The sequence below is a fragment of the Arachis ipaensis genome, chromosome B3 (assembly GCF_059453495.1).
Source record: "Arachis ipaensis isolate K30076 ecotype BB chromosome B3, ASM5945349v1, whole genome shotgun sequence".
NCBI lineage: Eukaryota > Viridiplantae > Streptophyta > Magnoliopsida > Fabales > Fabaceae > Arachis > Arachis ipaensis.
The window spans coordinates 25,428,562-25,500,650 of NC_142438.1; the positions used below are offsets into that span (position 1 = coordinate 25,428,562).

General features: G+C 36.3%; 4 protein-coding genes and 2 pseudogenes across 10 annotated transcripts; 1 reads left to right on the forward strand and 5 right to left on the reverse strand.

Moving 5' to 3' along the window:
• Window positions 1-11,609: 11,609 nt before the first annotated feature.
• Window positions 11,610-13,182, reverse strand: LOC148570097 (uncharacterized). Its single transcript, XM_088506839.1, has 5 exons — window positions 13,050-13,182; window positions 12,826-12,963; window positions 12,498-12,697; window positions 12,144-12,404; window positions 11,610-12,008 (listed from the first exon to the last, which is right to left on the reverse strand). The coding sequence occupies exons 1-5, from the start codon at window positions 13,180-13,182 to the stop codon at window positions 11,610-11,612; spliced, it is 1,131 nt and encodes a 376-aa protein (XP_088362965.1).
• A 1,491-nt stretch (window positions 13,183-14,673) lies between these two features.
• LOC107630026 (uncharacterized) lies at window positions 14,674-18,790 on the reverse strand. Of its 7 annotated transcripts, none has more exons than XM_016333025.3 (5): window positions 18,554-18,691; window positions 18,349-18,416; window positions 16,401-17,431; window positions 15,210-16,310; window positions 14,674-15,110 (listed from the first exon to the last, which is right to left on the reverse strand). In XM_016333025.3, the coding sequence occupies exons 3-5, from the start codon at window positions 17,418-17,420 to the stop codon at window positions 15,081-15,083; spliced, it is 2,151 nt and encodes a 716-aa protein (XP_016188511.1). In that variant the 5' UTR covers window positions 17,421-17,431; window positions 18,349-18,416; window positions 18,554-18,691; the 3' UTR covers window positions 14,674-15,080. The 7 variants fall into 7 exon arrangements, with proteins under 7 accessions (XP_016188511.1, XP_016188510.1, XP_088365889.1 ...); XM_016333024.3 differs by having other exon boundaries at window positions 16,401-17,444; XM_088509763.1 differs by having other exon boundaries at window positions 18,349-18,421; window positions 18,554-18,644.
• A 619-nt stretch (window positions 18,791-19,409) lies between these two features.
• On the reverse strand, window positions 19,410-31,682 carry LOC148570098 (uncharacterized; annotated as a pseudogene).
• A 13,232-nt stretch (window positions 31,683-44,914) lies between these two features.
• Window positions 44,915-46,735, forward strand: LOC148570099 (uncharacterized; annotated as a pseudogene).
• Window positions 46,736-50,782: 4,047 nt separating this feature from the next.
• LOC148570100 (uncharacterized) lies at window positions 50,783-52,514 on the reverse strand. Its single transcript, XM_088508355.1, has 4 exons — window positions 52,469-52,514; window positions 51,925-52,247; window positions 51,708-51,806; window positions 50,783-51,616 (listed from the first exon to the last, which is right to left on the reverse strand). The coding sequence occupies exons 1-4, from the start codon at window positions 52,512-52,514 to the stop codon at window positions 50,783-50,785; spliced, it is 1,302 nt and encodes a 433-aa protein (XP_088364481.1).
• A 598-nt stretch (window positions 52,515-53,112) lies between these two features.
• LOC148570101 (uncharacterized) lies at window positions 53,113-54,070 on the reverse strand. The gene is made up of 2 exons (XM_088506841.1): window positions 53,905-54,070; window positions 53,113-53,798 (listed from the first exon to the last, which is right to left on the reverse strand). The coding sequence occupies exons 1-2, from the start codon at window positions 54,068-54,070 to the stop codon at window positions 53,113-53,115; spliced, it is 852 nt and encodes a 283-aa protein (XP_088362967.1).
• Window positions 54,071-72,089: the final 18,019 nt, after the last annotated feature.

The window sequence follows — 72,089 nt, forward strand, 5'->3', positions numbered from 1 at the left end:
TAAGAACCAACAACATTCTATGCTAAATGCGTACAGTATGGAACAAGTTGTGATTGGCTTATCAGAGTTAGTCTTATGAAAAGACAGTATTGTTGGGTGATAAGGAGGTACAATGGTAGTCACACGTGCACCAGAAGTACCATATCTCAGGATCATGCTAAACTGGACTCTAAAACAATTGTAGAAGCAATAAAGCCATTAGTTGAAGCTGATCCGTCCATAAATGTGAAATCTGTCATTACTGAAGTACAATCGAAATTCAACTACACGATAAGTTATCGCAAAGCATGGTTGGCCAAGCAAAAGGCAGTGGAGAAAATATTTGGTGGGTGGGAATCTTCATATGAAGCTTTGCCCACATGGTTTGAAGCAATGGTTGCAAAAGAACCATCAGCAGCTGTTGAGTATGAAACTGCATATGGCTATTGAGGGGATGAGTTAGTTGAAGATCTCCGGATTCTGACACGAGTCTTCTGGGCTTTTTACCCATGCATTAAAGCATTCAGAAGTTGCAAGCCAGTGGTTCAGATTGACGGCACACATTTGTATGGAAAGTATGAAGGAGCTCTTTTAGTTGCAGTATCATAAGATGGCAATGGAAATATCGTGCCTCTTGCATTTGTCATAGTCGAAGGTGAGACTGCCAATGCCTGGCACTTTTTTCTTAGCCATTTGCGAGCACATGTAGTTAATCGGGATGGTGTTGCCCTTATCTCTGATCGACACGAGTCAATCATCTCAGCTGTGGGTCGTAGTAATGGAGCATGGGAATATCCGAGAGCTATTCACATGTTTTGCATCCGACATAGCATCCAACTTTTTGAGAAACATAATAGAACCCGCTCGCCTTCAGTTGTTCTTCCAACCAGTGCGTCTACAGTCGGCCTATGAGATACGATCCTCCCAATTTGAGAAACATAATAGAACCAGCTCGCCTTCAGTTGTTCTTCCACTCTATTATCATATGAATCTATTTGGTGTAAGTGTCTCATGTGCAAATTTCTTGAACCCTGAAAACAAAATTTAATCATTAACAGTAAATTACTATAACCAGTTCATGACTACTATTATATTCAACACTTACTAAATCACTACATATTCTAATAATTGATTATTACTAAATAAACTACTAATTATTAACTACTACAGTAAACATAAAAATTACTTACATATACAAGATGTCGAAGATATTTTACAATATGATCTTCAGCACGTATGATGTCACGTTTTCCCATCTTCCTCTTTTTTAAACTCTAGATTAGAAATGACATATTTAAATAATTAAAATATTTTTAAAAAAAAATTGAAATAAATGAAAATTTATTATTAATATATCTTATAATTCTATTTTTTTATTAAAAACACATTCCAAAATTAAACCAAAATTAAATATCCTAAAATTAATAGTAATAAAAATAACGTAACTATATAATTAATTCTATTTTCTAATAATAGTTCAAATTTAACTAAAAGATATTTCAACCAAAACTAAACTAACATCACTAAAAGCATGCGTTAATAATAATAGAAACTGATGTTTTATTTAAATTAAAAAAATTAAAATAATTTTTAAATAATTCTACTTTAAATAATTTTTATAATAATTCAGATTTAATTAAATATTTTAAGCAAAACTAAAATATAAATTAATAATTACTGAAACTAATATTTTACATAAGTTAAAAAAATTTCTGAAAATTATTAACTAATTCTTTTTTAATTCTGTTTTTAAAATTAATAAAGTTATAAATCAATTATAAAATAAATAAATTTCTTATAAAAAAAGACCAAACATATATCAATAATAATCAATTATTAATACATCTGTTTTTCAAAACAGCTATTTCAAATTTTAAATAACATTAACCTAACCTAGTGCTAACAGTAATTAAGTCACTAACAATAATTAATTTACTAAAACTAATCCTAACACTAACTAACACTTATAGTCCTATACTAACGCCGATAATACTACTATTAAGTACTAACAATTAATTAACTTACTATTAATTAATAGTAAAATAACTTAAAAAAATTACAAAATCTTAGTCTATTTTTTAAAAAATTTGTTCATACTTTCAGTTCAAAAAAAAAAAAAAAAAAGAAAAGCAATCACTAAATCATTTACCTGAATGGTTTTGGTTTAGTTGTGGTCCTCAGTATGCAAGCTGCCGTTTTGTTTTGTAGATTTCTTTAGTTTTAGTGGGGTAAGATTGATAAAGATGGAAGGAGCTGTTTTGTGGTGGAGCTGAGAAGACGAAAAAATAGAAAAGAGAAAGGTTTACTAACGTTAAAAATCTTCACGCTGGTGAAAGGGAGAACTTTTCATTCATGTGTGAACCATGTACATGTACACACAAAACGTCACTGACGTTTTGTAGAAAATGTCGCCAACATTTTATTGAAGATAAAAGTGACGTTGCTGTGAAAACGACAATGACATTTTTCTGTATCTCCACAACGACGTTAAATATATATTTTTGAGCATTTCAGTGGATTACACAAAGTTAGGCCCAATATTAAAAATAAAAAACTCTATATGTTGTCTAAAATAAGATTGTTAAATGTTAATGTAAGAATCAGTGTACTTACTCCTTGATATGATGAGTTGTCATTGTAATTAATATTCTTTTTTTGTTAAAAGTATGTTAATGTGGTTGCACTTTCTCGTACTTAAATTTATTTCGTGTTATAATTGCAAACTCCCGGCCTGTATTGTCGTAGACGAGGAATCTGTCAGAATGGAATTTAATTCTAGAAAAATTGTAATTACAATAATTAAATATTATATTATTTATAGAGGTATAAATTATTAGATGTCTGAGTTTGAACTCACGATATTTTATATTAAATGTATGTGTATAATATAGAATAAAATTATAATTAACTTATCAAGACTAGTATAATTTAAAATAAATATTATTAAAAGATAAGGAGATACAATAATAACTACATCTGATCTAGAGTTATTATTTTTTTAATATTATTTTAAACTGAATTTAAATATGATTGTAGAAGTAATAAAATCATTTAAAAACGGATTCATTTCTAAACATGCAATTTTTGCAAATGTTCAGTCAAAATTTAATTACACAATAAATTATTCTAAAGTATGGTTGGTTAAACAAAAGTTAGTTGAGAGCATTTTTGGTAGTTGAAAAGTTTATTGTGAAACTTTGTCCATATAATTTTAAACAATGTGTCAAAAAAATCATCAGTTGCTATGAAAAAAAAAACGTATTTGTCTACCATGGAAAGAAATTACTATAATTAACGAAATTATGTAAAAAATTTACTATAAAAAATTACTCTAAAAAATTATTAATTTTCTTAATATCTTACTATAATTAAAAAAATACACTAAAAAAAGTAGTTTCATGCATATTACTATAATTTAAAAAATTAGTCTAAAATATTACTCATTTTCCTTAACATCTTAGAATAATTAATCATATTAACCTAAAAAATTACTAATTTCTCATATTATATTATTATAATTAATAAAATTACTCTAAAAAAGTTACTAATCTCCCATAACATACACGTTAATATAATTAAAAAATTATTCTAACAATTACTAATTTTCCATAAAATCATACTATAATTAATAAAATGTATCTAAAAATTACTAATTTCTTATATAATATTACTATAACTAATAAAATTACCCTAAAAAATTAATCATTTCCTATACAGGTTAATATAATTAAAAAAGTTACTTTAAAAAATTATTAATTTCTCTTATAAGATTAATAAAATTAATACAGGTTAAAAAATTAATCATTTCCTATACAGGTTAATTTCCTATGATTAATAAAATTAACCTGAACAAATTACTAATTTGCTATATCATATTACCATAATTAGTAAACTGACTCTAAAAAAATTAAATTAACATGCGTAGGAAACTATTAAATATAATATTACTATAAGGTTTTTAAAAAAAGTTCTGCCCTACTATTATCTAATAACAACAGCAAAAAATTTAACTACGTAACAATACTAAAAATTTTATTTATACCAAGTATTGTACACAACACTTATCAAAATAAATTTTTTAATCAACATCATAGAAATTAATACAAAAAAAAATACATATAAAAAAAATTTACACGTGTAGGATATCCAAGATATTCAAGAATATAATGTTTAGTGCGTGTGATATTATTACAAACCATCTTTTTTTTTTCTCTCTGTCTGAGCTTCATTGATTTTTCTTGATGCTCTCTATAATGTTTGAAATGAAATGGGAAGAATGATGTAGCCTTCTATATCGAATGAAGGTCATGGGTGGTCTTCTCCCTCTCTTATTTTTTATTTTTTTTTGTTTCTTACGGTATCCCCCAACCCGACATGTCAAGGACTAATCTATCACAAATCTGAGCTCTATTTAAGAGTCTGTCACTAACCAATAAATTATTACATGCATAAGGCGAAATTTCTCCCTCTTTTATGAACGCCGCACATCAACACCACAAGAAATAGCCCCTGACGAAATTTTTTTTTTGTTAGGTGGCCAAAAATTGTCCCCACCGATTTCATTGCTTGTCAGTGGTTAAAAATCAGCCCAATTGATTTGGTTATTGTTCACCACATACAAGTAAAACACCATAAAGCATTATTTTGTAGAGATTAATTAATATGTATCTTTTACCTAAAGACACACATTAAGGTTATTAATTGAATTTTTTTTTAACAGAAAACATAGAAGGTTTAAGTATCCAATGCATTTGTTATGCATTGTTAAAATAAAAAATTTAATAACTTTTACTAATAATTCAACCTTACGAGGTTTTAAGAGCAAGTCTATATTTCAATGTTAACTTTCATTTAATTTCATTTTGGAATTTATAAAATGTTATATCAATATTTATAGAATCAGATATATATAATAATTTGAGACTAAATATAAGATTTATTATTATAATATTTAGTCTTAACTCAATTTAAATTTTATATTATTTTTAATTATTTTATTAAAAAAATTATATAAATAATAAAAATTTACTAATTTTTCATTAAGGTAATACGGTCTTTCTAAAATAAAAATAATTTCATTTTATCTATCAACATGTTTTAGTTACAAATCTTTTTATTACTTCTTATAAATATCAAAAGTGATACTTCAAAAACATCTATTAGAATTGTTTGAACATACTTCATATATCTTTAAAAACGTTTTCTGATGTATCTTAAATTTAACTTGATATGAGAGAACCTAACTTGCAAATGCTATATAAAGTATAAACAATAAACTTAAAATGAAGTGACATGACCGTTTAGAAGTACATAAATAATATATATTAATTTAGTCTAAAATATCCATGTTTAATCCTCAAATAAACATGAGAGTTTTATTATTAAAATAAATGTATATATAGTTTTTTTTTTCTCAAGTCTTTTTAGATTAAGTCTTGATTTACATTTGATTGTAACATAATAATCTAAGAAATTGAGATATTATTTTTTTAAATTTATAAAATAACCTAAATTAAATATACTACCACCTTAAGAATATTAAATATTCTTTCTTCAAGTCTTTTTATGCTAAAACAATTGATAAGTAGAATTGAAATCTTAGCATTTGAGGATAAAACCATCGATTGATTAAGTGTCTAATCAATTGGAAAAATGATTTCTTAATTATGTAATGGAGAAGTATAAATAGACAATAATATTATTAAACAATATAAATAATAGAATTAAAAAAATAAATTAATTCTAAATTTAATTAGTGACATGAGTAATTAATATTTAATAATAACTAAATTTAGAGTTCGTTGTTCATGTTGTTAAAGAAAATAATTGATTACCTAACATAACTTAAAATGAAATTGATTGGTTTCTCAAACAGAGTGAAATTTTTATTCTGTAATTCAACCAATTCATTGGCAGATCTTGGAAATTGATTTGATGGCCTAAACGATCAATTGGGAAATGAAAACAATCGATTGTCTGAGAAGCAAAATTAATTTTTGACTCTGTAATCCAGTACAATTGATTTTGATTCTGTAATCTAATACAATTGATTGAACCAATTGATTGGGGTGGATAAAAAACAATAGATTAGTAGTAACCCAAGGAAATGGATAGAAGAGCCAAAATTTTAATATTTTATACAATTGCTAAACAATCAATTAGTTCATGTCAGAAAGCCTGCAACCACTAATTTTGATAAATTGGTCAATTTTCACCTACTTTATAATTTCTCTAGACTCTAAGATTTGAAATGCCTATGAAGAGTCATTTAAGTCATATTTTTAGTAACCAAGCCTCATTCTAAGCTTTCGTGAGATTCTTTATTTTTCTATACAATTACAGTGTTTTTACACAAAATATACAAGTTTTTGTTCATAGTGTTTTGATTTGCATTCATACACACTTTCAACAAAATAATCGAATTTCAAATTCTCTAATCTTATAAGAATGTTGTAAGTTGTAACTTTCATTATTTCGAAAACTAGACAAAACTGACCGGTCAAATCAGAAATCGTTGCCCAATGCGATTTGATTTATAAGATCCTAAAAGACGTCATTTTAAGGTTCAATTTGAAAAAAAAAAAAAAAACCAAAACGATAAAATAGAAGACAATAGGAGAGATTAACGATCACATATTCACAATGAAAAAGAGAAGAGAAACACTAATTATAATAATAATACAATACTAATCTTATAAGATTCACAATGAATCGCAGAATCCGAACCAACTTGATTATTCGATTAGTTTAATATTAATTAAAAAATAAATAAAATCTAATAATATATATGTAAATTTATCTCTTAATCCTAAAGTCTTTTAAATTATGATAGTTATTTAAGTTTGAATCAAAGATAAATTATTTAAATAAACTAAATGAGTGTGAAAACTACCAGATTGTCCTAAATGAAAAAAGATAATATTTTTTTATATAAATCGCGGATATGCTATAAGTTTTCAAAAAATTATATAAAATCCATATGAGTACCACAATTCATGCACTAACAGTGTACAGTGGCCAAATTCTCCTTTTGAGCATAAATCATGGCATTAACCTGGGTTTTACGCTAAAAAAGAGTAAAACATGAGAGATTCCCATGATTTATGTGTACGAGACCAAAACCAAAAGAAAAACCCATTATGAAGGATTGCAATGTTTGATGCATTCACATCTTTAGTTGTTTATCTTGTATTTAATTCTTGTTTTCGTAGGATTAATTACAGTTTTATCCCCCAATCTCATTACTTTTTAGTATCTCTTGTTACTAAGGTATATGCTCAGTGTTTTCAAAGAAATATAGTTAAAAATAAATCAAATCAAGAAGCAAAATGAAGGATGATTAAAGGAGCAACACAACAGAACTGTGAGAAGAACAAAAGGTATGCGTATGCACACTAAGGTGCGCACGCACGCATCAAAGAGGGTGTTTCATTGCATGCGTACGCACACGCTTGTGCGTACGCACCAGCCCCAAAAGTTGCCCACTAGCCCCAAAATTTGCCTAGCGTGTGTACGCACAAGTTCAGAATCCTGCACACAACGTGCCACGCTGGTGCAGGGCGTGCCACGCTTAAAGAAAAACAATTCAGGGCGTGTTATAAACCCTAAGGCATGTCACACTCTCCAAGGGAATTTGTCATTGTGTGCATACGCACACGCTTGTGTGTATGCACAAGTCAGTTTCTCAGCCAGGCGTGTCACGTGCATAAAAGGGCGTGCCACGCACCAACTCAAGGCTCAAGAAGGCATGCCACACAATGAAGTTAGCGTGCCACACCCTGATCAAAAGCTATCTCCCAGTGATCAATCCCTAAAGGCCCAGTTTCAGATATTTGAATTCAAATTGAAGATTTGAGAAAATTCTGTAATCAAATCAGCTTTCTGTTTTGAATTTCAGGATTTGAATTAATTAGAGATTATCTTAATTACTATGATTAAGATAAGAGTAGGTTTTAAATTTTAAATTAGAATTAACCTAGGTATGAAAAGTGAATTATATTCACAAGCAATAGCTAGCGACGGCATGACACTCCACTTTTGATTTTACAACAAGCATGAGTCACTAATCCTCTATCAAAGGGTTAGGAGCTCTATTTGTGTTTTAATAGTTTATTAATCTAAGTTTTCTTTTATTTTAAAACTTTGCATTAATCTGTTTATGATTGAGTATTTCGTTCTTCATCAATAAAGGATTAGTATTTAGTAGCATCAACAGGTGCGCTAATCTCGTCTTGGATTTGTTTACTGATTCGACAGAACTGATTTTCAAATCGTGCTTGAAAACTCTTTCACATAGCTTTTTAAATCAACTAGACGTAGGGAATTTTGTAAGCGTGCGGCAATACATAATTTTTTATTACCCTACTTTAGGATACGTGACATATAATCTAGATTAGGACAATTCTTGAAAATTATGTTTTTTCTTTGAGGAATTGAATCGGATTTTTGAACTTAACATTTTTAATTTATTGATCGACCAAGACATTGGCGATTGGTTAATTAAAGAGAAACCGAGTAGCCGAGACATTGGAAATCGATTACTTTAGATTCGTCGTGAATGCAACTTTAGAACTAAGTTAATAAGGTTTAATTCTCCTGAGAACATGAACATCTCCGAAACCCTAGACATTCACCTATATGATTTCCTCAATTCAACACTCACTCCCTCTTCCGAAGCATTCAGCACTCAAGCAACCTCAATTTCAAGCCTTCTACTTTCCAGCAAGTCTCAAGAATTCTCCAATCTAGGTTTTATTGATCTAATTCGTAATTTTATTCGATATTTGCATGCTCAGTCCTTTAATCCTCGAGGAGACGATATCCACTCATCGTTGTATTATTTAAACGATCCGGTGCACTTGCCGGTATCTGATGCGTGAGCATCTTTCCTATCTTTTCCTAGTGAATTTGCATTTTACTTGTTGATTTTAATCAAGAATTAATTATCTTTTAGCCACTATGGATGCTACTTTGAGTCGTGTGCAACTCTATTTGTTTTAGGTAGCATTCGACTGGATTTGATGGAGTTTCTGCAGAAAAAGAGAAGAAGGCGAATGATGCTGTCAACCCTGACCTCTCTGCACTCAAACCTGAAGATCTCGAGCTACGAAGATCCAATGGACGTGATCCTAGTGGCGTTGAAAAGCTAACTTTCAGAGCTTTCCAACGATGTATAATAGTTCATACTTCTTCTCCACCAAGTCAGAAAAGATGGCGCCTAACTTGAGACTTTTCAAGTTAGGCGCCAAGACAAGCCACCCACATCAATCCAATGCAGCCAAGGCTGCGCCTAACTTGAGAATATTCAAGTTAGGCGCAAGGATGAAGCAAAGGGCATCCAAGGAACGCTGTCTAGGCTGCGCCTAACTTGAGGTTCCTCAAGTTAGGCGCAAGACAGCATCAACAACACGCACCAATTAGTTCGACTCCAAGTAAGGCGCACCAAAGCTTGAGTTAGGCGCAAGACAGCATTAACAACACGCACCAATTAGTTCGACTCCAAGTAAGGCACACCAAAGCTTGAGTTAGGCGCAAGCTCATTCACTCAAACTCCAATCCATGCGGCCATGACCAAGTAAGGCGCATGATCTTCCAATTCAAGTGGTCCCAGCGTCCAAATTAAGGCTATTCGAAGATTTTAATTAATTCTGATTTAAACTTTATTTTATTTTAAAATAGGAAAAGATATTATTTTAGTTTTAGAAAATAGATTTTAAATTAATTAGGATTAGATATAAAAGAGAAAAGAAACTTCTCTTCTGGGGATTATTCCACCTCATTCCAAATTTACAATTTAAGAGAATCATAGTTTCCACTCTGAACCATGAGCAACTAAACCTCCATTGTTAAGGTTAGGAGCTCTGTCTATTGTATGGATTGATTCTATTGTTTTTCTATTTTAATTCATGTATTGATTCATATAATTCAAGAATTTTTTTCGTTCTTTATTTTATGAATTTGGGTGGAACGGAAGTATGACCCTCTTTCTAATCGAGTTCTTGTATAACTTGGAAAAGCTCTTTACTTGAACAATAGCTTGAAAACATATTCTCCTAAATTTCTAATTATCTGAACTTAACGGGATACGTGACATATAATCCTCTTATATTTGGGTAATTAGGATTTCTGTGGCATATAACTAGAATTAAACTTCACCCTCTAAGTGGAATTAATTGACCAAGGAATTGGCGATTGATGAGAGTTAGAGGAGACTAAAAAGGTCTAAGGAATTAAGGTTTAGTCACATATAGTTTGCCATGAATTAAATCTTGCATGATTAAAATAGTTAGTAAGAAAAGTCAATCAGGAAAATAGATAACTCTGAAGTCTTAACTGTTTCTTCTTATATCATTCACAACTTGTTTACTGCCTGCCTTCTGATATTCTGAATTTACTGTTTAATGCTTTTTGAACTCTCAAACACCACTTTCTGTTTGTCTAACTAAGTAAATCACTTAACGATTATTGCTTAGTCCATCAATTCTCGTGGGATCGACCCTCATTCACTTGAAGTACTACTTGGTACGACCCGGTGCACTTGTCGGTTAGTTTGTGGTTGTAAATTCCGCAACAGTATCCGTGAGCTTCTATTTTCGCTCATTAACATTTCTGGTTGGCCATTTGAAAGAAAAAAAAATCACAAACCATTGCAGCGATTTATATTTTGAGGCACTTAATCAGTTTAGTGAGGTGTCTGGACAACATAATGCTATGATGGATAACTCGAATCAACTATACCGACTAAATGGAATTGCTCATGTGGTAGAAAACATAAATGAAGAGATTAAAAATGTTAAATATTTTTCTATTACTGTCTTGACTATGATAAATGTCATGAGAGTGTGAATTTTTTATGCTAGAAAAGATCTATATAATTATGTTTGATTTTCAAGAGTATTAGAATTATTTTTTAAATTAAAAATTTTCAATAAACATATTTGTATTATTTTAAATAAACGTATTCGTATATTTTGAAATTAAAAATTTTAAATAAACATACTGTTGCTGATTTCTTACATATATAATTAGTAAATGTTAGATAAACGTATTGTTGCTAATTTCATACTTATATAGTTAGTGAATTTTGGATATTAATTTTATAGATGAGTTGATGTGTTGTTACTGTGAGGAGGTAGTAGAAAATGTCATTACACGATCACATCATCCCTTATCTTTAGGTTGCTGGGTTGTATCATGTTGCTAGTCTTCACGATTACTGGTTTAAGCTTGATGAGGCTCTTATTAGCGCATTTATAGAGCATTGGCATCCAGAGACTCATACCTTCCATATGCCTTTCGGAGAGTGCATAATTACATTACAGAATGTTGCCTACCAGTTTGGACTTCCTGTAGATGGTGAGTGGTTGTCTGTTAGAGTTTGAGTTGTACATGTCCGAAGGAAGACCAGCATGGATATGATTTTATGAGTTATTTGGTGAGCTTCCTCCTAATTAATATATTCACAAGCACACTATCTATCAAATTTGGTTCCAGCAATGATTTATGGTTCTCCTGTCGGATGTCAATGAAGATACTGTTAGGATTTATTCTTGAGCGTACATTATGGTGCTTTTGTCTACTTAGTTATTTGGAGATAAGTCTGGTGCTCGGGTACACATTCGCTGGTTGCCCTATGTTGCAAAGATGGATGAGTTGGGAAAATATAGTTGGGGCCCCGCCACGTTAACGTTGGCCATAAGCAATGTTCCACCGTACTTACCATACAAATGAGTTCCGTCAACGCTGACTAGAAGCTTACAATGTTTAAACGCCTCAACACACAGTGGAAAAGTCCAGAAAAGCCGATAAAAATAGACAGTATTATCGTCGACTCCATTCCTTTGCCTTACCGGCAAAGTCTTCAACACAGCTACAGTGCCTAGCAAGGACACCTGTACACTTTCAACCCATCTAGGAAGGTCGTTATATGACTCTTCCCAGTGACCGTATATTTGTGCAATTTCCTTCTGCTTGGCCATCCAAACCTTCCTATAACTCGGCATAAAATCGTAATTTGCCTCTGTCGCATTCTGCAACACAAAAACAAAAGCATCGGCTCTAATCATCGGAAAGATTGAAGCACAAATGACATGATAATCTAGCAGTCGGTGGTCACTCGATATCTCGGTCGCTAAACATGTATGAAGATCGTTGTATCATCTTACCTCCCAGTATCCCTTCTTTTGTCGGAAGGTCACCCAACTCAACCAGTTGCACCCATTGCCAAACTCCTTGCACTTGCCATGATACTTCATGTAATCTGACTCTAACACTTTATACTCAACCCCGTGACGGATACTATAGTTCTTCACACAAAGAACCACCTCTTCCTTGTTTTGAAATTGTTGGCCAACTTCAAACTCATTCGGTATAGGAGCCCGAGATGATTGAAGTTGCCTAGTCCTATAGCCCAAATCTGCAAATCCCTGTTAAGCCATAACATCAAGATTGAAGGTTGACAAGTTAGGAGAAAATCGTTGTGTGGCTGAACCCTCAAACGGAAGGCTGGTGAGTTGAACTGGAATAGCCCCCATGTCTTCGTCACTATCAACACCAATCGTAAGTGGCTCGGCATCATCATTGTCCTCGCCAAGAGCTTCTTCTCTTGGATCTGCCTCGCCAGCATCGATGGGTCCCCGAGCAACCCCAATAGGTGATGATATTGCAAGAGCAAGCTCACCAAACGTGTGATTATCTCCGATGTCGCACCCATGTTCCACTTGCGATTCAAATTTACAGCGAAAGTAGGAGAGGTCACAAAAATTGTAATGGCTAAACTGACGAGAGTAGAGCTAGACGCTCCGATTGTGCCCACAGAAAGAGGATTCAGAGCCAATCCTCTAAAACTTCTAACCACATCTTCAAGCTTTGCATACAACTCTGCCATACGGACCTCCGGAAAGTTTCGACGACAATGAAATATTACTTGCAAGTCATTATCGTTCTGTAATTCGAACGAATCGAACTTTACAAATCCTTGACCAACTGCAATTGGATTCCTATATAACAAATGACACACTCTTTTTTCCAACTGACCCAGTTTTTTGTAGAATATTATTCTGTAACTCTACTAATGTTGTGGATGGCCTTATAAATTATAACATATGGCTTCTTCTTATCGGTAAAGGTAACACCCTCCATAGTCTCTTCAATCTCCGTGTTACAATGTATGAGTGCTAGAAAACTATCATCACTATCACCCATCTTTTAACTCTACAACACTTGTATCTTGTCTCGGGCTATTTATGCAGCTGGGTTGTTCTCTATTACCCATAAATCGTTGACTTTCTTACTGTTTTAACCATATATAGCATAAATCGTTGGTTTGCAATATGTTCTGTGGTAGATGTACGTAAATCATGAACTTTCCTTTTGTTTTTGGTCTCGTACATATAAATCATGGGAATCTCTCATGTTTTACTCTTTCTTGACATAAAAACTAGGTTGATGCCATGATTTAGCTCAAAAGGAGAATTTAGCCACTGCACACTGTCAGTGCATGAATCGTGGTACTCATTTGAGTTTTATATAATTTTTTGAAAACCTATAACAGACCCGCGATTTATATAAAAATCAAAAGGACAAAAATGTTGTCTTTTTTTATTTAGGACAAATTGGTAGTTTTCACACTCAGTTAGTTTATTTAAGTAATTTATCCTTGAATCGATGATGTATTTTTTTAAATATTATTATTACATATTTATAGTATTTAGATGATTTTTTATTTTATTTTTCTTTCAAATTTTTTTGAATTTTATTTGTAGGTACCCAATTATCCAAACTAATCCAAACCAACCCGAATCAATTAAAATTTAATCAGTTCAGTTCTCATTCTCTCACAAATCCGAACCAACCCCATCCGTGAATACCCATAGGATACCCATAGGGGTCTCCTTCTCGGGCAGGTTATGATTGTTCGGGCCTGGTAGCTTTGCTGGCCCAAGGCCTAAACAATTTAATGTTATAAATTCACCTCTATAATTCTTCATAATTTTAAAAAGTATATGGAGCTTGAAGGTCTTATATATTCTTTCTCCACCAAAGAAAGCTCCTACAATCATATCTATCTTAAGTTTTTATTTTTCTTCTCATCTTTCATTCTTTCTTCACTCTACTCATCTGAGAAGAGACTCAAAAACAGTTTGTAATCTAGGCATTTCTAATCTATATCTTAGTCCACATCACATTCTTATAAATCATGGATAGTTCATACACATTACATAACATCTTTCATCAAGATCTTAGAAATTGCAGAGTTTTCTGACTGATTCTTTTCAATCGTCACTATAACTAATTCAGTAGTGATCTCTAATCCTAAGAAAACTTAAAAGAAAAGATATTTAAGTTCTTAGATTGATGTTTAATCCAATCTGAGTCACTCTTAGTCTTGAAAAGACTTGTGAAAGAATATCTAACGGTGTGTTTGCATTGCATTTTATTTTCTGTTTTAATTTTCAATATTTTATATTTTCAGAATGTTATGAAGAAAAAAGAAAAAATAAGAAGTAAAAGTAGAAAACAAAATTTTATTATTTTCCCTTTTTTCTTCACTAAATCCTGAAAATAGAAACATTGAAAATCAAAACGCAAACCAAACACACCATAAAATTCTTAAATTAGTGTTTGATCTAATGTAAGTCACTCTTAGTCTTAGTTTTGGAAAAGCTAATGAAAAGAATATCTAAAGTTCTTATATTGATAGTTGATCTAATTTGATCAATGCTTAGCCTGTCAAGGCTTAAGAAAGAATATTTATTTGTATACTCAAATAGTGAAACTCACGTTTTCTTAAGATTGCAACTCGTTCTAAAGAAAAAGTAAATTTCAGAAGAAAACTTTAGGACTGTTATATTACAAGAACATTACTTGAAGATGATATAATTTATACAGATTTTTTTTCATGAAACTTATGACATTTACAAGGTAAGGAAATTGCGATTTATTTCGCTGACTTGTATACCACCTCATGTATATTGAAGCAAAAGGGAGATCAACTTAGGACGGGAAAATAAAACAAAATAGAACAAATTACGTTACCAAATTATTCCACATCTTGGAAGTAAGACAAATGGTCAATTGCTCTTCTCCAGAGTCCAGACAATTCAAGCTTCAGGAATGGGGGGTAGAGGTTCCTGAAATTAAAAAAAAAAAAAGTTGTAGGATTATAAGCATGACTATACCACATTGATAAGTTAGAAATACAACATGAAGCACAGAATTCACTGAATTACCTCAGCCAGCCGCAACTGTCCGTGATGTACATTAGAAGATTTAACAATGATTTCCCACTTAGGATCAGCTAATGCTGTCTTGGAAGTTTGAGTTCGAGCATGAGTACTGGTGGCAACATTAGACCATGTGGGTAAATTCCTCGAGGAAACTGCAGGTAAAGTGCGTTTTAACCAAGATTCTGAAGGAGCTTTTGGCAAAGGAAGGGCAAGAGGAGTCTTTGCAGAGTTCGCATTTGATGTTTCTCTACATCCTAAACATGTAAGCAATTTTCTTTCTAAGCCCATCTTTCCATCACTTGCCATGTTTAAGCTTGCCAAAGTATTATTGTCATCCTGGCTAGAGCTTTGAGCACATTCTTGATCGACAGATTCGGTAGCCCCGTGGATCTTTAGATCAACTTCTGAATCGCCAGTCAACTTCAAATTCTTCTGTGACATGGGATTCACAGTTTGGTCCTTACAACTTCTCTTACTACCAGGAAATCGAGATTGTGATTCTGTTTGCTTGCTTCCAATGATTTTTTGACTTGAAGTCACAACCAACTCATGATCTAAGTTATTTTCTTTGTAGCCAGTTTTTGTCAACCCTTCCTTTTCCAAGTATGTGGTGTTGGAATTATTTTCAATTTCCACCTTCATATTATTACTAGAATTATCAGAACAAAGAAGGCGAGAGGAATCAAGAGACATTAAACTTTCAGGAGTTAATGTTGTCTTCTCATCTGCAATATCCACTGGTTTGCAATCTTCAAGTGAAGAATTTATAGTAGGATTTTTATCAATCACACTGTCTTTTCTTGAAGTCTTGAAATTATCCCTTCGTTGATTGACTTGATTTATTTGACCCTTAATTTCAGAAGAACATGAAGTTGAAGACTTAACCTTCCGTACAGAATCAACATATAGAGTTTTCTCAACAACAGGGCTTTCACAGATAGATTCGAATCGAGTTCTCTCAGCAGATGAAAATTCGCTGCAACCTCTTCGATGTGGATCAATAACATGATTAGATTTTTCAGGAATACCTGCAGAATCTTTCTCTTTTGTGAAGCCAGACTGAGTACCTGCTAAACTTTTTCCATAATTAGCAGTTCCAGTATGCTGCAGAAAGAAGTAAAAAAAAAAAAGGTGAATATAGATAAAGACGAAGTGAACTACCAAAACATAAAGTAGGTAGTGACCAATTAATACCCGTTTTGCGGTTGTTCTCTGAGATGCACCATGCATTCGATGGACTGGAGAATTCAGAATCCTATCCTCCATTCTTAATCCTGGCATTGGATTCAAAAGGCAGAAACGAGGAAATAGCCCACAAACTTTGGGTGCAAAGTTCTCAGCAATGTCATTATCATCGCTTTCATATTCGCTTTCTTCCCTACCAATATTTTGGGCATAATGTGGCATGACATTTTGCCATTTGGGGTTAAGGGGACGAGGCTTTTCTCCATTTACTACTTTCTTTACCAGTCTTGGCTGTTCTTTCATAACAACAGGTTTCTTAGAGGTGTATTGAACTTGAGATGTTTCAGAAGCCATTGCCTTCGCTGCAGGCAAGAACCTCCCGATCATGAAATCACGAGCCTGTTGATCAGCTGAGAAACTCGTGGACGGTTGGACCTCTTGCTCGTCCCATGCACTCAAACCACTGATACTACAAGTCATGAAGAATGATTCTGTTCTAGAAAGTGTATCAATAGCATCTTGATATATCTCGTCCCCATCATCCGAACCAGAACTTGTCTTTTCCTGAATTATCTCTTTTATGCTTTCATGTTTTGTCGTCACCTTATTGTCCGAAGATGAGCAACTCTGAGAGCTGGAAATGCTGCTTCCTATCCCGGACTGAGTAACTAATGTAGCTTTAGGAACTTTATCAGAATCTTTCTGTTCAACCTTTGAGGCCCTCCCAGGTGGAAGCTTTGGAGTAATGACATGTCGTTCGAGAAGCAGAGTTTCCGATTTACCTTCTTCCTTTGGCCTCCCAGGACTCTTCTCCCACACAAAGGGAACGGTTCCAGGATTACTCACAGGACCTGATTTTAACTCAGATTTATATACAGGAAGAGGAGGTAGTTTGGGTGCGGATGACTTATTGGTTTTCCTTTTACTGTCGCTTTCAGATGCCACCACTGTTGATGAGAATCGTCTTACTGATAAAAGTGGCTGATTAAAATCTAACTGCTTTTCTTCCATTAGAGTTTTTAGAATCATATAATTGGTTTCTGCAAAACAAAACTGAAAATATAATCAAATTGAAACTTGAATATGACCTTCCAGATTCAGATACTTGCAATCAAATTAATAAAATGAGATAACCTCAAGACAAGTTACATATAAAAAAATGTACATAGAACACCAAAACCCAAAGTCAACTTTGCCTGATTTAGCACTCATATTTGACGTTAACACGCGGAAAGAAGATTGAACTTGGGTCTTAGTCATGACATTACTTCATAGTTTTAGGGTTTTTTATTTTTTAGTTTATAGTAGGGTCAATCTTGTACAGTTTAACTTATAAAATTATATAATTGCAATATGTATAACATTGGAGAAAATCCCCAATCCCGTTCTACAAGATGGGAAACAATTTAAGCATTATTGGTAAGTATGATACAATCTTACGCTTATGAAATTGACTTAAAAAACTACTCTGAATTGTAAAAGTAGACAAAACAAATCAAATCAAATCAGCATCATTAGATTATGAAAATAGCATTAATCTAGAGTATGCAAGAAGAAGCCTTAATATATAATCTTCGACTACTGAATCTTATTGCATCCAAGCCAGTTCCTAAATCAGAACCAATTCAAAGAAGGTTTACAGTCAACGGGAAGCACACACACATCAGTGAAATGCAAACTCCAGCTTCAGTAATCAAAGACTTTAAGCTAAAAATTAACAACAAACATTCACCTAAATAAATAAAGGATTTTTCATTCAAAGAAGAAGCGCGTCCAATGAAATTTTTAGTGAAAGGCATTAGAATTGGAATTCAGAATTGGTAATGAAATTCAATTCCATTCCCCCGTCTATGATTTTCTAATCAAACAATCAAGTTTTATTGTAGCATTCATCACTATTACCACCCTCGAGAAACACCGACACCGAGAGAGAGAGAGAGAGAGAGAGAGAGAGGACCTCAGGAAAAGAAGAAGATTATGAATTTTGACTTTTCTTCTAAGTCTGGAAAGTTGATTGAAAGCGACCTACACTCCAAAGCTTAGAAATTCAGGGAATATAGAACAAAAGGAACCTTCGTGTACAAGAACATGGGGATGAAGAGACTAGAGAGGAAGTAGGGGAGAGAGAGAGAGAGAGAGAGAGAGAGAGAATAAAGTAGTACTTTTTTGCCTTTGATTCTTGCAGGGTTTTGTTTATTATTGTTGCTTAGTTTGGGTGCAGTGCAGAGCAGAGGAGAGGTTAACAGCTGGTGCCCCAAAGTGTCTGCAAATTTTGAAGAAACCTTTTCATTCATTACGTTTGCTTCTTTATGCTTTTTCTTTTTCTTTTTTTGCTAGAACTTAATTTTGATATTGGAGTTTGTTTGCGAAATGTTGGTAGAAATGAATCGAATGATAGTGCTACCCAAAAGAAAGTCGGTGTAGTAGTAACTAACTAAGAGGAAATTTTACCGTTGGGAGTTGGGGCTATGGGAGTGGTAGGAGCAAGGTGTTGAAGACTTCAATCCGATTCAGACCCAAACATATTTTTCAGTTTAAATTTATTATTTTTATCTTTCCTCATTTTTAGGTCGAATTTGGACCATATTATTTTTGGTGAATATTAATTAAAAAAACAGAAAAAATAAAGACAACAATTATCTAAGATCCTGCATTAAGAGAAGAAACAAGACACTTAAAAGTTATAGTCAAACTATTTCGTTGTTAATAACACAAGTCCCTCTCCTAGCGAGCCAATCTAAAATTTTATTAGAATATCTTGATATGAGCTCAAACATCACTTTTCAATTTGTTTTTATCTTCAAATGAAAGATCTTTTTAACAATTTTTATTTTACGACGTCGATCAGATAATTTCCACTTAGACACTAGGTCATACGTCTCGGGACAGTCAAACTCATACACCATGAGTTTAACTCCAGATTCAGCAACATAACGTAATCTTCTCCAAATGCTCTAAAGTTTTGCTTTGATGATATTGGCATTATTAATTCGGTCTGCTCCTCCCATGTCCTATCACCTAGTTGCCAGAATTATTGTGTAAACACCATCCAAAATCAGCATTCCCAATCGACACTTTTACACTACCATCGCAATTAAGCTTAATTGTACTAGATTCAGGGACGCTCCAATTAGAAGGTTTCATGCTAAACGACGAGTGGACTTTCGGGATCATAGCAGCATTATACACAACAATCTACATTCGAACTCTAAATGCAATCTCACCATAAGAGCTAAAGGAACCATAAAAAATACCACCATTTCTGTCTTGCCAAATAGCCCACACCATAGCTGCAAAGATATAGCTGATGTCATTTTTGAGACCTTGCTTGAACCAATTGAGCAAATCCTGATAAAAAAATTGATATCCGAGAATCCCATATAACCCCATATCAGCTTCATTGCATTGCAGTCTCGAAGGCAATGCATAATTGTCTTTGGAAGATGGTAATATCTAGTGCAAATATTAAAAGTAGAGAGATTTCGTCGAACGTGCAGCTAATGAGTCGGTAGAGAAGATTGGAGACAAAGCCACACTAAAAGCCTCAATTTCTTTGGTATATGAATTTTCCATAGCCAGGCGCAATTAAGATCATCATCCCAATTAACTTTTTTTTAGCAGCCACTCATATTCAGATTTAGCTGAATATAAATTCGAAGAAGAACTTGTCCACGTCTAACCTAAATCACCATTCGTAGCACAAAAGGGAGAATAACTCAAAATATCATCCTTTAGTTTCTCAAGAATAAAAGAATAAATTCTTTTCAAATACCAAGAATCATTCTCTTTCTTGATTCTCATGTCTGATTCAACAACAATAACGAAGCCTTGTCCCACTAGGTGGGGTCGGCTACGTGGATCAAACAATGTCATTGAGCTCTATCATGTATCATGTCTACAGAGAGACTGTTTACATGTAGATCTCGTTTGACCACCTTATGGATGGTCTTCCTAAGTTTTTCTCTGCCTTTCACCCCTTGTCCATTTTCCATCTCATCCACCCTCCTGACTGGGTGCTCTGTCGGTCTTCTTCTCATATGTCCAAACCACCTGAGACGTGATTCTACCATCTTTTTCACAATAGGTGCTACTGCAACTCTCTCTCTCTCTCTCTCTCTCTCTCTCTCTCTCTTATATATTTGTTCTTTATTCTATCCAATTGCGTATGACCATTCATCCATCTCAACATCTTCATCTCTGTCACACTTAACTTATGTTCGTGCTCCCCTTTGGCCGCCTAACACTCTGTACCATAAAGCATAGTCGGTCTGATAGTAGTGCGGTAGAATTTACTTTTAAAGGCACTTTTTTGTCACATATAAAACCAGACGCACTCCGCCATTTTGACCAACCTGCTTGGATCCTATGATTTACATTATGTTCAATCTCTCCATTATCCTATATGATGCACCCAAGATACTTAAAACTTTTAACTTTTTGTATGATGTTTTCTCCAATCTTCACCTTTGTATTAGGGTTTTTCCTTCGATGGCCGAACTTACGTTCCATATATTCCGTCTTGCTACGGCTTATGCACAGACCATACACTTGTAGAGCTTCTCTCCATAAATCTAACTTCTTATTTAGGTCTTCCTTTGACTCTCCCACGAGGACGATATCATTGGCAAAAAGCATGCATTATGGCACAAGCTCTTGGATATGCTCTCTGAGTACTTCCAAGACTAATGTGAAAATGTATAGGCTTAAGGATGATCCCTGATAGGGATAGAAAAAATCTCCAGCGAGGTGGATACCCACGGAGATTTATCCGCCAGAGGGCGGATATGGGGGAGTTTTGTACCCGTAGGGACGGGGGACGGGGACCCATTTATTATATGAGGTGGGGGCGGGGATAGAGGTCCCCGCCCCGTGGAGACCCGTATAATTTTCGTATATATAAAAAAACAATAATACCCCTGCCATTTATATATCAAAGTGAGGAGTTGAAAATTCCAAATTTCCAACCCTAGTCGTCATTCACACTCGCTCACTCTGAACTCTGATGTTCGTTCTCCCTCTCCTCTCCACTACTCTCCTTTCCTCTCACCACTACCAGTTACCACTGTCGTCCGCCATCTCCTACCCCCTCACTACTGCCAACCCGAAGCTCCTACCCTCTTCTCGTGCGTCTGAGTCTCACTAGGCATCCCGTTCCCAATCACAACATCGTCGTCGCATCTGGCCAGCCGAGGAGAACATCACCGTCTCCGTCTGACCCAGTCAAGGAGAGCATCTTCGTCGCCGCCTGACCCAGCCAAGGCAGCAGCGCCAGCGTGGCAATAGAGCCCCTTCGCCAACCTTCACATCTTTGCCTTTCCGCGTCTTCTCGTCTTCACGTCTTCACTTCTTCACCTTGTCGCCAATCTTCACCTTCAGCTCAGCTACTCTTCCTCCCAGTAAGTTTTGTGAACTACCATTTAAATTTATTCAGTTGTGATTTTAGGATTCATCTATCATATTATCTCTGTAATTTTAATTTGCTTTGCAGAATTAGTACTGATTTATTTTAATTTGCTATGAATAATTTGTTAATTTTATTTTGCTTTGAAGAACTTGTTAATTTGCTTTGAAGAACTTGTTCTGATTTATCTTAATTTGATTTGAAGAACTTGTTAATTTTAATTTGCTTTGAAGAACTTGTTAATTTGCTTTGAAAAAATTGTTCTGATTTATCTTAATTTGTTTTGAAGAACTTGTTAATTTGATTTTGCTTTGAAGAACTTATTCTGATTTAACTTAATTTACTTTGAAAAACTTGTTAATGTTAATTTGTTTTGAAGAACTTGTTAATTTGCTTTGAAAAACTTGTTCTGATTTATTTTAATATGCTTTGAACAACTTGTTAATTTTACTTTACTTTGAAGAAATTGTTAATTATTATAGTATTATTTTTTACTCTGATTATTTCTCATTTTGATTCTGTTCATTACAATTTATATTCTGTGATTTATGTGATTTGATTTTTGTGATTTCTTTGAAGTTTTATAAGTCCTATGATTTGTGATTTTTGTTCGATGTAGGATTCAAATAAATAAGAATTTCCCATCACTACCGTCACAGGATGAAAGAAGGCTTGAGAATTATGTTTTTTAGTTTTTGAATATGTTTGGTTGTTTTAATGTTTTATAAATATATTTAGTAGAGATGTTTGTTGTTTATTGCTCTTTTAAGTATTTAGAGACAATAAAAAATATGTTTGTAATAACAATTGGGAATGATCTTTATTTTTTCTATTTTTTTTGTTTTTTTCATTTTTTTTCGTTGTTTATTATTTTTTATAAAAATCCACGGATATATGTGGAGACCCTGGTCCCCGGCGGATACGAGGTCCTCGTTACCCGTCGTGGGGACGGGGACAGGTTTTGAAGGCAGGGGCGGGGGCGGGGGCATGTCCCCGCCCCCATGGGGACTCGTTGCCATTCTTAATCCCTGGTGTAATCCTATACCGATAGAAAATTTCTCTGTCACACCACCTTGAGTCTTGACACTAGTTGTAGCCCCATCATATATGTCTTTAATTGCACGAATATATGTGATCCTTACTCTCTTTCTTTCCAAAATCTTCCATAAGACCTCCCTTGTCACCCTATCGTACGCTTTTTCCAAATCAATAAACACCATATATAGATCATTTTTATTACTACAATACCTCTCTATCATCCTTTTTAACAGGTATGTAGCTTCAATGGTGGATCTGCTTGGCATAAAACCAAATTGGTTCTCTGTTACTTGTGTCTCTTGTCTCAGCCTCCGTTCTATCACCCTTTCTCATAACTTCATGGTATGGCTCTTGAGCTTGATCCCTCTATGGTTTTCGCCACTCTGTATATCCCCCTTACTCTTGTAGATAGGTACCAATATGCTCTTTTTCCACTCATCTGGCATCTTCTTTGACCTTAAAATCTCATTAAAAATTTTGGTTAACCAACTAATGCCTTTCTCTCTAAGGCCCTTCCAAACTTCAATAAGAATATTATCGGGTCCTACTACCCTGCCATTTTTCGTCCGCTTTAGAGCCTCTTTTACCTTGAAGTCTCGAATCCTTCGATAGTAGTCAAAGTTTTGATCTTCTTCTAACGTATATCCGACCAAGGCTTGAAAGAGTATTCTATCTTTCATTAAATAACTCGTAAAAGTAGCTCTTCCACCTTTCATTGATCTTCTCATCTTGGGCTAAAACCTTTTCGTCTTTATCCTTTATGCATTTAACCTGATCCAAGTCTCTCATTCTTCTTTCACAGCTCTTTGTGATTCTATATATATCTTTTTCTCCTTCCTTCGTGCCTAAAGACTAGTAGAGACCCTCATATGCTCTTGTTTTTGCTTCACTTATAGCCACTTTTGTCTCTTTCTTAGCTGCCTTATATTTTTTACAATTATCTGCATTACGGTATAAAGACCACTCTTTAAAGCACTCCCTTTTTGCCTTTATCTTTTCTTGTACACTCGCATTCCACTACCAGGACTCCTTGTCTCTTGGTCCTATCCCTCTAGATTTACCAAAACTTTTTTTTGTTGTTCTTCTAATAACTTTTGTCATCTCCCTTCATATCTCCTCCGCACTTCCATCCCCTTTCCACTTTGCCTCTTCTTCTACCCGTCTTAGGATGCTTCTTTGTTTCTCGCCTTTCATCCACCACCACCTCGTCCTTGGATTCTTCGTATGATGTCTTTTCCTCAATTTTTGCTCAACGCGAAAATTCATGACGAGCATCCTATGTTATGTTGTTAAAATCTCTCCCAGAATAATTTTACAATTAATGCAAAAAATTTTATCGACTTTCCTCAACAAGAAGAAGTCAATTTGAGAGCTTGTCATGCCACTCCTATAGGTTATAAGATGTTCGTCTCTCTTTTTAAAACATGTATTTGTGATGAAAATGTCAAAGGTTGAGAAAAAATCCAAAGGTACTTGTGAATACTTCTATACCTAGTCACTTCTCTTCTAATATGACCATTTAAATCTCTTCATAAGAAAATCTTATCTCCCAAAGGTATGTCTTGGACCAAACACTCTAGATCCTCCCAAAACCTTATCTTGTATTGCTCGTCCGAACCCACTTGTGGTGCACAGGTGCTAATCACATGAAAAGTACCTCCTTCCACCACAAGTTTGATGGAGATGATCCGATCATCCATCCTCTTGATATTCACTACGTCCTTCTTCCACTGCTTATCCACGATAATACCTACCCCATTCCTATTTTTTACTTTTTCTGTATACCAAAATTTGAACTCGGAAGTATCCAACTCCCTAGCCTTTGTGCTGACCCATTTTGTTTCTTGTAGGCACATAATGTTAATCTTCCTCATTGTCATGGTATCCACCACCTCAATAAATTTTTCTGTTAGAGTGCCTATGTTTCATGTCCCAAATCTCAACCTTCTGTTGCTCCGACCTTTACCTTTACCTTTTTTTTTGTGAACTACCTTATTTATCCTCATCTGTTCACGAAAATACGGGAATCCTTGCTCATTTAACACTACATCTGGGTACCGATGCAACGGCTCTTGCTCATTCGACACTGTGCGTGAGCCATACAGTGCGTTGCTTCCGGACAATGACCTAGCTTTAACGCAATAACATCTTTGATCCATGTCATGAAGATTCGACTAAGTTTTTATGTTGGCTGCCGAAAGCCTAACACAACCCTCATCTTTTATCCGGGTTTGAAACCGGCTATGTACCGTAGGTGCAGCATAAGCGGAGTTCATGTCTGATTCAACAATTTGTAAAAATTCCACTTTAGCACCCACCGGACCTAATTGCATCCAATTATCAAACTAGAAAATTTTATTTAAATGAGCCAACTTCTCATGCAAAACCATCACTGAAAATAGCTGCAGCATAAGCAATTGCCTTTCAAATGTGAGACGAAAAACCATTGACAGTAGACTTGAAAACATTTCTATTTTTAAGGTACTTGTGAAGCATGAGTTGGACCCACAATTTATCATAGTTATTTCCTAATTGCCAAACTAGTTTTGCCAACAACGAGTAGTTTACCAAGCGAGAGTCCTTAATTGCAAGGCCTCCATATTTCTTTGAAGTAGTTAAAGTCCTCCAAGAAACTAAATGTAACCCCCTGCTAGTAGCACTACCATTCCAGATAAACTTTCTAATGCTCTCATCAATTTTTGAACACACAGAGTTCGAAAAAGACTAACTTGCATTCTATAAATAGGAATAGAAGATAAAACAGATTTGGCTAGGCAAACCTTATCAGTCCTATTGAGGAATCTCCCTTTTTAAGAAGCAAGTCTATTCCGAATCTTGCCCATTACATCATTAAAGTTTTCTTTGATAACTCTAGCATGCATGAGAGGCACCCCCAGATAATTTTCAATGAGTTAGCAAATCAGATAGATGAAATACTTGTAAAGAGATCCTTCTGTTGCCTGAAGACATTAATAGAACATATGGCTCGAGATTTATCAAAGTTAACCTTCATACCTGACACCTTACAAAGCATTGCCAAAGTATCCAGGACATGCATAACCTGAGACTTCTTATCCTTATAAAATTAAATAAGATTATATACAAATAAAAGATGAGAGATGATAGGCCCTCCTCTAGAAATAGCTACTAAACACCAATTACCAGAATCTACCCTCTGTGTAATTAGACAGCTCAAGCGCTCCATACAAAGCACAAAAAGATAGGAAGACATCAGATCACCTTGTCTTAAACTCCTTTTTGGTTGGAAACCTTCTAAGCGGTTACCATTCCACATCAAAGCCAGAGAAGAAGATCGAACACAGGGTATAATCAAAGAAATAATAGATGGAGGAAATCCAAACATACCTAAAATTTGTTCCAAGAAGTTCTAATTAACTCTATCATATGCCTTCTCAAGATCAATTTTAAAAGCTAAGGTACCCTTCTTAGATTTAGTCTTTTTAATAAAATGAAGGACCTCTTGGACAACAATCATATTATCTGGCGACCCTCTTCCTAGAATAAAATCACCTTGCAAAAGGCCTATGATATCCTGCAAGAAAGGTTGAAGCCTCTCCACAATGACTTTAGTGATGATCTTGTATAAAACATTGCAAAGACTAATCGGGGAATTCTTTTATACAAGAAGAATTAGTAACTTTTGAAATCAGAACCACTAGATTTTCAAAAAGTGCACTATCTAGCTCATAACCTATAAAGGCCCTTTTACTAACTCTCACACCTCATCACCAACTACTTCCCAATACTCCTTAAAGAAATAAGCCTGTAAGCCATCTGCACCCGAAGCGTTAAAGGAATTCATGCCCATAACAACTCTCATAACCTCCTCTTTAGAAACATCTCTAACAAGACTCGCAATTTCTTCTTGGGGTAGAGAGGGTAAATACTGATTTTTCAAAGCATTAAGATCTACTTTCTCCACATTACAGAATAGATTCCTATAAAATTCCATTGCTCCCATCTCAAGCTCACTTTGATCAGTTCTCCATCTCCCATCCTCCCAAGAACAAACCTTGAACCATATTTCGTTTTCTTCTAATAACAATTTGCATATGAAAGAACTTAATATTTTTGTCTCCGTGTCATACCCACTATTATCTAAATTTCTGAAACCAAAACAGTTCTTCTTGCATTAAAAAATTATTATACTCTACTTGAAGATCGAGCTCTTGCTACATCAGAGAAATAGCATCCACTTTTTCTATTTTTTGTTGAATGAATGATTTTTTCTTCTAAATATCTCTTTTTCTTTTGAAGATATTATCAAAAATTTCTTTATTGAAAGAAATGGCATCATTCCTCACTTACAAGAGACACTGAATTATTTCAATTTTCTCTTCTCTCAAGCCTTTTGCACCATATCTGAAAAATCCAGATGAGAAGCCCAAGCTGCTTGAAAATGAAAAGGCTTGCAACCACCCCTTCTCTCATTTTCTTGACATCTAAGCAAAATTAGACAGTGATTAGAATGAAATCTGATTATATTTTCTACATAACCCTCTGAAAAATGGAGGCACCAGTTATTAGTAGACAGAGCTTTATCTAGTCTCTTGGAAATATGTTTGTTTTTCTGCATATGTTGAACCAAATGTGAGCTAAACCCTGAGCCCCCAAATCAATTAATACACACTCCTTTAACACATCACTAAACCTATCAGCTCTTCTCGAAAGAAAAGTACCACCTTTAACTTATGAAGACAACAAAATCTCATTGAAATCCTCGATAGTCAATCGTGATCCCGAGTAATCCCTTGAAAATGAAGAAAGTGATTCCCTTGCTTCCTCTCACTTACTAGGGACTGAACTTGCATATACAGCCGCATATGCCCAAGACAATTCTCCCCAAGAGAATTCAACACAAACCACTTAAGAACTTTTTGCAACCACATTACAAGATACTCATGGCCAAACTGACAGAACCCAAATACCACCACTATAACCAAACCTGTTTTAAAACAAAAACAATTTCTAAAAAAAAAATAATGAGTTTCTAAAAGAATAAAAGTAGATAACTTAAAAGAATTTACCAATTATTTCAAATGAATTCGAGCTAGCTTATTACTAGGCCCCTCACATTCTAAAGAATAATATTTTTACAATCCATAAAAATAACTTACTACAGTAATATTTGAAATATTTACCTCCTCTCCCTTCATACATGCACTAGTAGCTTCTACCAGAGAGTTTTAGAGAGAATTTGAACTCATATGTTTGAATTTGTTATGAAATAGAGTACCCAGGAGTCTCACCACCGATGCCATATGTTTATCTCCGTTTGTTCGAGTTAAGCCTCAATGTAGTCCCTGAAGTTGCACTCGAGCCTCATAGTAGTCCCTGAACTTAAAAGTTACCCATATTTATCCCTGAAGTTGCACTCCGGGACTCAAACTTGTACTTCCGGTAATTTCTGCCCACCTGGCGCTACCGAAAAGCTGAGTTGGCAGGCTTCGTGACACGTGGGCGTTACAGAAACGACGCCGTTTTGGCTGTGGCACCAAAATGACATGAAACGACGTCGTTTCACGCTGAAAACCTCCCTTTCTCAACATTACACTAACGTATTGTCTCCCTTCTCTCAAAACACAAAACAAACACAACACAAAGTGAGGTTTTTTCTTCTCCAATACAGTCACCAATGGCGCATGTGCGAGTGCATTAACCGCACCAATTTCAGTCAAAAACTTAGGCTCTGGAGCATCGCTGTTGTCATCTCCTTCATACACAAAGTTGGGAAGGCTGGTTTCTCTGAAACAGGTAAGCCAAAAATAAAAAAATATGTGATTTCTCTATTTTTTGATATTATTGTTAATCTAATATTCACAAAAGTTCAGGCCATTTTTTTCGATTTTAATCTGTGGGTATGAACACCTCTATTTTGTGCTCTGTGCTAGGGTTTTATTAGAACTGGATTTCTTAGTGGTTTGGCCAACAAAATTATAGACTGGGAGTGTTTCTTGTGTTTTGATGATATTAAAACTTGTTCTTTATGTGTTAGGGTTTACTGCAGTTAGTTGTGGAGTTTCCAAATTGTTTCAGGACAATGACTCTGATCAATGAATTTTTTTTTAAATTGCAGATGGGTGATTCGTTGATTACTATCAGGTATGTGTTGGAAGAGTTCTCTAGATTTTGAGAATAGTTGCTAGACTGGTCATGGTAATTACTTTATGATGAGTTTAGATTTTGATTATGTTAATTGGTTTGCATTTATTGGTGTCCCTTTATGGTATTACCGAATTGATATATCCAAGAATTAATGTATTTGTATGCAACTTATGTCTGAATATATTGATTTTTAATTGTACCAATTTTGTCAATCTGGCATAACAATGGGTGGAGGGAGCGATTTAAGTGTTATAAATTGTTAAGTGATTGTGTCAAAAGCTGATTACAGATTACAGTGAAGAGTTCAATTTCATCAGGTTTAAAAGGATGGATATTTATTAGAACTTAGAAACTCAATTGCATATTTGAACGTAGTTGCTTTACTCTGTTGGCATTTCAGTTCCTTTTAATTAGTAATTTAGCTTTTTAGTATTGTTTTGTGCTTGAATAAGGAGTTATAGTACATATTTTAAAAGAGAGTTTGTAGTATGTTGTGTGCAACTGTAACTCTTCATTTTGGGCCTGTCCAGGGTGAAGATTTTATTCTGTGGAAATTAGGCTCACTAGTGCACTTGCTGATGAAGTTTTGCTGTTGCTATTTTATGAAGTTGTGGGTGAGCATGTGCCTTGTTTATTCGTTGTGTTTATTATGCAATGATACTTTGTAGGATAGAATTTTGAACATGTTGATGCAGGGACTATTTAAGAGAGTAGTGCAACGGATTTTTGCAATTTGGATAGACAGTTATTTTAATTTTAAGGACACAGTTATCTTAATTTTAAGGCATCCTTTGTGGTTGTACAACTTGCCTGTTTTTGTTGAACTTTGACCTTGCATGATGATACTAGAACTAAAGATCTTTTGAGATTTGAAATTTCTTGTAGCTCACCAATTTTTTGTACCTCATTCGGGATATCTATATTAATCTTCTTAAACGAACTTAATGTGTCATGATAATGGATTCTGAATTTGACTGGTTTACCTAACTCCTTTTCTTTATATTGGGTTGGTTTAGCTAAATTGAATGTAATATGTTGTTGATGTCTTGCATACATATGGTACAATAAAATTACATTCAGATATTTTTGTGTTAACTTTAATTATAAAGTAAGTTTTGCAATTGCCAATCAAGTTAACTTAGCTATTGGAATAGTCAAGCTGTTTGATAAATTTCGTTTGGACTAGTGGATTAGTTGTTGGAAAGGGAATGTAAATTTTAATGGTTTGATCCATCAAGATTCAAGTGAGTGTCTAGAGAACTGCTATCCTTAATTACATCAAAATAATGTTCTTGATGTAACACTTTCTCAGCACAGCTGGATCTGATTTCTTGATGTGACATCAATAATGTTTATTCCTTTCTTATTAGTGGACAATAATTGATTATTCTATCCTTTCACATTTTCAATCTATTACTATCAGTGATGTCTGATTTCAATTCTAAATTCGCATAGGTAATTTGGGCGGGATTTGACAAGTTGGAGAGCAAGGGTGGAATCTTGCAGCAGGTACTTCTTTTAATTTTATTATTCTATGAAATCCCATGCTTATGTCCATGCACTCAAATTTAGATCAGTTGTCTATTCGGTGAGGTGCAGTTCTCGAGTAATTGCTGTAGCTCAATCCACTCAGGTATACTTTCTCTTTTATTTTTGTTTATCAATCGCCTTCAATACCTGCTGTTTATATATACTGAATTATTCCTGGGCTAATGGTGGTTATACATGCTGCATAATGTCCTGTTTGTATATAACAGTGCTGTTTAGGGACTAGTCTGATGTCACTTACATAAGTTTAGGGACTAGTTTGATGTCACTTATAAAAGTGTAAGGACTATTTTGGTGCTCGAAAACAAGTGTCTGACAATTTTTTATAAAAGTGAAGGAATCAAAAAGTTGGGTCCCGATGTGGTCTAGTGACCCAGACTATGAGAAGTTCGAAGTTCATGGCTAGCCAACCAACATGGTTGTCGAAGTTCATGATGTGGTCCCTCTAAAAAGAAAGTTCTCCAAGCATGATGAAAAACAACTTCAGGGAGTAGCAATCCACTAGGTAGCAGTCAACCAACAAGGAATCCCCACCTAACCCTATGCAAGGTGCAACACAGGGGAATGCCACAAGGCTTGCAAACTTTATGAAGTTTGTGTCCACCCCTGCATTCAAGGCACCCAGGCACAAAAAATGAAGATTAGGATGATTATGTTTAGGGACAGGGGACACATGGTGTCTTTGTGTATCTATTTTGCTGAAGTTTTTTTTACCATGTATGCTTTCTTAAACGTTGTCCTAGTGTTGGAAATTTTAGTATCTGAAACTTATGAGGTCAAAATGTTAAAAAATTTGATATACTTGGTGTTTTGGCTCTATAATGCCTTTTTTGGATGAAACATTACCAATATGAATTTTGACTTTCTTGAATTGAGTTTTATCAGCTTTTTGGTTATATTTTGTCCTGTGTTACAGAATTACGAGTAATTCAGACCCTGTCCATTTCCATTTCATTGAACAGAAGTGCAGGAATAGAAGTATGCATATAATCAAACACTTTAATTTGCATTTCTTTCAAACAAAAGGACAGGAACAAGTACATGAACAACATATGCATATAACATGCATGTCATTTATTTTTGGCTAGATACAGTTGACCCTGTTGTCTATCCAACTTTAATACAAGAACACCAACTACAATCAGCAGCATGAACACAAACATCAAAATTCTCCCCATTTTTAGAACCCTAATTTCAGCTTCTAATCTACCAAATTTCTAAGCAATCTTCATCTTCCATTCTTCATTGTCAACTGAATGCCTTGTTCTATCATTACATGCTATGACATCTTCTTCCAAAACTTTATCAACCCACAAAAACAATCCATACCATTTCTTACCCACAGTCTGCACAGCCAAAAAAATTCAGTCAGCAAATTTTATATCCATAAATATAGCAATCAACAACAATAATACTTACATTGTAGTTTGGGCAACCCAGGAATAGTCTTCCTGGATTAGAATCTGTCCCTAACCACCATTCTGGCAAAAGCGATTCTCTGTTTCTATTCATTCTCCTCATGATGCTTCCAAATGATCGTGGGTTGTTTGAGCTCCTAGCTGCATTGCTCGCGCTTACCATAACAGTCAGGCTTCAAAGATGGGAAAGACAAGAACAGAGAACCGAAGAGAAGAGAAGACAGAGCGCCGTGGGCTTCAAAATTAGGGACTAGGGTTTTAACTTGATTTGAGGGACCAAATTGATTCCGGACAATTTACTCTGCCACATCAACTAGCCGTTGTAATGCCCACGTGTCACGAAGCCTGCCAACTCAGCTTTACGGTAGTGCCAGGTGGGCAGAAATTGTCGGAAGGAAAAGTTTGAGTCCCGGAGTGCAACTTCAGGGATGAATATGGGTAACTTTTATGTTCAGGGACTACTATGAGACTCGAGTGCAACTTCAGGAACTACATTGAGGCTTAACTCCCGTTTGTTCCTTGCGTTGGTGTATTAAATGAAGATGACATATTAGAAGATGAAGCCAAATTATGTTTCTTAGTAATGCCATGCACCTGACATGTACAAGATTTAGCATGTGCTCTCCCCTGTTACATGATTTGCCTAAAAGAATAGTTGACTCTTTTGACTAGACTCACTTTATGAGTAGAACTCTTATTAGAATTTGAAGGTTTGAACTGTGTTATGAATTAATCCAACTTAATTTAAAATTATGTTCTATAATTTTTTTTTACTAAAAATAAGAAGATTGAACTCTCGACCTCTTAGGTGAGTATGAGAAGACTATGCCATTTAAGCTGTAATTCATTGACAAATTATGTTCTATAATTAAAATATATATTTTATGGTAAATGAATCATAAAATATTATATTTTTATATTTTAATTAATATTTTATATTATATAGTGTTATTTTTATTTTAAATTAATTTATTTTAATATAAATATTATATAATATTATTAAATTTAATTTTTAAAGATAAAAATTTATTAACTTATTATATAAAACTTATAAATTTATATACACTAATTATAAAAAGAGTCAATCAGTTTAATACTTTAATCTGATTTATTTTAAATTAATTTAGGATTGAATTTAAATTTTAAAATAAAAAAATATTAGATTAAAATTCAAGTCTAGTTAAATTTGACGGGCATACACCCTAGCTAAGAGCTTGATTAATGATTATGCTTGTAACTTCTAAGAACTACATTTGATATTACTCATTTCTTATGATCATGCTTGTAACTTCTAAAAGTTAAATTGATATATATTATTCACCCCTTTAAAACATTTTTTTATATCATAATTTAAATAAGAGAGCGAGAGCGAGCGAGAACGAGAGAGGGATGGGAAACACTGGAATTGGTAGCTTTAGGATTTTAGCGCGACATAAAAAGGATTCCAGGATTTGGAATCGGGAGGAGTACGTTCATTTGGAACAGGATTCTTTCAGCATCTTTGTAGACAGATTACCAGAGGACATTTCGAAAAAGGAATTGTTTGGACTATTTTTTTGGACAGAAAGGATTAACGACATTTATCTCTGAAGGAAGCTGCGAAATGGGATGATCTACCTATTCGCATTCATACGATATACTACGAAGGGAGGAGCACTAAAAGTAATTGCAGAAATGAACCGCATGCAGTTAAGGGGGAATGAGATATTTGTAGGGGAGGCTAAGTATAGAAGAGAGGATTCTAAGGGAGGGAGGTCAATGGATGTTGCCATTGCACGGAGAGGTACAGTTGCGCTGGTGGCTGATCGAGGGATCGAGCATCATCAGGAGGGGGTTCGTGCCAATGATAGAAAATGCGCAAGTGGAATCACTCCAGCTCCGACCACGGTTCCGGGGAAGGAGCTGACGAAAGTGGGAGTGAAGGGTCTGAAGGTCTCTGTGGCTATGACTAATATGAACTGGCTGTAGAAGAGTGTTATTGGGAGTACCACGAGAGAAATTGACTTCCGATTGTTGAACGATCTAGCCCAAAAGGCCTAGCCTCACGTTGTTAAAATTTGGGACGTGGGGAAATACAAGGCCTTGTTGATTTTTGATACCACCGAGAGTGCGGAAGAAGCGCTGGGGCTTTACGAGGATAGCCTCCTACAGTTTTTTCAGAGTGTGTGCTGCTGGAATGAGCAGGAAAGGTGTGATATGAGAAGAGTGTGGATTGAGTGTTATGGAGTCCCGCTATATGTTTGGACGGAGGATACATTCCGGGCGATTGGTGGCCAATGGGGTGAGGTGGTCGTTTGTGAGGACGAAACAAACTCTGTCACGTCGTTCCGGGTTGGCCGGGTGCTGATCGATACATGTAGGTTTGATGCTATTCATGAAAGGCTTCACTTATCTATAGGGTTGTCTGGCTTTGATGTGTGTGTCAGGGAGATGGGAAGCGGTTCGCATGGTTATGCGGGTGGCGTGACGCAAGTTGTTGTGGACGAGCATGAGGGAAACGTTGAAAGTAATGCTAGTGGTCCTCGAAGTCCCATGCAGCGAAAGGGTTGGGACACGACGGCTGAGATAGTGGCCCTGACGAATAGGATGGAAGAAAGGCCAGAGGGCAGAGTCGTAATTACTCCCAAGATATTGAACGAATGGAGTAACTGTTTTTCGAATTCAAAAACATCAACGGCAACGGATACGGATTTGGCTCCCAAAGAGGGAAGGGCTGACCATGCAGTAGTTACGTCAGAAAGAACTCAATCATGGGATTATGATGGATATCGGGTGGTTGCGAGTGAGGTTACAAGTAGGGTTAGGGTGGGTTTGAATGCTAGAAGGGCCAGAGACATGAGACCTAGCTCCAGGGCCCAATTAGAGTTGTCTAAGAAATTTGAAAGCGGATTGGGCCTAACCAACCAAGGCCCACATGCTACGCCTGCTGTTAGATCTGAGCTGGTGCTACTTGGGCCTGAAGTGGAGCGGGTCAGAGGCAACACAGTGCGGAGTCCTCATTTGATTCGACCTGGGGGCAGGGCTGCTGTGGATCTGCGCTGCGACGTCAAAGAGGGTGAACAAGGCGGCGCAGTCTTGGTCGGTGCGGATAGGAGTAGGGAGGCCTGCGGGAACCTTGACTCGGTGAGCGCGATGCACCTCCTTGTCACGGGTGGTTACCACTTGAAGTCCTCCACGGTGGTGTATGGTGCTGGGGCGATGGCGAGCCAGGCGACTGTCAGTGAGGGGTGCCCGGTTTGGTTGGCGACCGATGCTGGGGCTAGTGGGACGCGACAGAGGCCACATGAATCTTGGCCTTGTGCTGCAGGTAGGGAGTCTGAGAGGCTTGCGATGGGAAGGGAACTCACTGGGAAGGAGGACCAGGGAGATGACTCTGGTGGGATTGACGCGTGGGGGACACCGTCGGTGAGCGGTGGGTTGGCAGTGACTCTCTCTGGCGGGGGAACGGGATATGCGGTGGCATGTGATGGAAATATTGATGAAAGCCATGAGGGAGAGTGGTGCTGTCAGCTGGAAGGAGATGGAATAAGGTTGGGAGATCTATCTGTGGAGCTGCCATGGAAGGGGGGTGGCTTGGGAGAGCAGTGTAATGATCCCAAAGGTGAGGGTCTTGTAGAGGGTAGTGGCATAGGTGGCTATCCAGGGTTGGTTGATATTCCGTCGGAGCTACATACCGGTGGTACGGGGGGAGCCTCAAAGGGCCAGTGCAATGCCACTTGTGACGTAGGAAGCAAAGCTGAATCGGAAACGGTCGAGAACAGATAGGCAGCTGAAATGCAAGAAAATCGGGAAGCATAAAAACTTGCAGTGGAATTTGGGACAGTGCATTATAACGAGGAAGATGACATTATGACAATACTACAAGCACAGAACGAGGCAATCGCCACAGAAGAAAAAACAGGCGAAGCAGAAGGAGAAAGCACGGAGAAGTCGACCAAAAAATCGGAAAAAGGTGTGTATAAATGCTTTAAAATGATCTTTAGCTCCTGAAATATTAGGGGGTTGGCAGGAGTTGGTAAACTGAGCATGGTAAAGAATTTTCGGAGAAAGTTTAAATTGCATATGTTAGGATTGATAGAGACAAAGAAAGAGGTCATGAATAACTTTGATATAGTGCAACTGTGGGATAATAGTGCAGTTAAATGGGAGTTTGTGGGGTCGTTTGGTGCTTCAGGTGGCCTATATTTGATGTGGGATGAAACAATATTTTAGATGAACAACTGCTTTAAAGGAGCTAGATGGTTGTGTGTGGAGGGTGTCTTACTAAAAAATAAATTTTCTTGTGCTTTCTGCCTAGTTTATGGTCCGCGTGATAGGGAGGAAAAGCTTGTTATGTGGGAAGAGCTAAGCTTCTTATATGGGTTATGCCAAGTCCCGTTTTGTTACATGGGGATTTTAATGAGATAACTCATGTGGAAGAGAGAAAGGGAGCTACTTCTTTGATAGTGTCTGCAGCAGAGTTTAGATCATGGATTCAGGATATGGAGTTAGTGGACTTGGTACTCACTGATCGCTTGTTCACCTGGTTCAGAGGGGCAATCTTGCAGCCGCATTGATAGGGTTCTGGTTAATTTGGAATGGTTAGAAGAGTTTACTGAAACAAGGCTGCGAGGAGGCCCAAGAGGGTTATCAGACCATTGTCCAATGATTATGGAGGTCACTCGGCTTAGAGGGGGGCCAAGACCTTTTTGGAGTCTGGACTCATGGTTTACTCACGATGGGTTCTTGAGGATGGTAAAGGAGGAATGGAGGAGCTTAGGTGAGGTACAGCTCATGGACAAGTTAAAGGCTCTGACGACCCCACTGAGAAGATGGCATAGAAAGAACTTTGGGGACATAGACACAAGGATTACACAGCTTGAGGATGAAATAAAGAAAGTAGATGACATGGTAAGCACCGGAGCGGCTGATGGGACGGTTGAAGCAAGGAGAAAGGCGCTCGTGAGCTTCTGTAGGAAATGATATATCAGAAAGGAGCTACATTGGAAGCAGATGTCCCAGTCTCGGCATGCAAAGGAGATGGATAAAAATACTTGCTATTTCCACAATTTAGCCTCAGCCCGAAGAAGGTCCAATCGGATTGATGCCTTGATGGTTAATGGGAGATTGATAAGGAATAAAGCCAGGATCAAGATTGCTATACGAGACTTCTATAAGGGGCTATACCACCAGGAGGCAGCGCCGAATATTGGTTTTAGGGATGGGATGGTAAAGCAGATTCATGAGGAAGAGGCAACAGTTAGAGGTGATGCCAACTTTTGAAGAAATAAAGGATGCAATTTGAGATTGTGAGTCAACAAAGGCACCAGGCAGTGATGGGTATAATATGAATTTTATAAAGAAGTGCTGAGGAGAAATAGGAAGGGAGTTCACTGGAGCGGTGATAGGGTTCTTCCAGTCATCTAAGCTACCTAGCGAGTCGAATGTCACTTGGGTGGCACTGGCGCCGAAGTTTACTGGAGCTAGAAAAATAAAGGATCTCCGGCCGATTAGTATGGTGAGTTGTGTCTATAAGGTCATATCTAAGGTGTTGGTTCGGAGGATGTGGAAAGTAATGTCGGATTTGGTAGGAGAGACACAGAGCACCTTCGTAAAGGGCAAGAAAATACATGACGGGGCTCTGATCGCCTGTGAAACTGTGCACTGGCTGAAGTCACGGAAAAAGAGCTCAGTGATTATAAAGCTTGATTTCCAAAAGGCCTATGATAGGGTCAGGTGGAGCTTTGTGGATATTGTACTGCAGAAGATGGAGTTCGGTCAGAGGTGGAGAGGGTGGATCAAGGAGTGTGTCTGCTCTGCATCTATGTCGGTACTTGTCAATGGATCACCTTCGAAGCCTTTCAAAATGGAAAGGGATTTGTGGCAAGGCGACCCACTATCTCCCTTTCTATTTGTATTAGTTGTTGATGTCCTCCATCGGATGATTGGTGAGGCGGTAAGAAACGAACGTATCTCTCCGCTACTGGTTGGAAGGGAACATTGAGTTGTCCCACTTGCAGTTTGCAGATGATACTATTTTTTTCTGCCCGACTGAAGAGGAGACCATTAGGAATTATAAACGGCTGGTCTGATGCTTTAAACTGATGTCCGAGTTGAGCATTAATTTTGAGAAGTCCAGCCTTATCCCAGTCAATTGTGATAGGCTGTAGGTCCGTAGAATGTGTCTTCTATTGGGTTGTAAGGAGGCGTCACTACCAGTAAGATATCTGGGCATCCCACTGGGAGCAAATCCGAGGCTAGTGAAGACATGACAACCGGTAATTGACAAGGTGGAAGAAAAGCTGAGTTTGTGGAAAGCAAATACCCTCAACAAAGCAGGCAAGCTGATCCTCATTAAGTCTTTCCTTAATAGCCTGCCTATTTACTATCTCAGCCTATATAAGTTGCCAAAGACAGTGCCAGAGAAGTTGATTTCCCTACAACGACAGATCTTGTGGAGTACAGAAGGTGGGAGGCACGGGATACCGCTCGTGAAATGAGAAGTGGTAATGGCTCCCAAGAAGGCAGGTGGATTGGGAGTTGGTGATGCAGTGGTTCGAAATACAGCATTGCTTTTTAAGTGGTGGTGGAGATTTTCAAAAGAAGACTGTCCTTTATGGAAGAAAATGGTTTGCTCCTGTAACAACATGGATACTGCTGTGATGCTGGGCGCCCAGCCTGTACCCACAAGAGGGGGTCCTTGGAAGAATATATGTCAGCTACAAATAAGCAAGCCGCAAGTGAGACAAAAGATGATCAGAGGGATGGCTATGGACCTCGGGAATGGTAGAACAATCCACTTCTGGGAGGATAGCTGGCTACCTAATGGGGTGTTGAAATACTTGTTCCCTAGGCTCTTCTCGGTTTCCAACCTTCACAGATCTGTTATAGGTGATTGTGGGTTTTGAGATGGGTTAGAGTGGATTTGGAGTTTCCAATGGAGGAGAGAGTTGTTCCAATGGGAGTTGGATTTAGTAAACCAACTTCATGAGATATTACAATCAGTCAAGCCCACAACTGAGAGAGAGGATAGAGTGGTATGAAAATTTGATAAAACAGGTGTTTATTCAACTAATTCATTTGTTTGGGTGTTGCAGCGGAAACACTACCGGAGAAAATCACAAGCTATAGCTTCATCACCAAGGAAGGTGGACAGGAAAAGGTGGTTTATTGGATTCTTTGTTGTTATATGAACAATCTGGCTAGAAATGAATGATAGCCTTTTCCGAAATCATGCCTCAAGTGTGGTGGAAATTATAAACAGGTCGTTTACGTATCCCGAGGAATGGATTGGGGGTGAACCCTTTGGTTGTTGATGGTCATGCCGAAAATGACTAAAGGTTGTTGTATTTGAATTTTCGATGTTGCTTTTAGCTACTTTTATTGCTCAACTCTATTGTGTTGAGCTCACTTTACTTAAAAAAAAACATTTTTTTAATCATTTTTCATGCCAACTCAACTTAACTCGGCTTCTTCCACCATGAAATGGAAGAAAGATTCAGGTTTCAAATTTACATCACACTTAATCACGAAAACAAATGAGTTAGTTCTTAGGAATTAGTAACAAAAAAAGTAAAAATAGAAGTACAATAATTTAATCAGCATTATTTTTTTAATCAACATTATTATTTTCAATAAGGTTAACAATATCATTCCTAAAATTGGATTGTTAAGATGAATATTGAACCATAAGTTATTAATCTATCGTATCAAATTTAAAACGGTAAGACATCTAATAATCAAATTTAACTAAGTCATATATATAATATGTTCTTTTTTTTATACTCTTTCTTTTGTGTTCTTTTTCTTTTCCTTCTTGATACGAGAATAAAAAAAATAAAATAATTAGTTAATTGAAAATAATTAAGATTTTTAGTTATTTTTTTATGTTATATTTAATTGTAATAAAATTTGTGAGTAGTTGAGTTTATTAAGCCAAGAGACATAATTATTTTTTTTAATTTTCTATGTTTTGGAAATTAGGCCAAGAAATAAGGGAGGAGTTTGTACATTCTCAAATTTGAGCATACCATATTTCATAACGTGTTAATCGGTGAAAAAGTTACTTAAATTTCTAAAAGTGAAATTCAAAATTGATCTCCAATAATTTTTATTTCAGATAAACTAGCTCTTGAAAAAAAATAATAACACAAATTGGTCTTTTTTTAATATAAAAAAATTATTTCTTAATATAATACAAGACAAATTTAATCCTAACATTTATTTTTTTAAAAATGATAAGTTAGTCCTTAATTTTTTTTAAAAAATAACATAACTGAGAGACTAAATTGCCTAAAATTTCAAAAGATAAAATAAAAACTTGTCTAATTATTTTGTTAGAGATTAATTGACTATTATTATAAAAAAAATAGGAATTAATATGTCCCATTACAAAATTTTTATAAGGACCTATTTAGCGTGCACTCAATTTTTAATTAATAAAAATGAAATGATTAAAATAATAATTTATCAAAGAAATAATCTTTTTCTTCAACATAGCGTACTTGTACGTAACTTAGAAAACCAAAAAGAAATGAAGCTAGTCATGAAATCATAGGATTATTTTAATGACCAATTGCCCATCCAGGTTCTTAAGCAATTAATTGGGGGAGCAACTTGGGTGTAGGATCATGTGAAGGTTGAGCTGGAGAAAGGTACAGTACAGAGCAAAAACAAGAATAGCAGCTGGAGAAAGGTATAAGAGTATAAGACAGGCTAATATGAGGTTGAAAGGTACTTACAAGAATGTGCAAACTTTTATGGAAAAAAAGAAATTATTTCAAATGGGAAATCAAGAAAAATGGCCTACACCTTTCTTAATTTACGTGTTTCAATTAATGGGGATTATCTTAACTAAGTTACGTGTTTGGGGCCCACTGGATTTTGCCGTGCATGCAAGCGCCCCCTTTCTCTCCTACTTCGCCAACAGACATTCGAGTATTATTAGGTTAAAATATTATTTTATTTTCTAATATTTAAATTAAATTTTAATATTTTAAAAATTTTATTTAAATTTTAAATAAATTTAATATTATCTTATCATAAAATTTAACATAAATAATTAATAGAGTGACTAATATATATATATATATATATATATATATATATATTTTTTTTTTTCACTCAAACTCTTTGTATTTAAATTTTCCTCCTCTATGACTGATAGATAGAATTTGTTTGATAAATGAAATAGAATTTGTTTGATAAATGAAAGAAGGATGAACTACAACAATAATGCGTTGAAAATGAAAGAAGGCTGAACTTAGAGTTATAAATAAGACTGTACATGATTTGGTTAATTTAAAAATTAAATTTATTTTTGGATTAATTAAAAATATAATTTAATTAATTAGTTAAATTAATTTTATATGATAAAATTTGTTATTAACCAGTTAAAAAATTTAAAAATCACTTTTTAATCAATTATAAAAATAAAAACTAATTTTAAAAAATAATCGATTTTTTAAGAAAAAATCGATTTTTATATAAAAAAATTAAATTTTTCAAAAACCAAAGTTAAAAACCAATATTTACAAAAAAATAGATTAACTAATTTGATCATAAGAGTTACATAAAATTTAGTTTTAGTTTTAGTTAATCAGTTAAAAACTAATTTTAAAAATTTAGTTTTAGTTAACCACTTTTTAATAATATGGATATAATTTTTAAAATTATTTTATTAAAACGGTTAACCAAAATATAATTACTATTTTTTAACCAATTAACCATAATTTGATTATTTATACACCCTGGTTATAAAGGGGGAGAAGAATTACATTGGCTCGGCAAATTTTAATTGTCACCTCAACTAATTATTACCTGATTCAGCGTGACAGTTATGTGCTTTATTGTTGAAATTTTTGAATTTCTTAATTTTAAAATTATTTATGATAAATTATTAAAAAAGATATATAAGACCAAAAGTATATTTAAATTTGTGAATATAATTAATAGAATTTAATTTTTATATTTTTAAAATTTTTTTCAACCAAAATTTATTAAATTCTTATTTTATGTTAAATAACAACTTTTTGGTGGGGCAAGAGTTGCAAGATAATTTTGGTATATTAAAGACCAAAATTCTAAAAGTTTATTTATATATGGCTATTGATTCTCACTAAATTCTGAAAGCTCAAAAAAAATATATTTTGTTTTATTCTTATTTAAACCCAAATCAAAAGTGATAATACTTATTTCAGTTAGCATTTATAATAATAAATGAAATCATCTATATAAGTCATTTAATATGAAATAGTTAATGTGATAATCACTTATATGTATTTTTCATAAATATATTAAGAAATTATAATTTTTTAACAATCTCTTACTTGGACTACACATATATATTTTTTTGAGATAATTACTGTTAGACAAAATATTATTTTCATAAGAAAATTAAAAAAAAATAATTAGTTATTTGGTAATGTTCCTATATATAATATTTATATCTATTTTAAATTAAGTTAGATCATTTGATAGTTAGTTATTTATTTAAATTTTGAAATTAACATCAAGCAAGAAGTGCAGAAAACAGCTACAAGAAATTCAAATTTCCTGCAAGTGGTGTACAAAGAGTAACTGCCCATTGAGATTAGGCTGGTCTATAAATAGAGCTTTAGGAATACGTTGTAAGGAGTTCAGTTCTTCTTGGAAAACACTGAGAGACCCAAAACGCTCTCAGCCCCTTGGCATCACAGAGTAAAATTGGAAATCTTAGGTAATTCCTCTGAACTCAAACACTTGTACTTTGCTTTCTTTCAGTTTTTATTAATAAAATTTCTTTACTTTTACGTCTTTTTCTCTTTTACGTTCATGTTTCTTCTTTCATCTTCTTTTTAATTTTTTGTTTATTTTAATTTCTGCATTTTACTTTGCCTCCGGCACCTTGTATGTTTTCCTTTTTATCTTTAATTTTACTTTCGAAACTACAATTGAGACTTTGAGACACCCATAAAAGGAGTCGTTTCCGCTCCTTGAATTAAGATTGTGAAACAAAACTCGAAAATTGTTGATTTATTTGTTGTTAACAATGGAACAAAAATTTGAGTAACAAATTGGCACGCCCGGTGGGACCTTGTCAATAGATTGTAGTTTGTCAAAAGAAAAATCAAGAGTTTTGAATTTGCATGTGGTTGCGCAGTGGTAAATTCGTGCGTCCAGAGCCAAGAAAATCAGCGTCAGTTGACATGTCAAATACTTCCGCAGCATCTTCTTCTACTTCTAGTGATGAGATTAGAGGAAATGAATCCGGGAATTCTCCTGTGATTTCAAATGCAGAGCCTACCTTGATGTCAGTGAGGCATGATGGCGTTGGCCATGCCCATACAGGGTTAAATGCAACTCACATAAATACCATGGGGTGGCCGCCATATGGCTTGCCACCGGGGTATGTCCCCTCCATGGTGACACAAGGATTGCCTGTGCCTCTCTACTCAACTTTTCAAAATCCTCTTTATCAAAATCCATATGGCATGTCAAATGTACCTGTTTCTGGGGTGTCAGGTTCACACGTATCACAAAAAAATTTTTCACATGCTATTAATACAGGAAATAACAGTGCATCTAATTCTACTACGTCCACTGTCACTAGGGTAAAAAATTCCAGACCTGTATTTCCTGACATGTCAAGAGCAATGCATGTTAATCAACCTAGTCAAACTGTGGGATCTTTAGCAAATATTAGGCAACAGATGGATGAAAGCCACCATGATCTAGTAAACATGTTAACTCATCAAATGGTGACAGTTTTAAATCCTCTTCTAGAAAACACAAACACTAGAATTGAACAATTAAATAGGCAAGTCAATAGGATTGCTACTGTGGTAAATTTAGAAGAAAATGATAACTTGGGTTTAAGATTTGATAATGTCAATCAGAACGGTGGGGCAATTCCTAATTATGATGTTCATATGCCTAGACATGGTCAAAATGCTGATGATATGTTAGAAAGACTTAGACAAAATAACTTAGGGGGGCATTATAATCTAGCAAGAAATGTTGAACAAGTTTTAAACCGTTTGGGATTTAATGTTGGTTGCTTGAATAGGCCATATTTTGTGTCTTCTTTTCTTGAGTGTGTCCAACAAGCAGAGCTCCCAAGGGGTTGAAAAATTCCAAAATCCCTTACAAAATTTTCTGGAGAAGAAAATAAATCTACAGTAGAGCATATTGCTTGATATACTGTTGAAATTGGGGAAGCAGCTTCTAATGAATATCTCAAGATGAGATACTTTCCTTCTTCTTTAACAAAAAATGCATTTACATGGTTCTCTAACTTGAGACCAAATTCTATTCATTCTTGGACGCAATTAGAGAGAAATTTTCATGATCAGTTTTTCCGAGGTGAATTGAAAGATAGTCTTACGGATTTATTCTCTGTCAAACGTGCAGAAGGAGAATCCATTGATACCTATTTGGCGCGGTTTAGAAACATGAGGAATAAATGTTTTACTCCGATTCCAGAATTTGAAGTTGTCAAAATGGCTACTAATGGGCTAGAATTCGGAGTTAGGAAGAAACTTGTTAATCAACATACTTTAGATCTTTCCCAATTAGCTGAGAGAGTAAGACAGATAGAACAAATTAAGAAAGAAAAAGAAAATTTTAAAAGGGGTTCAAAAAAGGTTGCATATGTTGATTGTTTTTCCGATAGTAGTGATTCAGATGAAAAAGAGATTTATATTGCCGAATTACGTAGGGGTCCTCCTTATGTATGCAAATCTTTGAAGCCTGTTAAAGGAAAGGAAAAAGTTTCTTCTTATTCTAAAGTTGAAAATAAGACTTATTCTTTTGATATTTCTAAGGCAGATCAAATATTTGAAGTTTTATTAAAAGATAAGCAGCTTATTTTACCTGAAGGAAAAAAGATGCCTACAACTGATGAAATAAAGAATAAGAAATTTTGTAAGTTTCATAAAGTATTTTCGCATACCACTAACAATTGCGTCCGTTTCAGGGATTTGATACAAAAAGCAATTGAGGAGGGAAGACTGAAGTTTGAGGATAAAACTACTATGAAGGTGGACACTGAACCATTTGCTGCTGACTCAAATTATGTTGAGCCATTCGATTTGTCAATCAACATGGTAGAAGTTGATGCCACGATGGTTAGTGCTAAAAATAAAAATAAAGACCTGAGAGTCTTTGAACAAGATAAGAAGCCAGTTTATCCTCGTCCTGGTGAGGATTTGTTAGATTTTTTGTTGAGAATTAAAGAATCTGACAGCACCATTGCCATGTGCCCAAAGTGCAATGCTGTTTTTGACAAGGAAGCTGTAAAAGAGTTTGAAAAGTACAAAGTTGAAGAGAAAGAAAAGGCTGAGTTGAGAAAGAAGATTGCTGAAAAAGAAAATGAAACTAACGAGCTAAAGCGAAAGATAGCCGAGGGAAAACAAAAGTTGGGCGGTCAAACTCCTTTGAACAAGTGCGTCAACAACACTGGAGTACAACCTGTCAACCAGAAGATGAAGACTGTAGTCATGATTGATGGAAGACCTGATGGATTTTCTCAAAAGACAAGAGTTCCTCCCACCAAAATCTCAAACAATAAATGGGTCCAGAATGTGAGAAATGTGCAGAATCAACCTACTGCTTTTGCAAGAGGAAAAAACAAATGAGTGAAGCCTAGACTTTTCAAGCCCAGGTACTATGAGTCTCAGTTATGGAACATGAATCATGCACAAGACGGAGGTAGTATATATATTCCAAAAAATGCGCCTATTCCCTCAAAGCCAATTTATTCTTGTTATAGTCCTAACATGCAGCAGGTTCCTAATTATTCTCCTTGGCCAAATTGTCAAAACATTCCCAAATATTCTCCTTTTACAACTTTTGAGCAGAAAGAGAATATGCCTGAGTATGTTCCTTTGGATCCATACAAGGGACACGGAGTAGATTTTCCTCCTTTGCCAACCATGGCCAAGTCTGTAGAAACAGGCAATTCTTCTAATCACCCTAAATGCAATAAAAATATCAAGAAGAATCTTGCTGGGAAGAGGGTGATGGTTGAAAACAAGGGAGAAAAGGATGAAGATTTAATTACTGATAATTTTGACACTGGTTTTGATGACAGCTTAGAAGCAATATTTGGTGTTAAGCAACCTATAGCTGTGGTGTCAATACTGCCTGAGGAGTATAGTCAAGTCCAGGAAGTAGAGTCATTAAAAGATGATTGTTATGATGTCTTTCCTGGAAGCGAATGTTTATTGCTAGACGACAATATGTGTGGTGGAGGATTATTTGAGAAGCCTACTGAAAATGATAAGGAACACTTGCGTCCATTGCATATCAAGGCTCATGTTGACGGAAGGATAGTCAATAAGATTTTGGTTGACGGGGGAGCTGCTGTTAATCTCATGCCTGAAAGAATTATGGGAAGGCTTGGAAAGACTGAAAAAGATCTGATTAAAAGTAGCATTGGGGTGACAGATTTTAACGGAAAGACTTCTTCTGTTAGAGGTGTGGTTCTGCTGTCAATTGAGGTTGGTTCTGTCAATAGGCCAACTCTATTTGTTGTGGTTCCTTCAAAGGCTGGTTTTAACTTGCTTTTGGGACGTGATTGGATTCATGGAATGGGTGCTATTCCATCAACTTTACATCAAAAATTAATTTTCTGGAATGAAGATGGAGGAGTGGAAGAAGTTCTTGCTGACAATAGTACTTGTTACTACGATGAGATGCATGTGGAGTTCAGGATGTATAATCCTAGAGTCAAGCCATTGACCGTTGACACCAATGCATTTAATACTAAAAATATTGAGATGTGCAAAATAGATATGAATGGTTTTATTTTGGTCCCTAAGGCCGGGGCGGATGCGGCCTCAGAAGAAACTTAGATGAGCTTGACGAGCCAACTGGCTCGGCTGTCAGCCTATATGGCAGACAGAGAAGGGTGCATTGACAGTGTACTTTATGATTGTATATATGATGATGGTCCTTTAGGTTTTGAAAAAAATAATAATACTGACACTGTAAAAAAGGTTGAAGTGCAGGATCCTTTGGAGGAAGTAGATATTGGTAACGGTGATTATCCTAGACCAACATATGTGAACAAGATGCTGCCTGATGATTTCAAAAAAGAAATGGTGGAGATTTTGAAGGAATATTGTGACTGTTTTGCATGGGATTATGCAGAGATGCCAGGCTTGAGTCGTGAATTGGTAGAACATCAATTGCCATTGAAAGCCAACGTTAAACCTATCAAGCAGCCACCAAGGAGATTTGCCCCTGAAGTCGTGCAGAAGATTAAAGAAGAGATTGAAAGACTTCTTAAGGCTAAGTTTATAAGAACAGCAAGGTATGTCAACTGGATTTCTAATATTGTCCCTGTCATGAAAAAGAATGGAAAATTAAGGGTTTGCATTGATTTTAGAGATTTAAATTCTGCAACACCAAAAGATGAATATCCAATGCCTATAGCTGATATGTTGATAGATTCTACTGCTGGTCATGAAATATTAAGTTTTATGGATGGATATTCAGGTTATAATCAAATATACATAGCTGAGGAAGATGTGTCAAAAATAGCATTTAGGTGTCCAGGTGCTTTAGGAACTTTTGAATGGGTTGTGATGCCATTTGGGTTAAAAAATGCTGGTGCAACTTATCAAAGGGCGATGAATAAAATTTTTCATGATTTTATTGGAAATTTTATGGAAATTTATGTTGATGATGTGGTTGTCAAATCAAACGCTAAAAAAGAGCATTTAGAAAATTTAAAGAAAGCATTTGAAAGAATGAGAAAGCATAAATTAAAAATGAATCCCTTAAAATGTGCCTTTGGTGTGAGTGCAGGAAATTTTCTTGGTTTCTTGGTGCAGAAAAAGTGATTGAAATTGACAGAAATAAGGCAAAGGCTATCTTAGAGGCTCCTCCTCCAGCTAACAAAAAGCAACTGCAAGCATTTTTAGGGAAGGTCAATTACCTCAGAAGGTTCATTTCCAATCTGTCAGGAAAAACCAAGGTTTTTGCGCCTCTGATCAAGTTGAAAAAAGAGGAAGAGTTCCAATGGAAAACAGAGCATCAAGAAGCTTTTGACAACATCAAGCAGTATTTGACTAATCCTCCTATTATGACACCTCCAAGGCATGGAGCACCTCTAAAATTTTATGTGTCAGCTTCTGAAGTAACAATTGGTGGAATGCTGGCTCAAGAAGATGAGAATGGTAACGAGAGAGTGATTTATTATCTAAGTCGAGTGCTAAATGATGTTGAGAGCCGTTATTCTCCAATTGAGAAACTTTGTTTAGCTTTATATTTTTCCTGTTTAAAACTTAAGTACTATCTAATTCCTAGGAATGTTTATGTAATTTCTCAGTTTGATGTTCTTAAATATATGTTGTCTTCTCCAATATTGCATGGTAGACTAGGAAAATGGATGCTAGCCTTAACGGAATTTTCTTTGCATTTTGTTCCTGCAAGAGCGGTTAAGGGTCAAGTTCTAGCCGATTTCTTGGTTGATCACCCTTGTATTGACATTGATGAGAATTCACTGAGTTTCGTTGGTTTGGTGCCTTGGAAATTGTATTTTGACGGTTCATGCCATAAGGGTGGTGTTGGTATAGGAATTTTAATTATTTCTCCAAGTGGTGAGCCAAGTAAATTCCTCTTTGAATTGAATTATTCATGTTCCAACAATGAGGCAGAGTATGAAGCATTAATAATGGGACTGGAATTATTATTAGAAAGAGGAGTTAAAAATGTAGAAATTTTTGGGGATTCACAGCTTGTAGTCCGTCAAGTATCACTCGAATATAGGTGTGTTAGTGAAAATTTAAGAAAGTACTTCAATGTGGCTATAGAGTTGTTGAGTAAATTTGATAATATCATTGTAAGGCATGTTCCAAGGGAGTTAAACCAAGAAGCAAATGAATTAGCTCAAATTGCTTCAAGATATAAGATCAAGCCCTCAACACTAGAAAAATTGGTAAGGATAAAAGACATATTTATGCCTTTGAGAGAAAGAGAAGTGTTGTCATTAGAAAAACTAGACCCAGAAGATTGGAGAGTACCAATTGTAGAATATTTAAAAAATCCAAGTCTTAGTGTCGATAGAAAACTTAAATATAGGGCTCAAAGTTATGTTCTAATAAGTAATGTCTTGTTTAAAAAATCTGTTGATGGGAACCTCTTGACATGTTTGGGAGAAAAAGAAGCGTACTTGGCTCTTGCTGAAGTGCATGAGGGAATTTGTGGCGCCCATCAATCAGGGAAAAAAATGAAATGGGTGATAAATAGGAGAAGATTATATTGGCCAACTATTCAAAGAGATTGTATAAACTATGCCAGGTCCTGTGAAGAATGCCAAAAACATGGAAGCCTTCAACATATTCCAGCGTCAGAACTGTATGTTATAATTAAGCCATGGCCATTTAGAGGTTGGGCTCTAGATCTTATTGGACAGATTCACCCACCGTCTTCTAAAGGTCATAAGTTCATTTTGGTTGGTGTGGATTATTTCTCTAAATGGGTAGAGGCTATCCCTCTAAGGGAGGTGACTCACAATGAAATAATAGATTTTATTGAGGAGCATATTGTGCATAGGTTTGGAATTCCTCAGTCTATTACCACTGATCAAGGAACCATGTTTATTGGGAAAAAGGTAATGGAATATGCCAAATCTAGGGATATAAAAATGCTTTCCTCTACACCATATTATGCCCAAGCCAATGGACAAGTGGAGGCAGCGAATAAAATTCTGATTGCATTAATTAAAAAACACATTGGAAGGCAGCCAAGAAATTGGCACCAAACTCTCAGTCAAGTTCTTTGGGCTTACCGAAATTCTCCAAGAGGATTTACTAGAACCACCCCGTATAAGTTAGTTTACGGTCATGATGCAGTGTTGCCAATTGATATTAATCTGTAAAGTATAAGGGTGGCTAGACAAGATGAGATACCAGTAGTGGATTATTGGGATTCTTTGTATGACGAGCTTAATGAACTAGATGACGAAAGGTTAAGAGTTTTAGAGCGGGTGATTCGACAAAAAGAGATTATGCCAAAATCATACAACCGCCGTGTTAAAGCAAAGACATTTGCAGTTGGAGATTTAGTGTGGAAAATAATCTTGCCTATAGAAAGAAAGTCGAAAACTTATGGTAAGTGGTCTCCAACTTGGGAAGGACCTTATGTAGTTGACAAAGTTTACCCTGGAAATGCCTATAAGATTATTGAAATCGGATCAGGAAGAAGAATTCCTTCAATAAATGGAAAATATTTAAAAGTATATAGGCCAGGCATACATGAGATAAACATTCCACATGTTTAAGGATACAAAAATATCCAGTTGAAGTGTCAAAGGAAAAAGTAAAGAGATAATTAATATTTGCAATTCAATTTGTAAAAGCTAACACGTCCTTGTGATTTCTTTGAATTGCAAAGTCTACTGACAGTGTAAAGCATTAAGCTTATGAGACAAATATGTGTCCAAAGCATCAGGTTTAAAATCTTGGACAAAAATAATCTCTCATTGACATTTGGGTATGTACTTCATAAATACAAGAGCCTAATTGACTTAGAAATTCTGTTGAGTCTATTAGCGCTTGGAGTCAAGACTATTGAAATGTTAGTGTGGAGATATTAACTATTGAGAATGTTAGTGTGGAGATATTAACTATTGAGAGTCAAGACTATTTCATACAAAAGAATAGACCCCATTGACAGTTCAACTAGTAATGTAAAAATTTTTTAGACTTAGAAATTCTGTTAAGTCTATTACTAGTAGGCATTTATTTTAAAAAAAAAAATAGCAAGTGTCCAATCTCCAAAGTAAGGATAAAAGTGCATTCAAAAGCGAATAATAAACAAAATTCTGAAGGTTCAAAAAGTAAAGATTGCAGACACATATTAAAATCATAAAGGTTCACACAAGAAATGCAAGACTAAGATTCAAAGATCTCCTTCAAGCGAATAACTTCAGCTTGGAGAGCGGTTTGGAAGTTTCTGGCTTCTTTGGCAGCTTCCTGTGCGGAGAGCATCTTCTCTTCAAGTGACTGTAGTGCTGCATTGCTACTGTCAAGCATGCTACTCGCTTTGGCAAATTGAGCCTCATTCTTTATCAAAGCAGCGTCCAGCCTACTTTTTGCTCCTCTCTTGACAGCCAGCTGTTGTTCTAAGTCTCGAATCTCTTCAGATAGCTCATGACCCCGATCTTTAGCTTTTGTAATATGGACAGCCAGGGTAGCTTTGACAGTCTCAAAAGAGGAGATGTCTTGTTTCAACTTAGAAAGAGATTCAGTTAGTTGTTGACACGATGAGATGGCTGCCTGAGAATCTGGAAATTTGGCATAAAGATCCTCATAGACCATCCGCAAGTGAGCCAACAAAGGATCAGTAGTCTCAGGATGTGGTGTAGTTGAAAAAGTTTGAAGAATATCAGAGAGCTGAGCCTTAAACTGCGGATCCGTAGCAAGTGTCAAAACAGGTTTGGATAGAATGACACTGAGTTGTTGGCTTAATGGAAGCAGGATGGAATTGTCAACAATCTTGGTTGTGGGAAGAGTAGTATGGGGCTGCTCTATTGAAGGGTGACTTTGAATGGTGGAACAAGATTCAACTATGGCCTTCTGTGTATCCATGCTACATGCATATGCTTCATTTAGACTTTCTAAATCAACCAATAAGTCATTCACCACATTAGGGGTCTGAGCATGGATGGAAGTGATGGGTATTTGTTTTTCTGACCGATCATTTGGGGGGAGTTCAGAAGCTTGAAGCTAGACAAAAATACAAAAGCAAATGTTAACATAAAACTAAGGAAGATACGAGGAGGAGATATCAACCATCAGGCTAAATGACATACCATACCTTATTTGCATTGGTTTTGGGCATAGGTCTATTAGATGTGGCAGCCATCATATTTTCAGTATTAGGCGCGATCAAAGAAATGGTAGGAGTCATAGTGACCTAAATCAAAAAGTAAAATGAGGACAAAGGTAATAAAAGGGGACTCAGCATGAGTATACCATCACCATGTAAGTTCTTTAAGATGATGTTATTTCAATGTGAAAATGTATAAGAATACCTGAGAAGCAAGCCGGTCACTGGCGCTAAGAGCATTGACATATTTTTCCAAAGAGAATTTACTGACTGATTCATCACTTGACGAGATGTTCTCGTTGTCCCTTTCATTGTGTTGAGAAATTACCGGTCCATCAAGATTGTCATTGGATGTATTTGATGCGTCATTCTTATCGTTACTACTTGAAGATACTGAAGCTTCAATTGGTTCAAGTCTTCTTTTTACCCGACGGTTTGAGCTATTAAAATTGCGTTTCTTTTTTCCTATAAGCCTACTAGAAGACCTTCTCAAAAGAGAATTTGCGGCAAGTGGGGTAGTTGTGTTCTCTGTAATAATAATAATAATAATAATAATAATAATAATAATAATAATAATAATAATAATAATAATAATAATTAAAACATGTGCCATTGTGATAGCCTTAGAAGACATTGTGCATGAAGAAAATGAATAGCAACAACACAGAGAGGACATGTTACTAATAGAGGAAATTACCTTAACTAATAATAATAATAATAAAATAAGCAAATAGTTTAGTGGTAATTACCCTTTTTTGCTCTTCTCACTTGTTGCATTACAAGAACAGTGGTCATCCTTTGACAGCAAGTATTGAAAGCAACTTCAATAGAGGAGTAATAGTTTTTCCACCAAAAAAAGAATGAATAGGTGGTCAATGGACAAGGCTTGAAAGGGAATAGGTGGAATTTATTTCTCCGTACAGCATTATCTTTCTGAATACGCAGCAGGTCTTCTAATGAAATAGTTTTGACATGCGAGGGTTGTGATTCTTGAAAATGATATGGAGACGGAATGGCCTGAGCTAACCCAAACTGTCGTGAAACTGCGTTTGGCATATAGACTGCTGTTCTTAGGTCATTTTCACCCGGGAATCCAGCAAAAAGTAATCGAGGAGTTAAAAACTGCGACCAAATAATGATGCTTTCTTTTTGTGTAACCCCAGCTGGGGTAAGAGATTGCGTCAACCATTCCGGACCAGTTTGACAATTAGCAAAAGGAGTCAAATTTATGTTGTGGTCTTTCTCTGGCAAGTAATAAAAAGTGCGAAAGAAGTATTTCATCTTGTCATGTGAGGGCATCAACCTATCAGGAAAGACTAAATTGAGCAAACGTTGTCCGGCAATCGCAGAATCTGTAAGACTTTTTTGGGTCGAACGCGGTTGTAGCTCGGATTCAAAAATAGCGGATAACCACAATTGAAAAAAACCAAACGGGACCATCGGCATTGGTGACTCTTTTCTTTTCCCTCATATGGGCTGTGATCCAATCTAGAGTGAGATATAGTCGAGCCAGGAACAATTTGGCCAAACATAGCTTTTTGCCTTCAGCTAACATAACGGCTAATGGGACATAGGCGATTTCAACTTGAATATTTTTGGCACAGAAAACAATGCCACTCAACCAATAGAGAAGGAAGGCTATGTGCTCATTATCAGAAACAGGTTCTCCATCTTGACCTCTGTTATTAAGAATGAAACTCTGATAAGTAGTGGAAGAAAGGTCAATGAAATACTTAACGCCTGTGGTTGACTGGGTAGTGGTTAAAATTTCCTCTCCCAAGGGAGATAGGCCGGTTATTGCAGCTACATCCAGAAGAGTAGGAGTAATCATACTATAAGGAGTGTGAAATGTATGAGAAGTCTCGTCCCAAAAGTACAATGCACCTCCCATTAATCCTGAATTAACAGTGTAGGTAATTTTACTAAGCTGAATCACGTCATATATCCCAATCTCTTTCCACAAGGTCGTCTTCTCAGTCTCAACCCTACTTAACCAAGCGTGGTAACCCTCAATGTTGGTCTTTGGAAGATTTCTGAATAGTCTGTTGTTGGAATCGAAGTAGCCAATGGGAATGGAGTCTTGAAAAGCAACGGGTCTTCTTTGAGGGTGACCAGGAAAAATATTTTTTTATCTTATTTGCCACTTCAAGAGAGATAATAGGACCAACAAAAGCTGAATCTATACCGTCAATGGTTAAAGAGAGTAGCACCTGAGATTCCCATGTCTTCGATTCTGAGGCCTCTGGTTCAGGAGCAAAATCCTTACCATTCTTGACAACAGGTTTATCGCAAGTGGCAGCTTTAGATGAAGAAGGAGGAATTGTTGACAGATGGTGACTTGAGGTTGCCATAACGATACAAATTGAAAATTTAAAATATTGAGTGCTAAGGTTATCAACGATCAACAAACAAGCTATAAAAAAAATGTTCTTCATAGTAAAATTCGAACATTCATAGTCATAAATAATATAAGGGATACCTTGCAAAAAGATAGAAAAGAAAAGATATTGGAAAAGAAAAGATAAGATAAAGATGGAAAAGAAAAGATATTGGAAAAGAAAAGATAGAGATAGAGCTAACAGTAAAACCTTACTTGGAATATTGGAAAATTAGGTATAATCAAACCTTTGTGAACAGAGAAGGCCAATCGTAACAGATAAAATTTGGGAGAGTACGTGGGGCGTACAGAGTTGAAGAAAAGTTTAACACTAGCGTATTATCTTTCTCACACGTACCACAAGAAGATAAGAGGACTGAGTAATTTCATTTTTGTTGAGCCAATTCAAATAAATAAACAAAACAACAACGAAAAAAAGGAGAAAGAGTACAATACGTACTCTCTAGATGGTGTTTCGAAATTTCATCCTTATCATCATTTATTATTATCATTTATATAAAAAAAAAGATTAACTAAATAAATAAACATACACTTGTATATACTTTCCTTATTATCATAAAAAACAATTTTTTTTTCACTTTCAATCCCTATATGACTTCAAGTGAAAATTTTTGGGGGGCATTATGTTAGACAAAATATTATTTTCATAAGAAAATTAAAAAAAGAAATAATTAGTTATTTGGTAATGTTCCTATATATAATATTTATATCTATTTTAAATTAAGTTAGATCATTTGATAGTTAGTTATTTATTTAAATTTTGAAATTAACATCAAGCAAGAAGTGCGGGAAACAGCTACAAGAAATTCAAATTTCCTGCAAGTGGTGTACAAAGAGTAACTGCCCATTGAGATTAGGCTGGTCTATAAATAGAGCTTTAGGAATACGTTGTAAGGAGTTCAGTTCTTCTTGGAAAACACTGAGAGACCCAAAACGCTCTCAGCCCCTTGGCATCACAGAGTAAAATTGGGAATCTTAAGTAATTCCTCTGAACTCAAACACTTGTACTTTGCTTTCTTTCAGTTTTTATTAATAAAATTTCTTTACTTTTACGTCTTTTTCTCTTTTACGTTCATGTTTCTTCTTTCATCTTCTTTTTAATTTCCTGTTTGTTTTAATTTCTGCATTTTACTTTGCCTCCGGCACCTTGTATGTTTTCCTTTTTATCTTTAATTTTACTTTCGAAACTACAATTGAGACTTTGAGACACCCATAAAAGGAGTCGTTTTCGCTCCTTGAATTAAGATTGTGAAACAAAACTCAAAAATTGTTGATTTATTTGTTGTTAACAATGTAACAAAAATTTGAGTAAAATAATTACATCTTACAAACTTTATACGTGCTTTTAAATGTTATTTTCCTTATTATTTTAGCAATTTGGTCCATCTTATATATCAATCATGGAGTTACCACAACTTTTATCACATTAGTGTCCCGATTGAACTACGATGATCACCATACTTATATACTCGACGAATATAGATCGAATTTGAATGAGAAAATTCAGAAATTACATGTGAAAATGATCTCATGCATACATATTTTCAACTAGTCTAACTTTAATAAACTTTATGAGATCATGAGTTAGAGTGAAAATAAAACTGAATACTTTATTTTTGTAGAAATATCTATATTCGTAAGTTTGTCTAAACCATATGAGCATCTAAATGTATACTCCCACTAAAACAACATATCATAAAATGATATAATACCAAGGTTGCGAGAACTGGACCGGTCAATAAACTGGTAAGACGATCGATTCACTAGTTTATTGGTCCGATTGGAATTCAACCGAAGTTTAACCGATTTAATTAAATATTAAATAAAATTATTAAAAATTCAATATATAATTTTAAATATTTAAATTCAATAATTTTAATCTAATAAAATTTAAAAATTCATACTTTTATATAATAAATTGTCCATAATTTATGAAAAAAAAATTCATAAATAACTTCAAATATCAAATATTATAACTAAAGTAGATAAAAAATATAATCATCCTTAAGTGTTTCAACAAAACTCTCACTATAGAAAAATGGAGCTGGTATTATTTATATAAACACCACATTTTATATCATTCATTTTATACAGAATTCACAATACAAGATAAAATGTTCAGTATCGTCGGATTTACCGTCGTCCCAGGGTTGACAGAATGACAGTATAAACTGTGCCAGAAACTTGTTACCAGCGAATTTTTTTGTCCGACGCTAATTATTGGCAAATTTTCCGTCGATATTTTCAATGAATTCGTCGAGACTGAGTTGACAATTATTGTTAGATTACGGATTAATCTGACGGTAGTATTTTTAATTTTTTTGGGCACTAATAAGCCATAATTAGTAGCCAAATTAAGTTAACAAAATTATTAGTAAAAATCTAAAATTAGGATAATCAACAAATTATTTTATTTAAAATAAATGTCTGAATACAAATTAATGTTATAGAAGTAGAGTACAATGAAGTAAACAAAGAAAAAAAAAATCGTAACCCCTACAAACCCCAATAATCATCGTCGTCGTCGTCGTGGTGGTCCCATGCTTAGGTAGCAGAGAAGGTCCTGACGTGGCCCCATTAGCAGCGTTGCCGTTGGTTCCAGTGCGCATATGCTAATTGTACTCCTCTATCTACTGTCGCAACTGATCGAGCTGCTCTAACTTCTCCGTCAGGTCCAAGCTGATGGCAACGACTCCTCCCACGCATGCAAGAAGGTTATTTTACCTTTGCTTAGACTGCTCTGCTTGCTGGTGAAACTCTTGTGTCAGCTTCTGCACCTTCTCCCTCAAGTCAACAACCTCCTAAGATCAGCAGGGCTAGTGGCAGAGGCAGAGGCAGAGGAAGCTGCCAACACGGAGGAGCGGAGTCCACTGGCGAAGAACGAACCAACCCAAAGCGGCGATTCTTGTGGGGCTTAAAGGTGGTCTCACGCCAAATCCGATCAGAATCTACCACTGAGGTCTCAGAGCTGGCTTCATCAGTCCCACCAGGCGGCTGAGATTGTTGGGTTGTGGCCTCCAACCTCTGCATGTAATCCTCCTGTGTCACACACGTTGTGATAAAGATAACAGTTAAATAATTGACTTTAAACCAAATAAATATGAAACTTAGGACTAATTTAAACTCATATAAAGGGCCACTGACTGCTTGTCAGCAAATCTCTCCTTGTTGGCCTTCAAAGTATGAGTATACTTGAAGGTCTCCGCCAGCGTCGCCTCATAGTTCAACGACTTAGACTACAAATTAATAAATCAACCAATTAAATAAATGAACAAATTAAATAACTAATTCAAATAACTACTAAAACATTAAATAACGACAAAATTCTTACCAGTCTGCTCTTCGTCTTCATGAAGGTCACTGACCTACCTGTATACTTCAACAACCTAGGCGAAGCCCTGTTAGCGACGTTCCTCAGATGTCGACGCTTGAACCCCTCATCGTGAGTAAAATGGGCCTCCAGTTCCTTCTTGATGGTTGGCTGAATCTATAATGTCAGGTGGTCGCGTCCCTTACGAACATCGCTCATCTTCTGCTGAAAATGTTTAACTACCCGGTGGTTGTAAATCTTTTAGATCATGAGATTATGCTCCGCATTCTATATGAATTTCAACTGCACAAAGTGATTCACCCACATTAGTTAGTCAGAATAATCAACAGTTCAAATACAATTAATTAATTAAACTTTATTGGTTTCTTACCGCCCACTTCTGAAACCATCGATCTCTGGTCTCTACTGGGATCTGTGTGTAGGTCGGCCACGGGTGGTCGTACATCGACTTAATGATGTTAGGATCTCCTGTGTGCAAGCATTGGAGTTTGGTGCATGATGTGTGCTGAACCGTCAGTTAGGAATTTCCTTAATAAGAATTGCGTTGTGAGTATAATCCTAACTGACAATTATGGCCCATGATCAAAGTTTAAAAGAAGAATGTGTCACAAACTCACAATTCAAATCAATTAATCGGGAGTTTTACTTTCCGAGTCGTTTTCCCTCGGACTAGCAATTAAGAGCATACAAGTTTGGTTGTGAAATCGGGGGTTCAAGCATAGAACGAAAATTAAAGAAACTAGAAATTAAATGACTAAAATTAACAAACAAGCAAGACAATGAAGTAAACAAGAAAAAATATAAACAACTACCAAGCTAGCATTAGATCAAAAGACAATTAATGCAAACTGAAGAAGATTGATGTAACAGACTAGTGAAAATGGAGTGCAATGCATAAAAGAGTCTTGACTTGGGATTGACAGTTAAGGAATCATATCCTTGTCATAACCACAACTATGATAATTACAATGAGTTAATCCCACTTCGTTAACCCCTAACATCGAGGAGTAAGTCAAGTGAGTATAATTGGCCTTAATCCACAAATCCTAGCTAACTTACTAATTAACGTAGTAAAAAGCTAGCGTTAGTGGAAACAATGTCGGCGCCGATAGTGGTAGGGATGGTGGATGCGTTCCTTCTGATCGTTGGAGGAAATTAGGGTTGGAAGGGAGATGTAGGCGTTCGTGACTTCGTTAGGCTTGTTTGGGAATTGGGACTGGGTTAGTAGGTTTTCTCTTTTTTTTATTCTAGTGTCAAAATGACGTAGTTTCTAAGGCAGATTACAAAACCGAGCCTTAAAAAACCCGATTGGTTCGGCCAGTTTAACTGATTTTTTGCAGAGTAGTTCTGGAGTCAATTGGACCGACCAGATGACTGATTTTCGGTTAACTCAGTCAAACTGACGGGTTCAGTCCGATTTTCAGAACCTTGTATAATACCCACTTGAATATTATCCACATGAAAAACCTTGGGTGTTTATTTCTAAATAAATAAATATGCATGTATTTATGTAATTTGTGCTAATATACTCAATAAATATGTAAACACTCTGAACTCTTTTATTTAATAATTTAAAATATTAGACTATTGGCACATTGTCACAAAATAGCTCAAATGGTTTTTCAAATATATTTTCATAATTTGTGACAAGTATTTATAGTTACTAAATTGGATGTCTTCAAAAAATATTTTACATTCAAATGCTTTAGTGGAAAGAGTAGCAAGTGTCCTCTCAACACCTTTCTAAATAACTCTTCTAATGAGCATATGAATATACATGTAATGGATCAAAATTACTTTGACACCCAATAAAGTTAGAATCTGAATACCATATAATCTCTAATTTTATTTTCTGACTTCATCTATGTGAACGTGTAATGTTTTGTTATAACAAAACTTGTTGGAGTACTATTTAATATCTGCTAAAGATGCCAATGATATACATAATAACCATAAGTATATTGTATATAAATTTGATATCCATCAGACTACTATTAAAGCATAAGAAACTTTTTGCGCTTTGAACTTTATAACTTGCTTGAGGCATCTAATGAAAATATACTTGTGTCTCTTAAAATTAAAGGGATTATAATCTTATTCGCAATCGTGCATATAAAATTTTTTTAAAGTCTTACAATATAACTCTTTTCTGATAATTCAAAAGTACTTTGAGAATTATCTCAATGTATTAGAATTTCTAATACAGAAGAGGAATGCTACAAACACACAAGGCTAATAAAAATGTGAAGGTTGTGGTAGGTTTAGAGAAGGGGCGTTGAATCTATGCCTTTTTTGTTACTGAAATGATCCTTTAAAACAAACTTTCAATTCTGATTCTGTTTGAACTCAGCAGCGGAAATTTATCAGACAATTTATTTTTGTCTCATGAATATCAGAAAATAGAATACAGCAGAGAAGAGATAAGCTTACACCAGCATGTATCCTGGTTCGGTTGCCTTGTGCTATGCAACCTACATCCAATCTCCTCCACAACAATGGAGGAATTTCCACTATAGTTAAAGTATTACATACACCAATTCCACAGGATTGACACAATCCTTTCACACTCAAGTTCTAACCTAACTTGATATTGGCTATGCTAATACCTAACTCTTCACTCTTAGTGCTAACCCAACTAAGAAAGGGATATCTCACAGGTACAAGATACAAGACATAGACATACCTAAAGAAATCTGAAAATAACTCTAGGCTTTTCTCTCAAGTGTATCTCTCAGCCTCTTTCCACTCATGGCTTTTACTTGAGCTCTCTCAATATGCCTTTTCACTCAAGAAATTACAGAAAGATAAACATCGAAAAGTAAATTACAATCTGTAAAATATGAAGGAGATTGACTTCATCAACAGCCTCTTTGCTATGTGATAAACTATATTAGCAAGCCTCTGATTCAGTTCTTCATACTGGAGGAATGCACCTTTGACTAGGAAACACTATCCAGTTAGTGAACTTCTTCCAAGACCTTTTCTCAGAACATACACCTCAAGAACACTGGTTTTCTCTCCTTGACTTCTGAATGAGCAGCAAGCCTCTTTTATCTCCTTGCATGTTACTAAGTTCACCTTCCTTGGTCAACTTCTTGAGTCTTGAGCTTTACCAACCCAGCCGATCACCTTTTTCCCAGTAAACTTCAAAATAGAAACTTTGCTTCTGACTTCTCTATCTTGACCGAAAGTCATAAAGAAGCAACCACAAGAGTCTTCCAATGGTCAACCGAATCTGAGCCATTGAGAAGCTACTTGGTTCCTAAGAATCACTTGTGACCGTAGATACACAGCAGAGAAGAACAGAAAACAACTTTTCTTTGTATCCCATTTCGGACTGAGCAGAGAGTTGGGAAGAAGAGAAGAAACTGAGATGCATGTATGAGGAAATGGTTTACCTTTGATCTTTTCTTAAGCTTGATTTGGCTTGAACTTGTTGATTTGACATTCTGCCTTTCAAGCTTAATCTCTTCCTCTCTTGCTTCTTTGGTGACTAGCTTAGGGAAAAAGCTCTTTCTCTCTTTCTTACTTTTCTGAGTTTCTGACCAACTCATAGAGGTGAACGTTGCTTGTGATGTGAGATCAAGTTGGAGGAATTGAAATCAACTTGGGTTTGGATCGGATATCCATTAAGTAACCCGTTTGTCCATCTGACTTCTTTCTTTGTTTTTCTTTGGGCTTCTAATTTTTGTTTTCAGCCCACCATCCTTTCTATTTGTCTTTCATTCCAATTGGGCTATTAAATTGAATTTTGGCATACAACAATAAATAATTAGTAATATGCAATTATAATTAATCAACACAAATTATTTATTTTGCCCAAAAATAATGTTTGTCATCACTAATTAATTTAGTTAATTTCTTAACTCGACAATCTCCCCCTTGATGACAAACATATTTAAATAAAAATCAAAAGGAGATGAATTTTAGTAAGATTAAGAAACTTCCCTTTGAATGATGTTTGTGTTGCTCCCCCTTTCTTTTTCAAGAGTGGCTCCCCCTGGACTTATGCTTCTTCTCTTTGTTCCTATTTTACATTTCACTTATAGAGAGCACAAAAAAGAGCTACACATCTTTATCTTGACTAAGAGAGTTTAAACAAACAATGACAAAATCAGCCCAATACTGAACATATCAAATAAGCAGCAACATTTTCAACATGTGAAAGCAAGTTTTAATGCAGCAGTCAGACAGACATCACAAAAAATAAAAATAATAGTTGCTGCAATAATATTCATCAGTCCAAAGGTCAAGCTATTACTCCCCCTTTTGTCATTAAGGGCGGATAATAAGCAAGATCAACAAAAAAAAAAAAAAACAACCTCTTAAACCTTGCAGGAAAGAGTTAGAGCACAGTTCAAAGTACTAATTAAACTATCAGAAGTGCAGTAGTATTTAGAGTTATTACAGCCATCCAAGATAAAAATAGTTCAACAGTAGCAAAAGAAACAGAATTCATGAGACGAAAAGAGAACAACAGCAGTTTTCATGAGACAAATCTAGGCATCAGAACCATTCTCCTCCGAATCAGCTTCCTCTTCAACATCAGTGGCAGGGTCTTCATCTTTTTAAAGGTTATCAATGAAAGTCATGAACATATCCATTCTATCCCTTGATTTCCTTAGGAAATTCTCATGCTTGCTAGCTAGCTTCCTTTGTTCCTTGCTCATGCCAATCATATGATTGGATTGGGAGACAAACTCCTGAACAACATCATTAACCATATTCAGCAGAGCGAATTTCTTCCTAGTAGAGACGGAAGTACCCTCGGTGGAAGGAGCAAGAGATTCCTCAGGGAAAAATTCATCATCTTCATCATCTAAGACCACCTTTTCAGATCTAGTGGGTCCTTTTTGCTGTTTCACTGCACCACCCCCTTTTAGATAGGAATATCTATTTTGATAATCCTCATTTGTCAAGTCAAAACCAAAATACTCAAATATGCAAGTTAGAAACATGCCATAAGGAAGTGCTTTGGCTTTTTCGCTCCTAACAGAGTCAAACATGTATCTAACCCTTAAATAGGCAAAAGAAATTTCTGTTTTAGTGAGCAGGGCATATAAAATAAGAGTGTCAGTGTAAGAAACCCTTTGATATGAACCACTTTGAGGAAGTAAGATGTGGTTGACAATTCGGTGCAATTGAGCACGTTCATATCCTAGGGCTTTGTGAGTGGGTGTGATGCCATCAATTAAGGAAACATATTCACAAATGTGAGCCAGAGCATCATGGTAAGTGTTCATACCCTGGGTCAAGATGTTCGACCCGGGATGTTTAGCGACAAGCCGACCGACCTCTTTAGGTCAGACTATCCGACCTCTTCTCAAAGAGCTCGGCCAATGACCGACCTCTTCACAAAGAGCTCGGCCAAAACGCTACAGAGGCCCAATGAGGGCCCAAATAGAAGGAACACAGCCCAATCCAAAGGTGGCTCAAGCCTACAGAGAGAAGGGCGATTCCGTTGAAGATAAGCTGACCTCGCCCAAAGATAAGATAAGATAAGATAACTAACTTATCTTATCTAAGAAGGTCACTTCTCACCATTATAAATACACTGGAGCACCCAGGTATAACTCATACTCTGATTCTACATAAAAAACCTGCTTAATACCCGTGCTACCTTAAGCATCGGAGTCTCTTGCAGGTACCCCCACCCTCCGGTGGCCAAGGATCAGCAGCGCAGCGAGTCCAACGAGTCGGACCCAACAGCTCCGGCCGTCATCAACCAGCCGGACACGTCATCTCCGACCAGTATAGAAGATCTCATCCGAGATCGACCTCCCGTTTCGGGTAAACCCTCAGAACATTGGCGCCGTTGGCGGGGAACCTGGAAGTCATCCCATCACCATGGCGGACGACCATGACAACAACCATGATTCAGATCTAGAGAACAGAACGCCGCACAAGAACGCGGATACTACACCAAAAGATACTCCTCAACCGAACAAAGACAAGAATTTGCCAAACGAGGAGGCCATGGAGGCACTTCAAGATCGCTTAAAACAACTCGAAAAAGAGGTGGAACATCAACAAGAAGCTGAGAGAGACCTACGAAGGGAAGTTAGGCGACGCCACGAGTTAAAGGGCAAGCTCCTAAAACTCGAAGCAGATCTCAAGGCCAAAGCTACTCGATCCTCTCAGGAGGACAGTCCCCACAAAGATCAAGACCCATTCACCAAAGAGATCATGAAAGCTAAAGTCCCAAAGGACTTCAAAGCTCCCGACATGACTCCGTACGACGGCACATCGGATCCAAGCCATCATCTTAGCAATTTCAGAAGCAGGATGTATCTCACGGAGGCCTCAGATGCAATCCGTTATTCTCCATCCAGAAGGATAAAGCCGAACACGCTCCAAGCTTACTAGGGATCAAGCAAGGAGATCGAAAAAGTCTTCGCAACTACATCGAAAGATTGAACAAAGCGTGCCTGGACATACAAAGCCTGCCAACAAAAGCAGATATCATGGGACTCATCAATGGCCTAAGAGAAGGACTTTTCAGCCACTCAATATCCAAGAAGCACCCAACATCTCTGAACGAGGTACAGGAACGGGAAGAGAAATACATCAACATGGAAGAGAACTCTCGACTAGGAGAGAGCTCAAAAACCGAATTCTCCTAACCCACCACGGGACAAGGATAAAGAGTCCAAGAAAAGAGAAGATCAACCCGGTAAGAAGCCTAGAAAATACCACTATTACACCCCTCTTCGGGTGTCTCTCGTGGATGTTTACCGAGAAATATGCCACACAGAGAAGATCCCACCACCTCGCCCAATCAAAAGCAAAAAGGAGAAAGAGGTCCGACGAGTTAAGGTCCACCTCACACCAAAGAGGTCGGACAAGTTGAAGGTCCACCTCACACCGAAGAGGTCGGGCGAGTTGAACGTCCACCTCACACCAAAGAGGTCGGACGAGTTGAAGGTCCACCTCACACCGAAGAGGTTGGGCGAGTTAAGGTCCACCTCACACCAAAGAGGTCGGACAAGTTGAAGGGCCACCTCACACCAAAGAGGTCGGGCAAGTTAAAGGTCCACCTCACAACAAAGAGGTTGGACAAGTTGAAGGTCCACCTCACACCAAAGAGGTGGGAGGAGTTAAACATCCACCTAACACCAAAGAGGTCGAACGAGTTGAAAAGGACGACGGAGTGCAAACAAGCCTTCCGAGATTTCAAAATTCTTGGGGCAACCACCCATTCTTTCCAGACCACGGGAAAGTGAAGAACTCATAATATACCTCGCAGTAGGAAGTCGGGCAATAGCCTCAGCACTAGTCGGAGAAAACGAAAGTGAGCAACAACCCGTCTACTTCATCAGCAAAGCTCTACAAGGGGCCAAACTAAACTATCAAAAGATAGAAAATGTTCGCCTAAGCCCACATACTCACCTCTCGACAACTCCACCCATACTTTCAAGCTTACACTATCAGAGTTCGGACCAACCAGCCCATAAAAGGCATCCTACAGAAAACAGACTTAGCTGAAAGAATCCAACAGTGGGCAGTCAAGTTATCCGAATTTGATCTTCGATATGAAAGCTCGGACAGCCATCAAATCACAGTATTTGGCCGACTTCATTACAGAGTACACTGACACCCCAGGAACCCTTACAAAATAGAGTCTCTACATGGACGACTCTTCAAACAAAACCGGGAGTGGTGCAGGCTTGTTAAGAAGGTAGGAGCTTACTAGTGATTCACAAGTAGTCACCTCACAAATAGAAGGGAGCAACCAAGCTAAGGATCCCACCATGAAAAAATACCTCGGATAATTCGGGGGACCCTGGACAAAAACAGAAAACAGCTCGGACAATTCGGGAATATGAAATCCGACACATACCTCAGGAGCAGAATGCCCGAGCTGATGCACTTTCAAAACCAGCCAGCACCAACAGCTCGGACAAATCGGGGAAAATGAAGTCCGACACATAGAATGCCCGAGCTGATGCATTTTCAAAACAGCCAGCACCAACAGCTCGGACAAATCAGGGAATATGAAGTCCGACACATACCTCAGGAGCAGAATGCCCGAGCTGATGCATTTTCAAAACTAGCCAACACCAAACCAGGGGACAATAACAGAAGCCTCATCCAGGCTACATTACAAGACCACAACGAGTCAATCTCGAAGGCGGTATAAGGGATGTACTCAGGGTCAGCCACAGTAACACGCATTAAAACTATGGAATCCAGCCAATCAGACATGCCGTCCGGGATCTTAGTATACATCTCAAAGACATAGGTCAACTATGGGGTTACTACCAAACAACTCGGGTAAATAAGGAAACAACTCGGACAATAATAGCAGAACATCAAGTGACAGACGTAGCAGTAAAAGGGAAACCCCAGGAATCACACAAAAGTCTAGGGGCACCCTTTGGAGGCAACAACAGGGCAAGAACACATAGAAAAGAAGTCGACAATCTATACCCAAACAGTCCGAACACCTCTCAAACAAAAGGTCAAAACAAAAGCTAGAACTTTTGTATAAAAGGAGTCAGACAACGATGAAAAGAAACAGGAACAGCAACCAAACCCTAAGCAAAGTACACATTCTTCTCAAAGGTGAATGACAAAAGAAAAGTGACAACAAACGATCAAAGATGCAAACTTTTTGCAGAAAGAACCAAAGTTCTGCAGAGCAAATACAAAGTCAAAGCTTTACATGCCAACTTCCCTATAGCCCCACCTGAAGAGCTCCCACAAGTCCTATGGGCATATCGGACAACCCCACACTCCACTACAAAGGAATCATCCTTCCGATTAGCTTACGGAATGGAGGCAATGATCCCAATAGAGATCAAAGAAGGATCCCCCAGAATGATCCTCTACAATGAAGAAGTCAACTCCCAAATCCAAAGGGAAGAACTCGACCTACTTCCAGAAGTCCGAGAAAAAGCTCAGATTAGGGAGGAAGCGTTAAAACGTCAAATGGCCTCAAGATACAATCGGAAGGTAATCTAGCAACAACGATCTCATCATAATTCGAAATAATATCGGAACAACTCGACCTGGAGAAAGAAAGCTAGCAGCAAACTGGAAAGGACCCTACCGAGTCATAGAAGTACTTGGGAAGGGCTACTACAGACTGTCCGAACTCAAGGGGCGAGAGCTACCAAGGTCATGGCATGCCTGCAATCTAAAAAGGGCACCAGGCCGAGATCTAAAAAGATTGCCCGACCTAGAAAGGTAAGTACTAACATGTACACACTCTTATCTTCATTTTAATGTTTAAAAGATTGCCGATTCCCTAAAAAGTTTCCTACCAAGACGCCCGACTACGGCAGGTCGGCAAGGTGAACACTAAAATCACCGCCCGATCACGACAAAGTCGGCAAGATGAAAACCAAATTCATCGTCCGATTACAAAGCGACAAGTCGGCAAGGTGAAAACCAACTTCACCGCCCGACCACGATGAAAATCGAATTCATCATTTGATTTCGACAAAGTGAAAACAAAATTCACTGCTATACCAAGACGCATTAATCTGAAGCATTCATCGTCCGATTATAAAGCAACAGATCGGCAAAAAGTGAAAAACAATTTCACTGCACGATCACGATAAAGACAATCGTCCGATTAAGGTGAAAACGCGATTCACCCAAAAGACGATCTAGAGATGACAACCACTTTCTACAAATCGGCAAAGATGAACACAGAATAATGTAAGAAGTTATCGAAAGTGATCCAAAAAAGAACCTGACGAGGTCTTACGGATTGCTAAAATAATAACTTAAAGACTGGCCGACGTTAAGAAGTCGGACCAAGTCAACCCAAGTTATAAGTAAACCCTGGAAAGAGGTCTGACCAACCCTATTAAAGAGGATTACTTTAACTTAGAAGGGCCCGACATAACAAAGTCAGCCCAAAATGAAAAAGTTATAAAAGTAGTCCCTGAAAGAGATCTGACAAAGGTCCAAAAAAGAGGACTACAAAAATTACTTAAAGGAGACCGACATAACGAAGTTGGACTCCTACTACTAAAAAGTTATAAAAGTAATCCCTGAAAGAGATTTGACAAAGATCCAAGAAAGAGGATTACAAAAATAACTTAGAAGAGATCGACATAATGAAGTCGGTCTCCTACAACAAACAAGTTATAAAAGTAATCCCTGAAAGAGACCTGAACAAGGTCCAAGAAAGAGGATTACAAAATAACTTAGAAGAGATCGACATGACGAAGTTGGTCTCCTACAAAAAAAAAAAGTTATAAAAGTAATCCCTGAAAGAGACCTGACCAAGGTCCAAGAAAGAGGATTACAAAAATAACTTGGAAAAGGACGACGAGAAGAAGTCAGACCAACAAAAGCTACAGCTTGGACCGACAAGAAGAAGTCGGACCAACGAAAGCTACAGCTTGGACCGACAAGAAGAAGTCGGACCAATGAAAAACGTGCGCTAAAACGGACATAGCTCTGCCCAAAAAGCCACGGCTCCACGACAAGGCTATCAAAATTGTTCAGAATGACTAAAAAGTGTTCTACGAGAACACTAAAAAGTCATCGGACAAGTTAGCCCCAAGGACCACCTCGACCAAACAGAAAGTGGACAAAACCAGAAAGAGGTCGGACAACAAAGTACTGGCACTCTACAAAGATCCACAAAGGGGACAAAGACATCTCACAAACGGCCAAAGGAAGGCCAGGAATGCTTCGCTGAAAGGTACGAAGTCTTGAAAAAGACATTACTTAAAAAGCGAAAAGCACGGCCTCAAAGATGAAGCTAAAAAGTCGTCCAAACAAACTATACCTAAAAAGTTGTTGGATTATGACTAAAAAGCCCAAACAGTGAAGACAAACAAGTCGGAAGAAAGCTGAAAAGACCTCTCAACAAACTAAAAAAGGCAATACCAGACTCGCACAAAGGAGAAACTACTCAAGATCGACCAAAGTCAGGATGCTTGAGCACGACTTCCTCAAAGAGATCGAAGCTCCGAAAGCACGATCTCGCGGAAAGGTCCAAACTCAAGCAGGGGCAAAGTCGTACAGGTCGATGTCAGCTAAGAAGAGGCGCAAGTACGATCTCAAAAAAGAATAAGCCAAAAGGTTAAGAAACAACTTAAGGCTCAAATGTCCTTAGCTAAAAGGGATACAACTCCACTCAAAGAAGGCACAATCTCAAACAGGGCTACGTACGTCATCCGAGACTAAAAAGGTTCAATATAAAGAACACTAAAAAGTCATTGGACAAGTCACTAAAAGCCCGGATATCAAGCCGCAAGGATAACTTCGCCAAAGCAGAGGGTTGTCAACACAAAAGCAAGGCGTGATCCAGAAGGCAAGGGTAGAAAACCCACACTACCACTCAAAAGAGGACGGACTGTGAAGTACCAAAACTCTAGAAAATCTGCCAGAATTACAAAGCAATGAAAAAACAAGCCAGACAGATGCTTGAGCACGACTTCCAAAGAGATCGAAGCTCGATCTCACGGAAAGATCGAACTCAAGCAGGGGCACTGTTCATATCCTAGGTCAAGATGTTCGACCCGGGATGTTTAGCGACAAGCTGACCGACCTCTTTAGGTCAGACTATCCGACCTCTTCTCAAAGAGCTCGGCCAATGACCGACCTCTTCACAAAGAGCTCGGCCAAAACGCTACAAAGGCCCAATGAGGGCCCAAATAGAAGGAACACAGCCCAATCCAAAGGCGGCTCAAGCCTACAGAGAGAAGGGCGGTTCCGTTGAAGATAAGCTGACCTCGCCCAAAGATAAGATAAGATAAGATAAGATAACTAACTTATCTTATCTAAGAAGGTCACTTCTCACCATTATAAATACACTGGAGCACCCAAGTATAACTCATACTCTGATTCTACATAAAAAACCTGCTTAATACCCGTGCTAACTTAAGCATCGGAGTCTCTTGCAGGTACCCCCACCCTCCGGTGGCCAAGGATCAGCAGCACAGCGAGTCCAACGAGTCGGACCCAACAGCTCCGGCCGTCATCAACCAGCCGGACACGTCATCTCCGACCAGTATAGAAGATCTCATCCGAGATCGACCTCCCGTTTCGGGTAAACCCTCGGAACAGTAAGAGATACCAACTCCTTCATCCCACTTTATAGACGTATAAGCACACGGCCCAACATCAGTGTACTTCAAAGAATCACTGATAGTTTCATCATTTAAAATAATATCTCTGTCCTTAACATAAGAATGCACACTTCCTTCATGGTAAGTCATGTTTGCATAAAACTCTTTGACTAACAGAGGATACACATGTTTTTTATTTTGAAAAGGTGATTCCAGTCTAAAAATTCTAAATTTTTAACAAAAGGAAAACCTTTCTTTTTCAAAGTAGGTAAATCAACAAGAAAATTTGGACACAAGATGTGATGAGCAATAACCCCTTTATAGAAATCATTATTCAAAGACTTGACCTCACAAAAGATGATTTGCTTTTATTCAAAAAGAAAGTAAAGCAGATTAATAAAAAAACCATGCAACTGCATCACCATGCAACTTTTACTTTGAACTGACTTGACATCATGAGAGAAGAAAGATTTGATTTTATTTTAACATTAAAATGGAAATCAATTTTCTTAAAAAATTGAAACTCTTTTGGACCATACGAAGACAAAACAAAAAAAAATTAAAAAATCAAACATGCCAACAAAAACCAAAATAAAACAAATGTAACATTCAAGTTGGGCCCAGAGGTGGTTGGATTTAAGGAAACACATTGGACTACTCTAGATCTGATTTTTGAGGTAGGCCCAGATTAACTTTTACTTGAAACAAGTCCAGAACACACTGATTAAGGGGAACGTTCTTCTTCTGCCCAGAATTATCTCATACCTGTTTATGAGACAAAAAGCTCCAGCAAATACATCAGCAATTTTCAAACAAAGAATCATAACTCAAAATTTCTAGGCTAGTCCTAAGCATGCAGAATCTGTCCTCAGCAAGTAGTTTTGTGAAAATATCTGCCAATTGCTCCTCCGATTTAACAAATTGAATGCTAATATCCCCCTTTTGGACATGCTCTCTTATTGAGTGAAATTTCAGTTCAATATGTTTAGTCCTAGAGTGCAAAACTGGATTTTTAGAAATATTAATGGCACTCATATTATCACACAATAGGAGAATATTTTCAGCATTTAATTTGTAATCGGCAAGCTGTATTTTTAACCATAAAAGCTGGAAACAACAAGAAGAAGCAGCTATATACTCAGCCTCTGCAGTGGATAAGGCCACTGTTGGTTGCTTCTTACTTGACCAAATATTTAAGGACTTTCCAAGGAAGCAACATAGGCCTGAAGTGCTCCTTCTATCAACTCTATCACGGCAAAATCTGCATCACAATAGCCAACTGCAGAAAAATCATCAATCTTAGGATACCAAAGACCAAAATTAGATGTGCCATGAACATATCTAATGATCCTCTTAACTACAGAAAGATGTGACTCTTTAGGTTTGGATTGGAACCTAGAACACAATCCAACATTTTGCACAATATCGGGTCTAGAGGAAGTTAAGTACATGAGAGAACCAATCATTTCTCTATACCTAGTCTCATCTACATCTTTTTCAGTTTCTCCTTTATCTAATTTTGAATTAGGGTGCATGGGAGTTCCCATGGGTTTGGCATTTTTCATACCAAATTTCTTAACTAATTCCTTAGCATCTTCTCTTGATGAATGAAAATACCATTTTCAGTTTGTTTAATTTGTAGCCCAAGGAAAAAATTAAGTTCACCCATCATACTCATGTCAAATTCACTTGTTATGAGTTTTCCAAATTCAGAACAAAGGGATTCATTGGTTGATCCAAAAATAATGTCATCAACATATATTTGGACTAGAATGAAAGAATCATTAGAGTTCTTGATAAATAGAGTTGTGTCTGTGGTGCCTCTTTGAAAACCATTTTTCAAAAGGAAATAGCTAAGTCTCTCATACCAAGCTCTAGGAGCTTGTCTTAAACCATAGAGAGCTTTAGATAATTTGAAAACATGATTAGAATGCTCTTTATTTTCAAAACCAGGTGGCTGCTCCACATACACTTCTCTATCTATCACACCATTCAAAAATGCACATTTCACATCCATTTGATATAATTTAAAACCACAAAATACAGCATAAGCTAAGAGAAGTCTTATGGCTTCCATTCGGGCAACAGGGGCAAAGGATTCATCAAAGTCTATTCCTTCTTCTTGGTCATATCCTTGTGCCACTAGCCTTGTCTTGTTTCTTGCAATGCTACCATCTTCTCCTAATTTGTTCTGAAATATCCACTTGGTGTTGGTCACTTTCTTTCCACGTGGCCTAGGAACCAAAGTCCAAACTTGGTTCTTCTCAAACTCTTGGAGCTCATCTTCCATTGCCTTTACCCAAGAAGGGTCACTAAGTGCTTCCTTAACATTTTGAGGCTCCATTTGTGAGAGAAGGACAATGTTTGTTCCTTCATTCTCTTTTCTTGTTGAAGACTGAGTTCTAACCCCATGAGAGACGTCTCCAATGACAAATTCCTCAGGATAATTCTTCAGGAATCTCCATTCACGAGGTCTGGTGGACTTGGAGGCAGATTCAGTCACCAAGGGATTCTGGGTGTTGCTGTTTCCAGGATCTCCTTCAGATTCACGAGACAAAATGGAATTGTCTCTTGAATTTTCAGTAGTTGCAGTTTCTGGTTCATCT

What these genes read in the sequence shown, in the direction of transcription:
- LOC148570097 (XM_088506839.1), bottom strand. Translation starts at nt 13,182, where the DNA reads ATGGGTGATAGTGATGATAGTTTTCTAGCACTCATACATTGTAACACG. An exon ending in TAAGGCCATCCACAACATTA is followed by an intron (nt 12,964 to 13,049) that starts GTAGAGTTACAG and finishes ATCCAATTGCAG; the next exon opens with TTGGTCAAGGATTTGTAAAG. An exon ending in GCTTGAAGATGTGGTTAGAA is followed by an intron (nt 12,698 to 12,825) that starts GTTTTAGAGGAT and finishes TTGAATCGCAAG; the next exon opens with TGGAACATGGGTGCGACATC.
- LOC107630026 (XM_016333022.3), bottom strand. Translation starts at nt 18,685, where the DNA reads ATGAATGAAAAGGTTTCTTCAAAATTTGCAGACACTTTGGGGCACCAG. An exon ending in AGAGAACAACCGCAAAACGG is followed by an intron (nt 16,311 to 16,400) that starts GTATTAATTGGT and finishes TTCTTTCTGCAG; the next exon opens with CATACTGGAACTGCTAATTA. An exon ending in GACAGTTGCGGCTGGCTGAG is followed by an intron (nt 15,111 to 15,209) that starts GTAATTCAGTGA and finishes TTTTAATTTCAG; the next exon opens with GAACCTCTACCCCCCATTCC.
- LOC148570100 (XM_088508355.1), bottom strand. Translation starts at nt 52,514, where the DNA reads ATGACCACTGTTCTTGTAATGCAACAAGTGAGAAGAGCAAAAAAGG. An exon ending in AGTGAGAAGAGCAAAAAAGG is followed by an intron (nt 52,248 to 52,468) that starts GTAATTACCACT and finishes TTATTATTACAG; the next exon opens with AGAACACAACTACCCCACTT. An exon ending in GTGACCGGCTTGCTTCTCAG is followed by an intron (nt 51,807 to 51,924) that starts GTATTCTTATAC and finishes TTTTTGATTTAG; the next exon opens with GTCACTATGACTCCTACCAT.
- LOC148570101 (XM_088506841.1), bottom strand. Translation starts at nt 54,070, where the DNA reads ATGGCAACCTCAAGTCACCATCTGTCAACAATTCCTCCTTCTTCATCT. An exon ending in ACTCTCTTTAACCATTGACG is followed by an intron (nt 53,799 to 53,904) that starts GTATAGATTCAG and finishes TTGCTTTTCAAG; the next exon opens with ACTCCATTCCCATTGGCTAC.